The following is a 72,089-nucleotide window of genomic DNA, read 5'->3' on the forward strand; positions in this document are numbered from 1 at the left end:
TCATATATTTGTATCTACATTTCACAAGAGAGGGTTGAGTGTCAGGTTATATTTTAGTGTTTTAAATCTCTGTGTAAGGAATGGTTTCGAGGAACCTGCCTTAGGAATGGTTTTGAGGAACCTAGCTCTGATACCAATTATAAAAGCTCAAAGCTAAAGGAAATGAAAATATTGAACTTTAACAACTATAAGCGGAAGTAATTTAGATTGTAGAGTTTACATTCCTTAGACAATAATTTGGAGGACCAATAAAGCTATAAGAATATTCTTTTTATAGCAATTCATAGTAATGGAATAAATGATTAAAGCAAACGAAATAAAAATTCTATGGAGTTAATCTCCGGTGGGCAATTCTGATGGGGTCCGAAAGGTAACTTTTATTCGCAACCCTCTTGCTGTTCAGGATCTGGATCTTGGTCTTCTTGATCTGAAATGATTAAATAGTGAAATGAGCTACACTAACCCAGTAAGAATATCACACTTATCATAGATACAAAGAACTGAATGTTGGTAAAAAATCATAAAATAACCAATAGAGTCATTTACTTTCTTAAATAGATTCATTTAACATAAAAACTGTTATTTCATACTTGTCCTTATGAATTTCTTAAATCAACGTATGAAAACAATAACTCTAATACATTGTGATTTCATATCCAAATGAGCAATAATAACCACTTACCTTCTTACTTGCTTACTAGTACCTTTAGGGGGCCCACAGGGATCCCCCCTATGCGTAGATCTAATATCCAAGTTATCGATTAACCGGTCGTTCCTATACCCAATCCAGTAATGGGTGCCAAACATGTCACTGTCTCAATACCCTGTTCGGTATGAGGGTGAATAATACCTTCCAACATCTTCCAGTATAGAACTCGTCAACCCCGTATGACTGAGGTAATGACCACAGTAGGATTTTTCAATGTACCGGATATGTCCACCATTTTTCAGAGTACCTAGTAAGCCTTTCATACATAGATTCATATCATCAAACCATCACCAATCACATATCAACATCTCATTTTATATTTATAGATTAATATAATGACATTTAAGCAGACAATATAAATTTATACCTTAATCATTAAAAAACATAATTAGAGTATTTATTTCAAATCAGTCAACAGATGAAAATAAACAGTTAGACAAACAATAAATGAGAAAATAATTAAACCAATAAATCAAAGTGCATGTGGTAAGTAAACTGAACATCTTAGCAATAAATAAGCAGTGCAGATAAAATAAGCAATTACATACTGACTAGTTTCGGCTCTACTAGTGACCTATAATTAATTTTAATTTTTTTTTAATTTTTTAAAAGCACAATATTATTGATTATAAAGCTTCAATTTACCATAACTGGAAAAAGGGTGAGAGATTCTTACCCTGGATCGGTGTTCGAAACACTATACTTTTTACTGCACCTCCTGGCGATCTCCAGTTTTTCTGAATTTTTTTTGCAAAAATTAAAAATACTCCTTACGTATCCAAAAATACCCAAAAAGGCCAAAATAGGTATTTTTAAAATTTTTCGGCTAATTTAGGGTTCTAGCATGGCGTTGCCGCTGCCTATGGCAGCGGTTCAGCTCAGCTTGTCTGTTTTCGGTCAATTTATGCCAAATTTGCATGGAAACCTGTGAAAAACCAAGTTAGGGGACCTCTGTTGGCAGGAAAAGGCAAAAACTGAAACCCTACCAGCGATGGGGTCTCTAAGTGCGGTGGCTCCATCGTTCCTCCTTTGCGGCCGAGGTTCTCCTTCGGCTAAATTGCACCGGAAAAGGACGGAGAACACAATAGTTAAAAAATCATGCAAAATGGGAAGCGGAAAAGGGGTCATCAGAGATGGTTTCGGATTTCGGCTACAGTGACTCGGTCAAGCTTCACTCGTGTTTTTTAGCTCACCCGTTGGCCTTTTGGATCCAATATGGGTATAGGGAGATTCGAGATTGAATTCCAAGTGGGAAGGGGGAAAAAAGTACATGTTCGACGTCGATGGTGGCTCTAGTGTGGTAGCGACGGCGGTCGGTTTCTTTTCCGACCGCCCTTATTCTTCTTCTCCAGTGAGGACTGATGCGCTATGGTTAGGGTTTATTAGAACGCGATGTTTAAATACCTTCTCCGAGTCGATCTGGGCCGTCCCTTCGAGGACACATGGCCATCTCTCTTCCCTTGGATCCTTATTATTTGGGGAATGAATTTAGATTGCACGATCAGATTAAATCTAACTGTCCGATCGCGCCTAAAGGAGAAACGCATCTAAGACGTTCGTGCGCGTGGGATACAATATGGGTCGTTGGATTCACGGGCACACAGATCACCCATGTGGAATCGATGCCAACATGTCTGCCATGCGGCGTGTTCTGAGTCAACGTTGCTCCTACGTGGCCATCCCACGTGGCCATATTTTTTTTTATAATTTTACCTCATATTTTTAAATTTTCTTTCAAAAAACACCCCTCTTATTCACAGTTTCACCCACTTTCTCCAGAATTATTTTCAATTTCATCTTTAATTCTATTTTTCTCAAAAATTTCACAAAATTAAGATAAAATAAGATTAAATTATTTAAATGTGTAATTTTATTAATTTGTACAATTATCCCGGGCCAAATTTTTGAGCCCGGGTGTTCCAATTGTATCCAACAAAATATATTTATTTACTTTATTTATGTCATAAAAAGAATAATAAAAATATTATGCAATAAATAATTTTTTAAACTTTTTTAATTTTTAATCATAAATAAAAAATTGTAGTTTTAAATTGATTTTTTATACTAACTATATAAAAAAATTATTCTTCATAACAAATTTATTTTTTGATATTTTAAGAAAAAAAATTATTAAGAATTATAGTTTAAATAATTTTTCAAGTTAAATAAGTTTTTTTTTTCTTTTTTTTTTCGTTAATATTACATACAATAAGACATGGATAAATTGATAATTTGACTTAATATATAACCATATCAACATATCAATCCAAACAAAACAACTGTCATTACCATATATTAATACACCGTATTCCCAAACATGACATAAGTTTGTAATTACCATCATGTGCACTTACCATACATTATCTTATATTAATTACCCACCACAAAAATAGTCCAAATAGAGCATCAATCTCTTTTCGAGGAGCTAAATGAGTTTGCAACAAAAAGTCGTGTGGAGCCAAGGGAGTGAGAAGCTATAAGAGTTAACAAGGAAACAATATGAGACTTTCCTCATTATGTTTCTTCTTCCTTCTCCTCATTTCTTATTTATAAAAGAGTGGAGCCAAGGGAGTTAACAAGGAAATGAAGTAAAGCTTTCCTCAATATGTTTCTACCTCATTCTCTTTGTCATCTATTTAAAGGGAAGTGGATCTAGGGGAGTTAATAAAGAAACAATATGGGACTTTCCTCACTATGCTTCTAATTCCTTCTCTTAATCCTCTATTTATAGGAGAATAGAGTTAATGGAGTTAATAAGGGAATAATGTGGGACTTTTTTCACTATGCTTCTCTCTTATTCTCCTCATTTTTGCTTTCTTCATAAAAATTCTTGAAGGTCCCGTGCCTTATCTACGAGGTATTACAACAATCCTTTTTCACTGCATGTGCTCTTCACTTAGTCTATTCCTCAATAATTTGTATAGGAGCCATGCAAAGTCATTAGAGAATGTGAGATGTAATATTAATCCACGCTTCTTCAGTTTGAATATCATGGAGAAGGAACCTAAAAGGAAGGTTCCCTTAACACAAATAAAGGCCACAAGATGCTCAGCCAAGGTATTAGATCTGTCGATCTAGAACGATGCCTCTATCTTTTTATTTATTTCCCAAACCTCTATATGCATTTTAAGCTTTTTCTTGGTATCATCACCTTCTTTATTTATTTCTCTTTCTCTATTTTATTTTTCATCTTATTCTTCATCAATTTATCCATCTTCGTATTCCTTCTCATCATCATCTTCATCGATTTCTCCTTTTTCTTTTTCTTCTTCATTTTTTTCTTCATCAATTTCTCCCTCTTCGTATTCCTCTTCATCATCATCTTCTTCTTATACTTCTTCTTCACCTTCATCATTGGGGTTTGAACCAGTTCAGTTTAGCGAACCAGTACAATTCAAATTAGAACTTTATAATTTTTTAACCAATTTAGTTATTGAATCGCTTTTGGGATTTTTTTCCCTTATCAATTGATTCATCTAATTTTTTTTCCATTTTTTCCGTGTCATAGAGGTGCAGAGGAAGTGTTTTCTCTTTGCCTAACAACTTCTCATGTTATTGAAATATAAGGTTTCGATGTTGGTTGTATGGCCTCTGAAAAAGAAACACTGCCGCGTAGTAACTCAACTATTAGATCCAATCGTCACTGTATCTCATAATTTTCTCTCTGAATTTTAGTAAGCATTTGGTCCAAGATGTAGAGGCCCAATATTTAATAGAAAAGAAAATACTGGATTAATAAAATAATAGTAGAAGCAATCGAGAGTTTTACATTCCTTACATAGTAAATATAAATGTCTAATAGGGCTACATGAATGTCCCCTTTAAGAAACTAAAATAACAGAAATAAGAACGTAACTAAGGTCTTATAAGGTCAACCTTACTTGGCAACTCTGATAGGATGCGAGAGATAACTTTTAATCGCAACCTTCTTACTGTTTAGGATCCGAATCTTGATTTTCTTGATCTGAAATAGTTAAATAAGAGGGATGAACTACACTACCTCAGTAAGTATGTCAATGCTTAATATCGATACGAAAGATCAAATGTCGGTAAAATAAAAAAAAGACCGATGAAGTCATTTTTCTTTTTTGGTAAATTCTTTTAATTTTAAAAACATAGATCATACTCACCTTTTAGGTTCTCAAATACGACTTATGAAGATAATAATCAAGATAACAATTTATTATGCATTCAAAGGAACAATAATAGTAAACATTACATCTTTTTACCTACTTAACGGTACCCCTAGGGGTCCATAGGGGTTCCTCCTATGCGTGGACCCAATATCTAATTTATCAATTGACCGGTCATCCCATACTACATTCGGTAATAGGCACCAAACATACTATCGTCTCAATACTCCATTCGGTATGAGAGTGAATAATACTTCACAACCCCTTTCAGTATGAGACTTTTTAGTTCCGTCCGACTGAGATAATGTTCACGGTAGGGTTTGCCTAATGTATCGGGTCCGTACACTATTTTCTATGATACCCAGTAAGCCTTTTGATATGAGCATGAACATGGACTAAAAAGAGAAGGCTCAATCTAAAGAAAGAGGAGGAAATAGACTAAAAAGGAGATCTTATGGCCAGCCCTAAATTTTCTTATGTCTTCCCATTAATTTGATCACAATCTTTTTTAATTAAATGAGAAGACTAAATTTATCTTAGTTAGAAAATTGGCTTTTAATTTTTAATTTATTTCTATATGTTTCTCCTCTTAATTTGGCTATAATCTCTTTTAATTAAGAAGGAAGACTAAACCTATCTTATTTAGGAAATTAATCTTTAATTTTTAATTTTAATTTATTTCCTATGTAATTATAAATTAAATTAAAAGATTTTATTTTTTTTTATTTACTTGGCTTAGCCTATAAATAGGTCACCAAGTTTTCATTGTAAGACATTCAAAAATTATTTCAATAATATTAAGAGTATTTCTTTTCAAGAGAGGTTCTTCTATTATCTTGTTGAGTAAGGAGTGGATCTACTTATCAAGGTACGATCGTGTGGCGTTTTTTCATTCTATTTCTTTCATTTCCAGTAACCTTAGTTTCTATCTTTCTTGATAGTCGGTTAAGTAGAAAGAGTTTCTATAGGATCAATTCCTTTGATGTATCTAAATGAAATTGTGTGAGTTCCGAATCACGTTGGTTGATCTTGGGTTCCGCATCATTTGGTATTAGAGCTTTGGCTCCATCTAGACCTATTATCTTTCACTTTTGTATTTTTAAATTCTTGCACGGTTTATTTATTTATATTTGTTCATCTACTCAAAAAAAATTATCTCATACATCGATCCAAGCAAGGCATAACGTCAACTGACGCTTTCTTAGCTTGATAAAATCGTTGTTGAGTACTAATTTTTTTAATTTACTTTTCTTACAATTTTGTTTCTTGTGCAAAAAAAAAAAAGAAGAGAAAAAAATAAGAAAATAAGAGAGAAAAGAAAGTAAATAAAGGAAATAAATCCCATTGGAAAAGTATTTACTTTTTTGGTACTCAACCATCCTTTTTTTGAAACGGTGCAAGAATCACCTTTACATAAAGCAAAAGCCCCTTTTATTTTACATTTTTTTTACAACCACGTGCATTCACACTTACATAGTTCATTAAAGGCTACATTTTTTTTTATATAGAACATAACGTACATCGGAAATAGATTGACATGAATATCTTTCAAATTTCTCCTTGGGATAATATCGAATCCCTACATCTTTTATAAACCGTCAATTTTTTTTTTACTCTCAATTTCTTTTATTATTCTAAGCTTTAGTTCCCTGATACATCTAAACATCTAAATTGTATCTTAGAGCTTAGTGTACTTGATAATACACTACCTATTTCTCTGTGTGTTACACTCTTTCTTCTATTATTAGTGTGGTATTTGTTCTATAGGACTCCTTGCGATGTTTTAAAACAATACTTGAGAATACTTTGATTCAAGAGTATCTATCCGACACTCAATTTGAGGGTGAGAGATAGAAAGGTAAAAGGCAAGAGTGTGTAAGATTATTAGAGAACAAAAGCCAAGTGAGCGAAATACGAGAGAACTGGTGAAATCAAAAAACTTTTTTAACTAACTCTTTTGTAGGAAATCTTCTTAAAATGTCAAGTGACTATCAAAGCTCTGCTAACATAATGCTCCTTATGGAGGCTATGTATGCAAAATTGGCATGACTTAGTTAGAAGGTAGATAACTTGAGTAGTTGTCGAAGTGAAGTAAGACACAGGACCCCTAATATAAAGCGGCTTAAAACTCAACATCTTGAAAATGAGGTCAGGTTCTGTAATGATGAGGGGGAAGATAGGGTGGAGAGGAGAGAAGAAAGGAAAGATAGTAATATCAGCTCCATTAAGATGAGAATACCATCTTTTAAGGGTAGGAATAATATTGATACATACTTAGAGTAGGAGAAGAAAGTAGACTAGTCTTTGATTACCATAACTACCACGAAGAAAAGAAGATCAAATTAGCAGCTGTAGAGTTCATTGACTATGTCTTAATGTGGTGGGATCAACTACTCCTCACTAGACAGCGTAATAAAGAGCGACCAATTTCCTATTGGAGAGAAATGAAAGCAATCATGCAAAAAAGGTTCGTACCATCTTACTACTATAGAGAGACGCATCAAAAGTTACAACGCTTAACGTAAAGGTCTATGTCCATTGAGGACTATCATGAGGAGATGGAAATGGCCATGATCCAGGCCAATATAGAAGAAGATCCTGAAGCAACCATGGCGAGATTCTTTGGAGGTCTCAACAGAGACATCGCGAACATGGTGGAATTACAACATTATATAGAGGTAGAAGACATGGTGCAGATGGCCATGAAAATCGAGAGATAACTCAAACACAAAAAGCGGGCACATCATATGTCACCCCTACCTACAGCTTGGAATGGCCTAAGAAAGAAGAAAACAAGGGAACAAACGAGGAGAAGGAAAAGTTCGCACTACTTGATACAAAAGGTATGACACCTAACTTATCTCAAAAGTATAGTACAATTAAATGTTTTAGGTGTCTCAGAACTGGACATATTGCTTCTCAATGCCTAAATAAGAAGATCATGCTATTAAAAAATGATGGTGGAATTCATAGTACTAGTGATTGCGAGAGCGAAGATAATGATAGCATGCCACCACTTGAGGATGTTGAGGAAAATGTTGAATATCCAGCTTAAGGGAAAGCTTTGGTTATCTAAAGAGTTCTAAACATCCAAGTCAAGTCAAAAGAAAGTAACCAAAGAGAGAATATCTTCCACACTTGTTGCCCTATAAATGGGAATGTATGTAGTCTCATTATAGATGAAGGTAGTTGCGCCAACGTTGTTAGTACTATTTTAATTAATAAACTTGGGTTGACATGTACGCGTCATCCTCACCCTTACAAGTTGCAATGGCTGATTGATTATGGAGAGATGAAAGTGACTAAGCAGGTATTAGTTTTATTCTCTCTATTGGGCAATACACTGATAAAATACGTTGTGATGTTGTGCCCATGCATGCTAGTCACATCCTATTTAGAAGACCCTGGCAGTATGATAAGTGTGCAACTTATGATGGCTATAAAAATCATTATTCCTTTAGCATGAGTGGTTAGAATTTTATACTTGCACTACTATCACTTGAGGAGGTATTCAAAGATCAGCAACAACTCAAAAAACTCTGTAAAGTCTGGAGAAAATAAAGGATTAAAAAAATGAAAAGAGAATGTTACCATATGGAACAAGAGTTAAGGAGACCATCTTTCAAGAAAAAATTATTAACTCACCTCAAACTTTCTTTGTTAAACAATGTTGTTTTGTAGGACATTTTCTTAAAGAAAACAGGATTGGTGAAACCCCTGCATAAGAAGTGTCTGATTCGAGGACGAATCATTTTTGAATGGGGAGGGGTTAATGTAAGCATGGACATGGACCAGAAAGAAAAGGCTCAATCCAAAGAAAGATGAGAAAATAGGCCAAAAAGGAGATCTTATGGCCGACCTTAAATTTACACATGTATCCCTGTTAATTTGACCACAATCTCTTTTAATTAAAGGGGAAGACTAAATTTATCATAGTTAGAAAATTAACTTTTAATTTTTAATTTATTTTCATATGTCTTCCCTCTTAATTTGACCACAGTATCTTTTAATTAAAAAGGAAGGCTAAATCTATCTTACTTAGGAAATTAGTATTTAATTTTTAATTTTTAATTTATTTCCTATGTAATTGCAAATTAAATTAAGATATTTTATTTTCCTTTTTATTTACTTATCTTAGCCTATAAATAAGCAGCAAGTCTTCATTGTAAGACATTCAGAAATTATTTCAATAATATTAAGAGTATCTCTTTTCAAGAGAGGTTCTTCTATCATCTTGTTAAGTAAGGAAGGTACGATCTTATGGTGTTTTTCCATTTTATTTCTTTCATTTCTAGTACCCTTAGTTCATATCATTCTTGATAATGGGTTAAGTAGGAAGAGTTTCTATAGGATTAATTCCTTTAATGCCTTTAAATGAAATTGTGTGAGTTCCTGATAATGTTGGTTGATCTTCAGTTCTGCATCACCTTTTATACACATATTTACGTCATCAACCAGCCACCAATAATACACAAACATTTCATATTTACAGATCTATAGAACGACATTTAAATAAATAATATAAATTGATACTTTAACAATTAGAAAAAATGTGATTAGGGTATTTATTTCAAATCAATCAACAAGTGAGAATAATAGTTAAACAATCAATAACGAGAGGAAAAATAAATCTATGAATTAAAGTGCATGCGGTAAGTAACAATAACGACCTAACAATGAGCAGTATATATAAAATAAACAATTTGTACTAACCGATTACCAGCTCCACTGATGACCTATATTTAATTAATTAGAAATTTTTGATATTCACAAATTACACCATTATTATTTATTAAATTTTAATTAATTGTAACGGGGAAAAAAGGTGATGGATTCTCACTCCGGGTTGATGTTCAAAATACTGTCTTTTTTACTGCACTTCATGATGGTCTTTAAATTTTCTGAATTTTTTATGTGAAAATAAAAAACACGCATCACATATTTCAAAATATCCCAAAAAGGCAAAAAATAAGCATTTTTAAAATTTTCGGTTGGGTTAGGGTTTCGATACGGCGGCGCCACTGTGCTCTGCCGCCCATGGTAGCGTCTCCTCTCGGTCTGGCCATTTTCGGCCGGTTTTGGTCGATTTTGTACTAAAACATGCAAAAAAAAAGGTTAGACGACCTCTGTTTGCCGAAAAAGGAAAAAATCGAAACGTTACTGGTGGAAGGATTTTTCGGTGTAGCAGCTCCGCCATTCCTCTCTTACGGTCGGAGATTCTCTTTAATTGACTTGCACTGAAAAATGATTAGGAACACAACAGTCGAAAGATTGAAGGAAATGGGAACCGAGATCGGGCTCACCGGAGCGGTTTTTGGGTCGCAATTGCGGCGGCTCAGTCGAGCTTTACTCTCGATTTTTGGCTTCCCTTTTAGCTTTTTGGCTTCGATATGAGTGTTGGGAGACTTGAAATCAAATTCCAAGTGAAAAAGAAAGAAAAACTTACCTCCTCGATGTCAGCAGTCAATTTTCTTTTCAGTTGCCCTTCTTCTTTTTCTCCGGCGAGGACAAGTGCGGTTAAGTTCAGGATTTTCTAGGATGCAATGTTTATATACTTTTCCCACGTTGATCTGAGCCGTTTGTACAGCAATACTTGGTCCACTCTCTGCCATTGGATTGCTCTTATTTGGAGAATTAATCTGAGCCACACGATCTGATTGAATAATACTGTTCGATCGTGCTTGAAGAGAAAACGAATCTTGACCGTCCGTGCATGCGAGAGGAGATCTGGGCTATTGGATCTGCTGGCACGCAGATCACCTGCGTGGCTTTCTGTGTGAACGCGTGTCCATGTGTCTACCACACGGCACACGACAACCGACCGCGCTGCTGACGTGGCGGTCCACGTGGCTAAATTTTTATTGTTTTTACTTTTATTCCAGTTTTTCAGATTTCTTTTCAAATAGATCCTCTCTTATTTCTATTTTGGTCTTAATTTTTGAAAGTATTTTCAAATGCATCTAAAACACAATATTTTTCAAAAAATTCAAATAAAATTTAAAAATAAAATTTTCTAATTTATTTTATTATTCTAATTTAATTATCTCATACCTAACTTTCGAACTCGGGGTTACACAAAAACTTTATGGAGGGCTCGACGATCTATTTTTGTGAGATCCACCACCAACACTTCCCATTTGGATATGAAACACGACTCTGATACCACTTTATCATGAACCTGATCCATGGTTCCAATTTGGAAAAAAATAGAATGAAAGAGAGAGAGACTCAAGAAAGAGTCGGTGAGACTTGAGAGAAGAAATATCTTTTGATTACGGTAATTTTTCTATCAATTCATTTCTTGAATACATGCCTACATATAGGTTACAAAGGCAGGAGGTTGTAACTGCCTAAACAACAAAATGATGATAAGGTCAAGGTCATGATCTCTTATTTCTTTTTCATTTTTTCTATCTTTCTATTCATCTAACCCTAGCGCTGATTTGTTATAATACAAAGAAGAGATTATCCTAGTGTAATCTTTACCTTTTTTTACCCTGTATATTATCTTTTTCTACTTTACCCTTGATTCCTTACATATTTACATGCATAATATGTGTATATAATATATATATTCCTTTCTACTAAGACTAGCTATCTAACTAGTTGGATTTATATGGATGCTTAACTTTACGTACATGCGATATTTGTAACACCCAAGAAACTTTTTTCTTTTAACCTCATTATTATTTTATTTTATGTTAATTTAATTTAATTTATTCAAATAATAATAATAAGGGGTAAAAATTATTTAGGGATTTAATTGAAAATAATTTTGAAAAAAAGGGATGAAAATTTGGGTTATGGGGGTATTTTTGAAAGAAAAATTAAAAACTGAGTTAAAACGCAATTTCGAAAAATTGTGCCACGTCAGCTGCCCCGGCCAACCAAGAAGCGTCGTGTGGCAGAGACGCTGACGTGGGAGGCCACGCGAAAGGGAGCCACATGGGCGATCCGCGTGCGTGTGATCGAAAGGCCCATATTGCATCGCGCACGGACGGCCCAGATTTAATCGCGCATGGACAATCCAGATTGAATCGCGATGAACGGCCCATATTCATTTCTTATTTAACCGCGATCGGACGGTCCAGATTAAATGCAATGGACTACTCAGATCAAAAGCGGATAGTTATAAATAATCTCATCCGCACCCAAACCCAAACCCTAGCCACCAGAGCCCCTCGCCGGAGAAGACAGCCCAACTGCCGGGGAACCGATTTTCTGTTGACCGCTGCCGCACCGGAGTAAATTCCGGTTGCCAAACGAGGTAAAAATTCTATCATTTGCTCAGATTTCAATTTTAAACCCACCTATGGCCAAATCAGACCGAAAGCACCGGCCAATTGGCCAAAAAATGCCGCCGAAGCCCAGCGCCGCCGCCGCGGGGTGTCTCAATTTTTGCCTTCGATGAGGCCCTTCCCGATTCCCGTTCAACATGATTTTTTCACCTTTGTGATCAACGTTTCCTCCTCTACAGGTTGACCGGAGCAAAACACCAAACCACGACGTGAGCTGGAGGAGCCGCCGCACCGGAGAGCCCCACCGCCGGTAAGTTTCAGTTTTTTGTATTTTTTGGCCCACCAAGGGCCCTAAGAGTGTTTTCTCACAGGAACTGATGCAAGTTTGGCCAAATTCAGTCAAAAACGGTCGAAAACAGCCAACCCGAGGCAGATATCCACCGCGAGCGGCAGCACTGTCGCCGGAGCACGGCGGAGCTGCCGTGCCGGAATTCTGAAATTGGCCAAATAGGCCATGAGTCTGATTTTTGGGTTATTTGGGATATGTATAGGTACTGTAAGCGCGTTTCAGTTCCCGAAAAAAAATTTAGGGAAACCAGGAACCATCCGTAGGCGCAGTGAAAATCTAGTTTTAGGTATCAAATCAGGTAAGAACCCCTCACCCTATTTCCTACCATGGAATTGAAGTCTGAATAAATGATAATACTGTATTTTGTACAAATTAAGTAGATATGCATAATTAATTACGGTTGCTAATGGAGCCCGAACCGGACATATTTCTCTGTCAATTCCTGTTTGATTTATTTTACAGTTTAAATGCATTATAGTATCTGGTTTATTTATTCTATGATTTTGAATGCATGTATCACTGCTTACTTCACTACTGTTTGATTTTGGGAATTTAAAATATGCTTGCTTTGTTGGATGCACGTTACTTGTTTATGTATTCATGTTTGAGTTGGTAACGGAGACTAAGAAAAAATAGGAAATGGGTGTGATTTAATAAATGAATAAGATAACAGCCTCATTAGATATCCTGAGAGATGGTGGATAGACCAGGTTCATAGGGAACCCTACCGTGAACGTTGTCTCATACCATACGGGGTATAGAGACTTTATTGTTCTGGCGCTCATACCGGACAGGGTATGAGGACGGCCCGCTTCACCCTCATACCGGACGGGGTATTGAGGTCTATTGTTTTGGCGCTCATACCGGACGGGGTATGGGGACGGCACTGGAATTAAGTTTGTTAAGAGAAATGGTTCATGTGTAGCAGGGACCCCTATGGATCCCCATGGATACTAGGAGACTGATAAAAATGGACAATTGCTGTTTGACGAGTTGAATATAAAAGTATGATATGTGCTATGTTACAGATTATATATAAATTCATGATATTTATAATGTTATTGTTTCTATAGGTTGTTTTTATAAATCTCACTGCAGTAAGTGGACGGTAAATAGTTTGATTATTGATAAATGAATTTGTTTAAATCTACTGCTCTATTGGTTGTTTTAATTTTCTACCAACTTTTACTTCTGTAACGGTGAATAGTGTGATGTTATTACTGGGTTAGTGTAGTTCATTCCTTATTTAACCATTTCAGATCAGGAGGACCTGGTTCCAAAACCCGATCCACAAGAAGACGGCGAGTAGATGCTAGATGTCTTATAGTTTTCTTTATACTTCTTTCATTTCTAGTATTTCTTTTAGAAGACTTATTCTTTAATATTATTTAGTACTTTTAAATTATTGTGTAAGAGATATTAACCTAAATTTTTTATTTCGCTTCCGCACACAGATTTTTATATGCATTTTCTTTTGAATTTCTGGAGCCGTTACAATATTACTTAATTTATGCTGTTTTTTTTTTTAAAAAAATAAAGATTTAATTTTAAAAATAAATCATGATATTTATTTGAGTTATTACAATAAGGAAGTGTGTTGGAATGAAAAGTCATTTACTTTGTAAATAAACTGAATTAAGATTAAATGAAATAAAAATTAAAACACATTATCCCATTGCCAAGTGGATATTATTTAGCTTTTTTGTTTGCAAATAAATTAACCCCACATGTTTTATAAAATTCATTTAGTATATATATGTCCATTCAATTGGAGAAAAATATTTAAGGCATTTATTATATCAGAAGTTTGAATTTCATTATCTTTTATGTTCTTTCAAATATTGATTAATATGAATATTTATTAAATGTTTTGCTCAATAAATTAATTATTAACATAAATTAACATTTCGAGTAGATTTTTTAAAAAAATAAATATATACGTTTGTTAATGAAATATTTTAATATATATCAATTATAAAATAATATAAATAATTTTTAAATAAAAAACACATAGCAGTATACCTCTACGAGTACGAGTAAAGAATTTAGTAATGTTTAATATTTCAACATATAAATATATCTATATTTTTTATGTAGTGAAAAATTAAAGCTACGACCACTCAATGAAAAAGAAGAAAGTTCCTTTTCCGCTAATAACATCGACAATATATATACATATATATAAATGCATGTGTGGTGTATATGTATGTATAATATATTGGTCAACTTGGAGAAAGCAGTTAGCAGTGGCAAAAGGAGGATAAGCTTTGTAAAGTGTGTGTGTATATATATATATATACACACAGAGAGAGAAAGAGAGAGAAAGAAAAGGATGGCGGAGAGAAGAAGACGAAAGAAAAAGAAAAGGAAAGGCCTGGAAATCAGGCAAGTGCTGGGAAAGTGGAAACAACAGGAGACAAGCTTGGGCTTTAAATGCACGCATGCTTTAATTCTTACTCATACGCACCAACCTTCTTCTGTCTCTTTATACACATTTTTGTATATACATATATACACACACACACTTTTATGTGTGTATACTTGTATATATATATTTATGTATGTGTATACAATGAAAAGTATGAAAATATGTGGTGTGGTAATCAGACATGCCAACCTGTTTTTCCAACAAGCTTCACCTTACGTCTCTTTTTCGTACTTTTAATTAAAGAAAACAAGGAAACAAATTAAAGTTAATTTCTTTAACTTCCTTTTGTTTTATGTATATAAATATTATACATATTGTTTTGAGTTTTTGTTTATATGTATGTATATAAAAGTTCTTTTTTAAAACTTTTTTGTATTGATTATGGAATATATTCTCAAATTATGTTCGGAAATAATTTTCATAAAGCAATTCTGAAAATAATGCACGACTCTAATTTAATTATACAATCTACCTAACAAATATCCTATACATTCGGCTATATATATATGGTCAACATGCATGGTACGTACAAAAATTTGACATGTTGACTTGAGCTACCCATTTTTCTGTCAATAAGATTTTGATTAGCTCTTTCTAAAAATCGCAGTGCTCTTCTATATACCCTGCGATATTCTTACTCAGACAAGAAAAAAGTGGCAAAAAGAGTATTTTCTCAGTATGATTATATATATATATATTTGTTAAATAGAAATCATACATTTGGGTTGTATTCATTATTCGTTGAAATTAATTATATGTTAATTATACATATATCTCATTACCAATTTACAATAAATATTAGAAATGAAAATTGAAAAAGATAGATTGAAAATTTAAATCAGTCAATCACAACCTTAATTCATTTTTTTAGATATCTTGTCTATATATTATATATATAATTTTAATGGTAATATGATTGTAATGACAATGTTACAAAATTTTCTGGTAAGGACATTATTGTTAATATTGATTGATGAGGAGAAGCTAGCCTACTTGTAATTTTATCACAATGAATATATTTGAATTGTTGGTTATAATTTTTATATGTTTGATTAAAAATGGAAGAAGTTATTGAAACCCATGTATGTATATCTTTAATTATTAAATTAATTATATGTATATATATGTATATGTAATTAATCTTGGTGCAAGCCAGATAACACAGTCAAGGGCTATATAGTTAACTACCTGATAATATTAAGAAAAAAAAATAATAATAGAAAAAAAGCACCATGCAAATTAATCCAATTAATTTTTAATATAATAATCAATAATTATTAAATATTATATATTAAAAATTTGTAATAATTATTAAATATTATATATTAAAAATTTGTAATAATTATTATAGTGTTCCGTATATTTAAATTATTGATTAATTATAAATAAAACCATAAAGATGCACGTATTGGTTGGCTCCTAGGAATCTAAGTTTCTCTTTATATTCACACTCCATTCTCTCTTCTTCACACAGAGAGATCAACAACAGTACAAAATTACAACACCCACCTTCAAAATTTTCATGGCTGCCAAACAGCAAATTGGAGAAAATTATCCACCCGTTGTTGTTACCAAAACGGCGCCGGTTTACGCAAAAGTCTTGAACCCTCAACAAGTTCTCAGTCTGTCCAATCTGGATAGACAGTGTCCACTGCTCATGTACCTAGTTTTATTCTACAAGCCGTGTTTGGCTCTCCAAAATCTGTCGCTTGATTCGATTTTTAGCAGCTTGAAGTCTGGGTTGGAGGAAACGTTGTCGTTTTGGTACCCGGCTGCAGGAAGGTTGAGGTTGAATCCATATAATGGTAAGCTTAACCTCTGGTGCAACAATGGCGGTGCAGTTCTAGTTGAGGCAGTGAGCCAAGTCAAGATTTCAGAGCTTGGAGAACTTTCTCAGTATAATGAATTCTTTGAGAAGCTTGTGCATAAGCCTGAATTTCATGGGGATTTTTCTGATATGCCTCTCGTTGTTGCTCAGGTGATCATCTTGACTAAATTAATTAGTTTTCTTAGTAATTAATTTAGTGTTTTGAATTACATTATACATGTATCAAATATTAAAGAAGAAAACTAGGAAGGAACATGGTTTTATCCAGATTTTCAAGAAAGAAATTCTGAAAATTCCCTTGTCTACATATATGTTATATGTATAAAAATATTCAATGTACAACCAATTAACATGTACTTATGGAAGTAGCACGATCTAGGGTTTCCATCTATATATATACATTTATAGCAAAGTGATCGAGAATACATAGCAAACTATATGTTTGAGACTTATAAGCATGAGTTAATGATTAGTCTTCTAATTTTAATTTAAACAATTCAAAAAAAAAAAACTAATGTGCATAATATGTATATGTATAGGTGACGAAGTTTGGTTGTGGAGGATACTCAGTTGGGATAGGCATAAGCCACTCGTTGTTTGATGGACCAGCCACTTACGAATTTCTCTCTGCTTGGGCTTCTCATTCCGCCATTATCAAACAAAATAATCAGCTCCAAAGCCCAGTGCACCAGAGAGGGATTCTGGTGACCCAGAAAAACATCCCCAACTTGTCCATTCCGGCGACGACTAGAGCCGCCGCCATAGATCATCTTTATCAGCTGATAAAGCAGGCGACTAGTGATCATCATCCAAACGGTCGCGTTCAGATGCAGGGTTTTAATTCATCGAAGGTTGTTCTGAAGACTTTTCAGCTTAGTGGTGCAGCAATCGAGAGGTTGAAGAAGAAAGTTTTCGGTGATAGGAGATCCTCTGCAGGTACGACGACGTTTTCGTGTTCGTCTTTTGAGTTGCTTGCTGCTCACTTATGGAAGGTATGTACGTAATTGTTTCAAGTTCTTAGACTACTGCTATATATGTGTATATATGTATATTTGGTCTCTCTCTCTCTCTCTCTCTCTCTCTCTCTCTCTCTCTCTCTCTCTCTCTCTCTCTCTCTCTCTCTCTCTCCTTATATACATATATATATATATTCTATATGCTTATTTGTTTATGTGAGTAGTTCGGGATGTGTTAAATCTTTAAATCACAGGTTAAATGTGGAGTAAGTATGTTTACTGCATGATTAATATATAATACATCGTCTGACATATATATATATATATATATATTGCAGACTGAAAACTCAGGTTATATATATCTTCTGGTATATATAATATATATATATATATATTTGAACCTGGTTAATTAGCTCTGTGTTGAATATATATATGCTTAGATGAAGATAATAATATCATGTACCTAGCATGCTATGCTTTAATATTCCATCCAATTCACTTATTTTGAGAATATATACATATATAGATATATGCCTAGCTAATTCTGCATGTATAAATTAAACAAATTATTTAGTTGTTGAAAATAAACGTTTAAATAATAGTGATCATCTTAATTAAGTGATCTTGAAAATGATTTTTTATTATTTCCCAAATCATATAATAGAACTTTTAATAAAATTTTGTTTTCATTTTTACATAGAATTACACAAACATATATATATTTACGTATACACATACATGTATAGACATAACTAGATCAATTTTAACTGGTTCTTATCTGATTTCTTCACTAAAATATTAGAGTTAATTGTATGACTAAATCTGTAAGTTTAATTCGATAAATAGTAATAATTCTTTTTATTTACGCTTAATATATGAAAAATTATTTCAATTGATAATTAAATGAACATTAAACATATTGAATAAAAATATCTCCTTTTCTCTCTATAATATATTTATAAATATATACACAGAGCGAGATAATAAATTTGTAGGTCAAATATTTGACTTGTACAGTATTAACATGCATGTTGGGCCTCTTTTTTTTTTTATCAATTTTATACAAATTAAAAAAATACAAAAAAGAAAAAAAAGAAAAGTTTAGCAAACCAAATTTCATTTCAAATGCATATTAATATGAACTTATATGCAGTAGTCAGATATAGCCCTTGTTACGTGCACTAAATTATCACGTATTTGCTACATTAATTCAGGCAAGAACAGAGGCCCTGGGTCTAAAGAAGGAAACAATGGTGTGCCTACAATTTGCCGTGGACACACGGAACAAGACAGTTCCGCCACTGCCAAAAGGCTTCTCCGGCAATGCCTACGTGCTGGCCTCCGTAGCAATCACCGTGGGTGAACTCGAGCAAGGTAGCTACAAAGCCATTGTTGGCAAGATAAAGGAAGCCAAGAACAGTGTAAATAATGAGTATGTGAAGGCATATATAGAGGCACTGGAAAGGCAAGAACAGGGCAGCCAGTCCCACCAGCTCCCTCCTCTAAGGGAACTAACCCTAGTTTCAGATTGGACAAAAATGGCTTTTCACAAAGTTGGTTTTATAAACAGGGAAGCTGTTTATGCTTCTCCTCTTTACCCTCCGGTTCCACATGTCGCTTACTTCATGCAAAGCCCCGTAGATTCTGGTGGTGTTGATGTCCAGATTGGCTTGCTCCCGGAATCTGTTACTATTTTCTCTCGCTACTTCCTCAACTGTGACCGATAAACTTTCGACATTTCATGGAGATCTTGAGATATTGCTCTTCCTAGGCACGAAAGCCTTAGATTAAATAAATAAAATCGCAACCATATTTGAAAATGAGAAGTTAAACTTTCGTTATGATCAAACGATCTCACATGACCTTGCACAGTTCACTACCAGACTCATCGACAACTATGCAGACTGATGCTGGAAGATAAAGTAGGCTCTAAAAGTATATTGCTTGGCTTAATTTGCTCAATCAACAGAAAATTTCAACTGTCTAAAAAAAATTATGGACAGAAGATTAGTAGCAGCTAGCTACACTCTTGATTAAAACCAATAGACAGATAATATTTTTCGAGTTGCATGTCGATCCTTATTCCTTCTTAGAGGAGTTAGCAGCCAAACCTACTTTCGTATTCATGTCCTGAGGGAATATGCACTGGATCCAAATTCGCCTTCTGGTATTCTTGCCACATCTTGTTCCTGCATTATCAATTCCTTAAGTTGTCAAATGTGTTGGAATTTATAATGAACAAATTGGAAGAAAGAGATTCGTAACTATGGCAACATATCTTGCAGATTTTCATTGAAATTGGCAGATTTCATATAAGTTCAATTTTTGATAATTTTTATGAAACATTTTCTTCATTTTCTAGATAAACCAAGTGCAAACTTGCAAATCAATTTTGCAGAATTTCTGAATTTGTTACAAACACAGTCTAACCCGATGATTACCAACACATACATAATGCTCGTATGATTAACTATGCCATCTAATGCATTAATAGAAGATTTGAGAGCTACTCACAAGATACTATAAATTTCGACTGTTAAATCACTAGAGATTTCTCATTTGACAATGCAATTATCCCATTTCCTACCTTGGGTGAAATCTTTAGTTTTAATGTATAATAAAGCACAGACAATAATGTGAAGATAAGTTTTAGTCAAGGACATTGTAAATACACCGAGAGTAGGCACATTATCCTATATTAACTTACCTGTTTCACAATTGAACTTACTAGATCGTCCAAAGAGCCAGCACTACCGGAAAGGTAACTGCCCTGCAGCTTTGGTTGACCCACAAGATATGATGTCTGCATAGTTGGATTGACAATATCAGCATGCCTGATAGACAAGGAATCAAGAAAATTTGATTGTCCATTTGAATCGAAGTCCACATTTCTGCGAAAAATTGTGTTATTTGGCTCCAAGTTCTGGCTCAGTGGAACCATACCACTGTTATAATGTATATTGGAGTTCACGGAGCTACTTAGTACATTTGAATGATAGACGGTATCCTGTTTACGACCATCCCATTCTTGCGGGATGCTGCTGATTACTTGCCCAAGATTACCATTTATCGGAGCTACTTGAGTCTCTGAATCTGCTTTTGACTCCTGCAGTGGAATAGATACTGAAGATAGAGAAGTAACATCACTTTGAGTAGTTCCCATTTGAAAGGCCATTCTGGCAATACCATCTCTCACAGGAAGCAGAGCGGACTGCTTAATATCTTCGCTTAAAGGAAGAGAATTTCGTTGGATTCCAGACGACGGAACAGTTCCAGACCAGCTGTCACTGTATCTAGCATAATCTGGTAAAGGAGAAATTCCAGATTCCCCTAACATAGTACCTTGATTCTTGTATACTTTACCAATTTGACCCTCTTGAGATTGACCTTCTATCATCAATGGATTGTTTCCGACTCCAAGAAGAGGATTGTTCATATTAGTAACAATCGTTCTAGTGTCTGGAAAGCCACTGGAAACACGGAGACCCATTGTATTATCAAAATTCGTGGGGAGTTCTCCATTGAGAGCAACACCCTTGTTAGATTGGAACTGATCAAGTTCCAATGACGTTGGCATTCCTTGAAGTATACCGCTGCTTCCAGCAATTGTGATGGACTGGAACTTGCCTTGATCATTAGTGTTATGGCCTGAGTTTTGTGCCTGACCTAACTGAATCATTCCTTGAGAAGGAAGGCCCCGAATACCTAAACCAGCTGGAGTGTTCAACCTACCAAGCATCCCACTAGGTGGGAAAGATCTGAGAGATGCATTGTGAAGGTGCCCAGAGCCAGGAATATTATGGAAATTCCCAAGTCCAGTCAAAGAACCCATGTGAAGATAAAGTGAATCTGTGCTACTCAGGGCTGCTGCTATGTTGGCCTGCTGATTGGTCACACAGCTAATTCTTTTGAGATAAAGCCTGTATTTCTGCATATATATACAAGATGATTAGATACTAAGAAACCAAAGTTTGGACTAGATAAATAAACACGCAGAAAGGTAGGACTTCATGCCTGGAGATGGCTTGCAACATTTTCTCTTGTAAGCTTATCCACATTCATCAAATCTAGAATCTTTTTAGGTACAGCTTCTGCATTAGTAGGATGAAAAATTTTAAAAAAATTAATAGTTCACAAACCTGAAAGGTAAAATGCATAACAGAATAATCGTTCAATAAGCAAAAGATTCATAAAAGCTACTCAAAACATTGACATTGATGATAAGCAGTTAAAAACATACTATCAATTCCCAACTGGTTAACAGCAGCAACGAATTTGCGATGTAGCTCAACGGACCAGACAACACGTGGTTTCTTCTGGGTTGATGGGTCCTCATTATCATGTCCATCATCTCGCTCTTCATCTTCATCTTCGTTCTGGTCTTTCCGTTTCTTATTAAGCTTTCCATGCTGATCAGAAATTCTACTTGCAGCTTCACCATTTCCACTGCGAGACCTGTCCTGATGGTTAGAGTTATTCCGATCCTTCGATTCAGTTTTCCTCCTAACCACATGTTGCCATATGTTCTTTAGCTCCTCAATTCGAACAGGTTTCAGCAAATAATCACATGCTCCATGAGTAATTCCTTTCATCACAAGCTTCGTATCCCCATATGCAGATAACACTGCATACATTTCCACAGGCAGTAATTAAATCTAAACGCAAGTTGAAAATCCAACCATATATATGTTCCTGAAATTCTCCCCAAAGCTTCATAAGGTATTCATACACCAAACTGAGATCAATTCAGATAAATACTAAAATCGAACAAATAAATGAGTCTACAGCCAACCAAATTAAAGCTTATCCACAACGAACGAAAAAAGTAAAGTTCATTTCCAATCTCTAATAAGATCAGAATAGGAAACCTTTCAAAATTTGTTGAACGCTAAACAAGCTAGTCACAGGAGCTACGCATGATAGTTTTTCCACCTGAAAATCTAAGATGCAAAAGTTCAGAGAAAGTAAAAGGCTGTTTACAATATTGATGGCTTACTTATGACAGGTAGGTCCATTTCAAGCCCCACAAGCTCAAGCAGCTTAAAACCATCCATGTCTGGCATATCGACATCGCTGATAACCAGGTCAAACTTGTCTTTATTTTCTCTCAACATTTTCAATGCTTTGATTGCTTGAGTGGTCTTGGTAACTGCAAAAACCCACAAATCAAATTAGATCACCAAAAATACCATCTTGTAAAGAATTTCAACAGATTAAGAATCCACAAGTACGATCTAGATGAACCAATGGAACCATAGAAAATCTTACTATTGTTAAAAACTTCAATCATATCCAAGGTATATCACACCCAAAAATAAGTCATGAGATTCTGGAGACTTAAAAAGCAGAACAAATCTACCAAATAGGTTTTCAGACAAGGAAAGTTCTAAACTCCATAAAAATGAAAAATTAGTAGTTCATGTGCAATCAATCCCAATAAATTCAATGAATTTTTTCTTTAATCTCGGAAAACTATAGAGATTTAATTGAAAAAGAACAAACTTTTTTTCTGGTGAATAAGAGCAAAATCTTACAGAGGAGATACATATCTAAGAAAGATAAAATTAAACAAGCTAGAAATGAAGGAAATCAAGATTTCATTTTTTAACAGTTTAGACATAAACCCAAGAAAAAAATCTAAACAACCTTGAAATATATCCAAAACCCATCAAACGAATCCGGAGAGAATCAAGCAACAACAAAAAAAAAAGAAAAAGAAAAAGAAAAACCAGACCATGATACTGGCATCGTCTAAGTAGAGTCTCTAAGAGCAGTAGACAAGTGGGGTTATCGTCAACAGCCAAAACTCTCATCCCCACCGGAAACTGATCCCTCTGTTCCCCAATTTCTCGCTCAACAGTCATCTTTCCAACCAGCAAGAATAAAAGGAAAAAAAAACGAAGAGCCTTTGAAGATTAAAATCCCCGGTTTTAATGGACTGTTAAGAAATTAACAAAACCCAGAAAACAGAGACTAAAAAATATGTCTTTCAGAGTAAGATTAAGAAATGCATTAGGATATAGATACAGAAGGAGCTCAAAAGACGTTAATGGCAACACTAAGAGATTATAGACAGAGGGAAAAGAAGATTTAACAGCATAGTAATTCAATTTTCTCTCCGGATGGTAACATGAACTGTAAAAGAGAAAAAAGAATAAGGAATCTAGACTATCATGGACTGTGTGGAAGCTGTGAGAGAGAGAGAGAGAGAGAGAGAGGAGAAGAGGCCCGAATAAATTTCTTACTGGGAAAAAAAAAGATTCTTTTTACCATTTTTAAAACAATGAAATCCCACTTACCCAGCGGGAATTTGATTCATTCATTGTAATTTCGCAATGAGTCATCAAGCTCGTGTGATTCACGCTGTCGAAAATTGATCTCGGCCTTGAAATGGTGGCCGGTGGGATTTCTCTCCCTCTCTTTGCCCCTTCCTTTTTGGATATTTTTCTGTTTTCTTCATTAATTTATAATTTTATGGATAAATCATAGATTTAGTTTTTGTTTTTTATAATAAAGTATCTTATTTTTAAATTTTATTTTATATTTTTGGAATTTAATTTATATAACTTTTTACTATATAATCTTTAACATTTTGAAAATTTAATTGCATCGAAATATTTTTTTACGACAATTATATTAAAATGAACCTTAAAAATAAAAATGTATCTCAATGATAATTCATATCAAAAGATGGAATTAGAACTAGAACAAGATTACAAAAAAATATATATATATTAATTAAGTTAACTTTTTTTATCACATAATAAATATAAGAAGGAAGACAATCTTATCAATTAATGAATTAATTAGGTTGCTATAATTAAGATTCCCATATAAGGTGATAAATCTTCATTTTGCATTTACACGTAGAATACCAAAATTTTTGGTACCCATGCATTGAATGGAATCATCATTGCGATACATGTACATATATGTATATATATAATTAAAACTGCTTTAGAAAGTAAACTAAGCCGAAACAGATCTTCGGCCCCAAGTCTTCTTCTACACAAATATTATATAGATATATGTGTATGTGTATGTGTATGTGCATGTGCATGTGCATGTGTGTGTATATTATGAAAGTCAATACATGCACTACGTACCTTTCTAAACTTATAATCAATTAAACACATAATTAGTTTTGTACTCGAACGACATATAAAATATGTATATATCAACAAATTTTTTTCATGTTATATATTCTTGTTGATTTATTTGAAAAATGTATTAAATTTACCCATAAATTTAATTTATATTCAGTTAAACTAATTAAAATATTATATAAATCATCTTCAAATATCAATTTAAAATTCATTACATGACCCAATTATATACAAAAATTTTGTTTATATGGTCATGTTTTATTATATTCTAATAAAGTTTACTTCATCTCGTATTAATTTAATTATTTAATATTTAAATTTCAAATAAAAATTTAATTATAATTCGGCAAATTGGGAAGTGTGTGGCAGGGGCAGAAGCGTGCATAAAAAGTGAGAGAGCATGCGAAGGGTTGAGGTGTACGGAGAGGGGAAGCAGCGTGCAGGAGTAGGAGTAACAAATTATTTGTTTAATTTTAATTAATTAAGTTTTCACCTATCCGGAAATATTTTCACTATTGACTCACTTGACCCCAAAACTCCTCACCTTTTTTCACTTTCTTTATTGGCCTCTTAAAAAGTTACTTTTTCGATTGAGCCCCCAAAAATATATATATATATATATATATATATATATGAGACAACACGCCTTCTACAAAAGAACTTTTGAGAAAACCATCATTTTATGTCCTATAAAAAAATATTGATTGAATTTTTTAAATAAAAAATATATATATATTATCAAAAAATTTATGATTCTAATTAAATTTTAATTTTTCAAAAAAATTTGGTTTTTAATTACAATTGTATATATTAGTTTGAAAAAAAAATTATAATTCAATCATTATGTTTTTCACTAAACATTATAAATTAATTGAACTAATTAATTATAGCCATTAAAATTATTATTAAAGTAAAAGAAATGGGTTTTGTGATCTAGTAGGACAAAATTAAAAGAATTAAACACAACAAAATTCAGAAAAAATAAAAAATTTGACGGTGTTCTTTTTTTTTTTTTTTTTTTAAATATATATATATATATATAAATTTTATGTTTATTTTTTTTTGAAAAAATTAAAAACTATATACTAACAATGGTTTTCTTTGAGAAAGTGAAATAATGATATATGTAATCTAATGCAAATAAAAGTTGACAAATCGAGTCATCCCCGAACGCCGGCTATCCAGTTCTCTGTAGATATTGCCTACTAATTTTCAGTAAGTGGAGGAAAGACTTACAACATATATATATATATATATTGTAGTGTTTGTGTGTGTTTATGGGATCCAGATAAGAGAAGTGATGGCTTTGTCATTTTGACGATGATGTGATTAATTTTTTCTACATGAAACGGCTCGTATCACTTTGTTGATGCGTCCTGGTCCCATTTCAAAAGATTGATTTGCAATTCCATGCCTTTCATCCCAATCATCAAATCATAATCATAAAACAAAATCTTAATTATTGTAAATAATCTTAATTATCTTCCATATATATAGATATACCTTTTAATCCCCATCAACATTAAAACAAATTATCTACATTAATTAAAATTAGTTAAGATTCAACTTAAAACAAATTAATTTATATTATTGTTAAAAAAAAAAAACATTAACCCCATATATAAAACTATTTTTGATGTACATAAACTAGAATTTGCTTACTAGTAAATTTTATAATAAAGTCTAACATGATTGATACTGTAATTTAGTTTTAATTATTTATCATAAATATTTTTTACAAGTAATACTAACATATTGATGGTCAAATAAATTTTAGTCTGTTGATATGTCAATATAAGAATACTTACGTTATTAACTTAATTAATTAAGAGCTTAATCATTTCTCTAATTATTACTTAAATTAAGAGTCATGCCCATGTAAAGAATATTATTCAAGAAGAAGATAATTGATTTATTAATTAATTCAAATTGGGTTCCACTTCTAATTATCACATGCTTATGATCCCACAACACCAAAGTGTGTATATTTTTATAATAGTTAAAATGGTTATGAAATATAATATAGTAATTTTTTAAAATAATACCCTACATGTATATGTGTATGGACACTGTATGAGACCCCAGGAATATTCAATTGAGAAATGATAAGAAAAATAGCCCAACCAACACATATGCAAATAAAATAAAATAAAAAGATACGAAGAAGATTTCATGTGTTGGGTGCAAAATCTTGAGATTCAATTTGCTTTTACAAGTCACATGAGCATGACCCAAACTACTTCTTGTGGTAAGAACACATATTTTATTTAATTAACAATATTATAAATTAATAATTAATTGGAGGTTTTGTTCTTGCTTTGGTTCATGAGGTAATGTTGTTTCCTCTTAAGGGTCATCTTCCCCTAAACAAGGAGGAAACCACCAAACATTTTCTACTAAAATTCTTATTCAAAATTAAAATTGAAGTTTAATTAATTTAATCTGCCATCAACGAGTTGTAGAAAAGGAACTTGCTTAATCAATTAATTTAAATAAAATTTTAACTAAAAAAATTGTAAATAATTCCATTTAGTAAAAAATAAATGCAAATATTTGCATTTACAAAGCCTATTTTTTTTATTTTCCAATAGTCAAACAAAGTTGAATTCATATGATCTCTCGAACTCTTTACAAGTGTCACCATGCATTTGAAGCTGCCAACAAAATAAAACCAAACATGGTGTTAATTCCTTTTTTTTTTTTTTTTTTTTCAAAATTTTTTTTTATTTAAAGTTTAATAATTCAATTAAATATACATATATATATATATGTGTGTGTGTGTGTGCGCGCGTGCTATTAAATTTACCTTCTCTAGAGATGGTCCAATCTTTATCAAGTCCGAGAGCCCAAAAGAAGTATCCGCGCAAGCCCCAAAACCGAGCAAATCGGACCTTCATCTTTATGGAGTCGGAGTCGTCATACCCGACCCAAGAATCTCCCACAAAGGCGTAATACGACACCGTTGGCCAGTCCATCACGACAGTCACATTATTTCCCTTATTGAAGTCAACGATTTCATAGTACCTTAAAATTCCTCCTCCAGGACCAACGTTTACAGTCGGTGCTCCAATTCCATTTACGTTCGGATCCTTGAGTGTCCATGTGTGTCCGTACAATGGTAGTCCCATGACCAGTTTTTTGGTGGGTAAGCCGGCTTGGATCCACGAAACGAGTCCATTACTAGTGCTTATACTACTTTTCAGGTCAAAAAGAGCTGCATGTGCCCCGGTGAAATTTTCCCATGACCCATGATAATCAAAGCACATGGGACTAACCCAATCCAAGTATTTAGCCATGACCTGAGCTGGGTATGTTGCAAGCTCGCCGTAGAGATTATGTTTTGAAGCGTAATATACAGCTGAAGTTAAGAGAAGACGTGGTTTACCCCCAATAATTGCTTCATGATTTAGAGCTATTCGCCATTGCTTGTATAATAATCCAAGGTTTGACATGTCTCTATCATTTTCGGGAAATTCCCAATCAAAGTCAATGCCATCAAACCCATATTTTCGAGCAACTTCAATGGTGGATTCAATGAAGATTTTACGTGTTTCTTCGGTGCTGACCATTTGGGATAATGCAGTTCGATTATTACCTGCTCCTCCAATGGACAATAGAGTTTTTACGGGAGGGTTCCGTGTTCGAAGTGCAGTAATAAAACTGGGTATTTGCTGTTGATCTAATGGAGTTATGTTAAGAACGTAGGTGTTCGGGTCAATCTGGAGAAATGCGTAATATATGTGAGTGAAATATGAGGTGTCAATAGAAGAAGCTGGAAACCCATCAAAGGATGGCCAATAAGCAGCCTTTATGTGACGATGATTTGGAGCAGGTGGGGATGGAATTGGCGATGGAGGCTCAGATGGGGTTAAGCTAGAAGGTGGCGGGTAAGGCATGGCAGGTGGGGAATAACTAGGGGTGGGTATGGTTTGATTGGAGCTTGGAGGAGGTGTAGCTGGAAAAAATGGTGTAAGTGGAGAAGTGGGAGAAGATGGATAAGAAGGTAACGGAGAGATAGAAGCAGGTTCAGGTGGGCTGGAACTTGGTGCAGGTGCTGGTGGATTAGAAAATGGAGCAGGAACATAAGAGGGTACAGGTGGGGCAGAAGTCGGAAGGGGTGGATAAGTAGGCACAGATGAAGGTGGCGGAGACTGAGGATAACCCAAATCATCAGAAATCAATTCAGATTCACATAAGATTACATATGTAAAGCTGATTGTAAGAAGAAGAATGGACATGAATTTAAGATCAGCCATGGTTTTTAGTTGCCGACGAATGAAGGCTTTTGTGTGAGAGATATGCAAAATTACTGAATAGGAAATATATAAAGACTTTGTGTAAGCTGTGATAACATCGAAATTCAACGTTATATAGCTGTTTTGTAGGGTTTGGAGGTTTGTGATTGAAATTTTCTTGAGGAAATTAAATAAAAATGTCTAGAGGAAGAGACTAAAGGCATTAGGCCAAATCTGCAAGAGGGTTTGTTTTTAAAGGAAGCCGGAGATGAGAAGGGAAATGCCAAATAAGCCTAACAAATGGGTGCATAAACTATCCCTTGTTTGAAAATGAAAGGAACAAGAAAACATGAATTGACTATAGTTTTGTCCTTGCTTGTTTGGATCTATTTTATTATTTTCAATAAATAAAAATTTAAAAAAGGTTTAAAATCCCAAGTATATATAAGCCTTATATTGATATGGGCCATTGCCCTTAATCCCGTCTTGATATGGGGTCATGGGCACTTCGTTTAGGATATTATAGAACAAACTTAAACTTTATTTAATTATTAAATAATAGACGTATACTCTTCACTTATTAATCAAAATACACACTTGACTTACATTAAATATTGCCTTCAAAATTATGATAATGTTTTCATTCAAATTTCCATTTTATTTTTTTATTTAATAAAATCAAATTTTAACAACATTCTTAATCTTATATCAAATTCTCTCTCTTTCTTTTAAATTTTATTATTTTTATTTTACAATTATTTTTTTAAAAAAAATAAAATAAAATAGAGGTAAACCTATTTAAAAAAAGAATTTTAAAATAACAATAATTATATTAAAATACAATAAAAATCTTTAAAACGATACATTAATAAAAACTTTACTTTAAAATGAAAAAAAAAAAAAAAAAGTTTATTGACAGTTTTTCCTTTAATTAGCATAATTTATTTAATTAAATAAATTTTTTATGCAAAAGTTTTTAAAATTCTTAATTTAATTTACACTCAAATCTTAAATTTTTTTTTTTTTTTTTTTTTAAATAACTCAATGTAGATTTCTTGAGACTTTTGCAATGGCATTAAAATAAAAATATACCAAAAAGATATGTTACAATTTTACATTAAAGTCTTATATGTAGTAAAAACTAATGATTTTTCTTTCAGAACACACATAACTTTTTCAACATCTACCTGATGACATTAATGGATATTGATTGATCACAAACACTTTTGGACGTTAGTGCCTAAGCCTAATACTTGTAATGATGCTACATCAATTAAACTTATATATGTAGAGTTGTTAGAGTGAAGAATACATAGAATAATTAGTGGAATAAGAATTGAATTTTCCTGTTTCTATACAGTCGATAGTTTAGAGATATTTCATGGGTCATTCGTTGATGGAACTTTGGTTGTTTTGCTTTTCTTTTTTTTTTTTTTTTTTTAGGGTTTGGAGGGTCTTCGAGTGAGAACTTTGATATATAGAGAGACATTGAGATCTCGTAAAGAGATTTGGTTGAATTTGATTAGACAAGTAAATGTGCATGGAATCATGTGGGGTGTTTGTATTACATATTTAATATATCTAATCAAAGTAAAATGCCAAAAATTCATTCATGTCCTTTTCTTTAATTTCTCCTCATTCCAATTACCTTTTCATGTGGGGTTTAATTTGGATTAAAGGCATATACACACACACATATATATACTTATACTTATCTCGAGAGGTCAATTTGTTTCATATTATTTATTTTTACAAAAAACAATAAACAGAAAATTGTGACTAAAACATAAGGATTAATTAATTCCTATGGTAAAAATTTTAAATAGCTTACAAAAATAAAATACTAATTTTTTATTTGTTAAAATTAATTGTCTATTTTTGTAAATATTTTAAGTGATTATTAAATTGATTATTTTAAATACTAATTAATAATATATATAATTTGTTTTGTGATATCGTAGATGGAGGAGGGAACTAATTGTATTTTGCGTAGTATAATATGTTAGAGAACAAAATCTAATTTAACTAATTAATTATAAATATATTGCACTATCATGGCCAAGAGGGCTCCACATCATCTTCACCATTTCCTTGTCGGCCATTTGTAATCGTCCCCACCATTTAAGGCACATATTTGACGACCCACATAATAAATAATTAAAATGTACATGTAAGGATAACCTTAATTAGTACTGTATACCCAAATCCCGATAAATATAAATAATAAAGTAATTATATTATAAGTGAAATTAAGCACCTTATTATTGTATATCATTTCAATATTTAGAGGTTTAATTTAATTGTTTCTGGTAAGTAATAGGTTAACAATTTTGTAAAAAATCCATTTTAATTTGATTAATGTCTAAAAACAAAATTAAGCTACATACTTTTAATTGCCTCAAATTAAGATATACAACCTAATTACTAATGGTTTACATTCTTTGACAAATATAAATTGAATATATAAACATATTGAATTTAGTTTCAAATTTTAATTCTATAAAAAGTACAAAATCATATAAAATATGCTCACCTATTTGTTTTATAATAAAATAATAATTATATTCCATAAGATCTCATACTATTTCCTCAACATTAAACCCTCAATACATCTCTATTGATTGTTTTCTATTAACCACAAAATTAAATTCCAATATATTTATATATGAATAGATCTATATATATTGATACTTTCTTATTGCAGTGCTTTTAAGTTAAAAGTCAAATTGATAGATGCTGCAAAAAAAACATACACATATGCTTGGATGTTATTTTTGATTCCCACTTAAGAAAAGTTGTGTGTATGTGTGCCATGATCTTATCTAGTTTAGTACCCAATTTGCTACTTAGTCACACTCATGCCAATTGCTGTCAATCCATAACACACACACACATATATATATATATAGGGTAAGAATGTACAGTACAAAGCGACAGGAAATTCAGTCGTTTTGTGTGTTGAGAAAGAAGATGGGAACAGAAACTGAAAGGACCCAAAGAGAGAAAAGGAGGGGAAGGGAGACCCACAACAGAGAAGAGAGTTGCACGCTTATTGAAGTAAACTGGGGACAGGGTGCCCCTCGTTGATGGAGTTTTAAGTACATAGGAGGGGATTGTGTGGTCTACAAAACTAGGTCGTTTTGTCTCCCTCCCATGATTCACCCACTTTTTTCATGCACTTCCCTATTTTCATATTTCCTTTCTTAAATTGATGCAAACCATTCACACACTTTCTATATCTATATCTATATCTATATCTATACACACACACACACACACATATATTTACATGTATTAAAAATTAAACTTCAATTACTAAAAAAGCAAGTTACCCCACTCTCATATATATACATTGCATAACTACATCTATATAGCAAGAAATACTTGCTTTTTTAGTAATTAGTGTGTAATTTTCATCAAAAAATTATTAACAAATATTTCAAAACCAAATTAAATTAGAAAATTTTATTAAAAAATGTTATTTTTAGATATTTCAAATAAAAATTCAAAAAAAAAATAATTATATCTTTCAAATCGTGTGCTCAACAAAAATACTTGATATTTATTTCTTTCCTTATAGATTTTTAAATTAGTTAATTTTTTTATTTGTTAATACAAAGATAATTTCCAAATAAAAACACACTAAAATGATACTAATACACATTTATCTTAATTTCACTTAGAAAATGAGTTGAAATTATGTTATAAATAGAAAACTAGTATCTAAGATTCCAGGTAATGCTACTATTACAATGGAGGCAAAGATGCTCTTGCATTTTTCAGCGAGAGTTAATAAAGCCAAAAACACTGTAGTACAAAAATTAAGTGTAGAGTCAAAGTATTATAAGAAACGATATATATATATATGTATATGTGTGTGTGTGCTGTATAATGGGTAGATAACTAGATATATACAGGTAGATGGTGGAGTATGCAAATGCAAACAAGGAAACCTAACAAAATTTGGTGATACGAGATATATGTAGATTATTTTTATAAAGCCAAAAGCTACTGTAGGGTATTGTGAATCCTTGCATATAAAGCACAAAACATTTACTTCCCATCAAAAAGATTTTATCCCCTTTTCCCCCTCCATCAACAAGAAGCAACTCCATAACCCCTTTTCTTTTCTCTTTAATTTTCCATTCTTATGGAGTCACACAGAAAATTATCAGAAGCATCTCCATCCGAGACCAGCTCATGCATCATTTCTTCCTCAGAGACTCCATTGGTGTTGCACAAGATTAACAAGGAAGAAGTTGTAGTAGTCGTACATGATGATGAAGAAGAAGAAGAAGATGATCATGATCATGATCATAATGATGATCAAGACCAAGATCAAGATCAAGATCATCGAAGAGAAGGAAAACCCAGTGATGATCATGATCTACTTCTTGATCTAAAGTTAACAACAAGTGGTAATGATTGTCATCATCTGGGCAATACTAATTTCATTAATCAAGAATTGAATCTCATTAGCTGCTTGAACAGTACTACGGGTTTATCATCATCATCATCTTCTTCTCGAACATCGCCTGAAACTACTAATCGGCATCATCAACCTCAAGATCAAGATCAACAGCAAAGAGTCTTCTCCTGCAACTACTGTCAAAGAAAATTCTACAGTTCTCAAGCTTTGGGAGGCCATCAGAACGCCCATAAACGAGAAAGAACCCTAGCAAAGAGAGGACAAAGACTACCCAGTTCAGCTTCAGCTTTCGGGTATCACCATTTCTCAACTCTTCCACCTTTCCATGGCGGGAGATCTCTCGGGATTCAAGTTCATTCAATGATTCACAAGCCTCCACAGATCTTCTCCTCCTCTTCTTCTTCTTCTTCTCCCTTTTCTGTCTTTGGTAAAGGATACGGCCAGTACCGGTCAACGACTAGGCTTCCTTTTGACCAGCAACCTGCAGTTGGGAAGCTAATATCAATGGGTAATTGCCATCATATGAATTCATCTTCAACGCCACAGTCCCGTTCCGGTGTTTGCCGGTTCAACGTAGTGAAGTCCACGACGGCGGTTGGTTCGCCGGCTGCCGCAGCGGATGAGGCATGGCGGTTTGGTGGTGGGTTATTGAGTACAAGTAGTAATCAAGAAGAGTTGCAGAAGCTCGACTTGTCCCTGAAGCTCTGAAGTTAAAAAAAAAAAAAAAAAGGTGTATTATTAATTTATTTAATTTTCTACATTTTTATTTTTTATGATTGACATTTTTGTTTTTTGCTTTTTACTCTTTTCTTGAGAGTAATTATTGTTGTTGTGTATATTTGATTACAAAGAAGTTTTGAGAATTTTGCTTCGCAATTAAGTTCTTAATATGTGTGTGTAAAAACTAATTAGTTAGTATTACTTAGAAAATTATATTATTATCTGAAATAGAGTTATACGTGTGATTTAGTATAATTTGTGTGAATGCAAGAGTTTTGTCATGTCAAAAGCAAATCTTCCCGATATCTCCTGCTTTACTCTATGAGAATGATTGGGGCTTTTGGCTAAATGCGAAAACTTGGCAAGAAAATTTTCATGAAATTTTGAGTTAATCTCAAGCTCTTCTAATTTTATCATCATTATGAAAAAAGAACAAAATACTTAATAAAATATAAATTACGTGGTGGTCTTCAATTTGCAGCTTTATATTAATAAAATAAGTCAAAATTATGGTTTTGCTAAATTTTTATGTACTATCAGAATCAATTGATGGGGTATTGACTCATCACTGGATTACTATATGACCACGGATTCAGCCCCCGGAGTTAAAAATTTTATCCAAAATCATATTGTTTTCACGCAATGTATATGTATGCATACATAATGTAATTAAAAAATGCAGTTTGTAGAACATGAAAAAGATGCCCCATTAAATCATTTAAAAAATGCTTATCATTTCTATCAGGAGTTAAAGCACTGCCACTAAACCAGATACACTATAATTATTATTAAAGAAATTCAATATTGCAAGCAACAGCCTTTCTTTAAATACAATTAATTATACACCTTAGGTTATTTTAATGATTTCAGGTATATATTCAATGTTAGAAGTAGATCTCCTCCATAATTATGTTTTCAAATGGAAGATATGCTCTTGTCCTCTATTGAGAAAACATGCACTGTGTCACTTTCACTTACAGATCCCTAAATCTAGGTAAGATTTTTCCTCACTATTATAATATATAATGCTTTACTTGTCAGCCTATCTCCCATTTCATCATATTTAATTCAGACCCATCTTTATTTCTCACCATTATTATTAAATTTTTTAAAGATAATTCAGTATCTTAATTTGTCAAGAAAAGAATAGAATTGCATCTAAGCCAACCTACCTGTAAGGAATGGAAATATAATTTGTACATATTAAAAAAAAAAGACAAGGATAAAACATGTGTTAAGTTATGGAAGCTGGGCTGGACCCAACAACTGGAGTGCGAAGCATTTACTTTCTCTTTCCATAGTATGGTATAGTAGTATGTCATATGTTTTGTCCTGACATCACTTGAGATGTTTACCAAAAAAGCTGGTGTTGTTGTCAGACAAGGAAAGTGTCCAAGTGTTATCTACAATGCCAAAAATTATTCTCCATATAGCACCAAAACAAGTTTGTGGGTGCAGTGATAATTCAACAAGCCAAATAGGATAACACTTCCTCGACTCAAACCCAACTCAACTCAAACACGAAATTACCAAAAGAAACTCGAATATGACTACGACATAACCAAATCATCTTCCAACATGCCACTATGAATTGTACTCTTTAGTCTCTAACAGCAATAGCAAAAACCAGGATTGCTGGTACGTTGATCAATCACTTTTCTTTTCCAAGCTAAGCAGATAAAGACGTAATTATGAAAGGCTGAGAAGATGGGAAAGCAATAATGGTTCTTCTCTCTTCAAGATCACTATCATATAGGCAATATATATTAGCACTTACAGAGTTTTTCAGAAATTTGTTAGGAAATTTGTTATCAAGAAGTTGGGTGCCTGTCACCAACCCAAAAAGATTAAAAGTGCACTCCTCCACTAAACAACATGGTTTCCATCATTAACTTTTCGTAAATGTTGAAAACCAATGAAAATGCTTGTTAGAGAGGTTGAGAAAAAGAAAGAAAAAGTATATGAAGAAAAAGAAAAGGATGACGAATATAATGATAATGATGATGATGACGTCAATGCCAACAGTGAAACTAGAAACAATAAAATGAACAAGAATGAGAATAGACAACAACTTCAACTAACAATGTAAGTCCTTTGCCTAACTCTGCATTGTACTTACACATTGTTATTATAGATTAATGAGAACAAGAAATTCCATAGCAATAAGCAAATCAGAGTTCTTTAAAGGTGTAAAAGTCAACATTATATGAGAAAAAAGAAAAGCATCACCTCATAATTCATAAACAAGGACCGTGGTGCTTTATCATTCTAGACAAAATAAATTTAATTGCTTACTGTGAACTGATCTTCTATGATAAATGATTCACAACCAATAAAGGTGATTCTACCAAAAAGGAAAAAATTAACCATGCAACAAATTGATATCAATTCTGTGCTTAAAAGTTGGGGCAGAAGGAATCAATACCTCGCATTTACCCATCAGAGAGGCTTGTTAGTTACTACTGGTTACAAGCCTAGTAGTTACTGCTAACAACCGTTTGTGGTCCAAAATGGAAAATATTTGAGTAAAAATTAATTGTCACCAACATTTGAAGTTGGTGTTCTTTAAGCAACGTGAATAATTTGAAACAAGATTATGTCAAACCAAAGCAACACTGAATGATTAGCACCTACCAGGTTGCCCTTGAACAGAAAATCAAATGGGTTTAATAATTTGCCAACCCTAACAATTTACTGAAAAGGAAAAAACAAGCATAGAAGATATTAACGTATATGAAAAAATTTTCAATCAAACATGTACAGGGAGCACATCAAAAGATTTGATTGAGGGGTCCTGCCCAACAGTTACAAAAGTGATAAACGAGAATAAAGCTTATAGAAGGAGCACATTAAAGGATTTGATTGAGGGGCCCTACCCCAACAGTTACCACAGTCCTACCTTCTTAAATGAGAAAATAAAAATTATAAGTAAATACATGCAAGATGACTGGATGAGGATCCAACTTTTATTTAAATTTAGCTTGGTCTAAGTGGGGTGGTTTGGTTTAGAAAGAAACATAAAAGGTGGTTGGCTTCTGTCAATAAGCCAATTGATATAGGACTAAACTGTCTTCACTCAATTATTCACCAGACCGAAGTTCGAAGGAGTCTAGTCATAGCATTGTAGGCACAAACCCGCACAAGGCTTAACAAACACAAGAAAAACGTGTCCATTTTTTTAATAAAAACAAGAAAAACATGTTCATCATATACAACCATTTCCCAAGAAGAAGAAGAAGATCAATCATAGCAATACCAGCAGCTGGCAAACTCACGAAAGTTCAGTTTGGGTAACTATATCCTTAAAATTTTATGTACCTTCTAAACTTATTTCCCATAAATGAGTTGCAAAATAAACATGCCGGAAATTCATTGTCAAAACAAGCACATACCAGTTACAGTAGTTGGACCGAACTGTTTAACTAGCTACATCTTTGAATGAGAAGCCCAAAAAGAATAACTACAGAAATCAAGCCAAGTTCAACAAAGATCATGTTAAAAGCTAAACTACTGATGACCAGATGTACAGAATGGAAAGAATATTAGAACAACCAAATTATCTCAAATATATTTTGTTTAGTGTCAGAGATTCATCAAATTGGACTAATTTTATTTGGTTCTTTCTCGGAATAGAAGCAGGAATATTCATAATTTTCAAATCAGATAATCACGTGTCAGCACACTCATTCACATATATGCATAGCATACAGCACCAGATTGAATGATCACAATCATGCAAATCTTAACCCACAGCTGAAATAGTCCACTAAACACTACCTGGATACATTAGAACATAACCAAACACATGCCTACTTATGTAAATCTTCTAGTTCAATGTTATCTATTTAGCTAACAGATTTACTCCATGAGGAGCATTCGAAGCATGAGTCTAGTAATCAAAAAATGAAGAGGAATATATGAGATATCTTTTGATGCATCCTTGATAATAATGATAAATGAAATTAGAATAATAAGCTTAACCATGACTATTTCTGTCCCATCTAGTTCAACTAAATTTATTAGAGTACTAAGCTTGATCATGACTATTTACGTTCCATCTAGTTCAATGTGTCTAGCGACTGCATTGTGCTAATAGATTTACTCCATGAAGAATTTCAGAAACAATGAATCAAGCCATCAAAGAAAGAAAAAGAATCTAAAAGAATATTTTTAATGCATTCTTAAAAAAATAATAACAAAAAATGAAATCCTTAGTGCATTATGATATGGCTGGAAAAATTCCTGCCAAGTTCCCAGAATCAACTGAAAAGACACCACTATGACTGCATTGTAAATTGACAGCATTCATGCAACTATCCAATGACATAAGACTTCCAGTTAAAATCCTTTATTTTTTCAAGTAGCGTAAAAAAATATGATCTATATCATGATTTAATAGAATACCTTGTTTGAAACCGCTAAAAAAGGGAAGTCTAAATAATCAATCAAGAAGTTTGAATAAACACTATAAACAGAATAGGGCTTGGCGGCGACATATATGATTTATATTGTGCTCAAAGAGGGGTTAATCAATCAACTCTGGGAAGGAAGCAAAGAAGGTAGCAACCCAAGAAGGGGGTAGTTTAAGCAATGTCCTTAATATTTAAAGTCCTTTTTTCAGAGTTGATGGTCTCACGTTACATATTCTAGTACCAAGGTTTGACTTACAGAGTTATAATACCACCGAACCCTTTTAAAATATACAATCAAAATGTTCATAATTGGTAAAATTCCCCTCTCTAGCTTGAATGCATAAGGGGGTTACAAAATTATCAATTTCATTTTAAAATATCATTCTTTATTGACTTGATTCTTTCTCCTCCTCAGAGATGACATACAAACAATGTGAGTTATTTCTTTATAATCATAGAAAAAATAAAAAGCCAAAAGCAAATGTCTTTGAAATTTTTTCAAAATATTCAGCTACTTTTCTAGAAAATGATTGACAACCCTTAACCACTGGATAAGTTCAATTCTATCCTTGTTCATCATATATTCATGCAAGAATACAGAAAGTTCATTGTTTACCCCCCTTGCCTCTAAATATTCACGAAGTCCCTTTTGAAGTCCCCTCTTCAAGTTCCTGAAAATAACAGAAGCATAACCCACAATAATCACATGTGAATTCCAAGATACAAAATAACCACCAAATCACTCTAAAAAAAAAGGTCAAAACACTCCAAAATTTTTAGATCCTCAGATGCACCAAGCAAATAAGAACAAATTAGTATGGAAGAGGAAGAGCGCAACCAATACCTGTAATCAGGTCCCATGTGAGGACTAGACAGCATTCTGTCACGCCTAAGCATGTAAACTTTCTGAATTTCGATGCAGTTGGGCCACGCCGAGCACACGAACTCCATATCATCATAACCCTCCCCCTTGGATATGTCAACAAGCACACTAATGTGAAGGCGCACATCTTCCTCGATGCTATCCTCTCCTACTTTAGGAACATAGTCATATCCGTCAAACATAGTTATTTCCATCTTAATGTGTTCATTGTCCCCATACTTCCCCCTCATAGTGATCCACTGCCCACCTGGATGATCTTCAACCGTAAACGATTTAAATTCTGTAACAGGCTGAACAAGTCCCAAAGGAAGAAGAACAAACAGCGATCAGCATATCTCCTATTTTGGGACTTGAGCAACCAAAACCTCCACTCAAGAAAATCCATTAAACTACTCAGTTCACCTAAATTGTCCTCTCATTTAATTCTTAAACAATTTAAATTCGGTTCCTCGAATTGAATTACTCCTTCTCAGTTTCATCTTTTATGCAGTAAAACAAAAGCTTAAGAAAAACCCTAGCTAGAGTAACAGAGTAACAACCTAATAGAACCGCTAACTGTTAATTTAAGCAGACACTCCGAACAATTGAAACTCTCATCATTACAGCAGTTCCATTTCTGTCGTTTTCCGTCATTTTCGCGGCAACCAACCAGAAATTCATTGAAATAAGAGAGAATAGAAAAAAGAGCAATAGAAACAGAAATGATAAGTAAATAAAGAAATTATTTTCGCGGCAGGGCACGTACTTGGTGAGGAGGAGCATAGTCGGACTGGTACTCGATCTCATTGCGTATAATTCGGAGAATGTTGGCCTCGAATGGCGATTTGGCATTCACAGGGGAAGCGTAGGATTGGGAGGAAAATGCAGAGGTGGCATCTCCTGATTGAATGGCAGTGCCGTGGGCTTTCGGGGGGAGTCTCTGGATTAGGGTTTTAGAAGAAGGAGAAGACAAGGAGAAGATAGTCCTATGTGCAGATCGAATTAAGCGGGCCATGATGCTCGGAGAAGCTGAGAGAGAGAGAGAGAGAGAGAGAGAGAGAGAGAGAGAGGTTCATGTAGGGGTTTAAATTTTGACATGGCGATAAATTAAAAAGAAAATAATACGGAAAAATCCAATATTTCAAAGTACTACTTTATCTTCCCAGCAGTCTTTTTCTCACTCCCTCTCTCCCATCACCCTCATCGTTTCTGGAGATACTTTTTATCGAATTTAATTTAATTTAATTATTAATTTACTTTTTATTTTAAATTGATAATTATTGTATATATTATTGGGTTTCATGGGCCTCCCAATTAATTCAACGTGATTAAAATGAATGTCCCAATCAACTTCCAACCGGAATAGCCAAAAAAATTTAAAAAATAAAATAAAAAATTCCCACATGGGTATGTTATTTTCGTGACTTTAATTTAAATCATAATTTAAAATTTTAATTCTTACATAAAATAAGATTAACATGTATTAAAAAATGATTAACAATCAAAAAATACAAGTGAGATTGTAATTAACTGGTAATGAAGGTTGAAAAATACAATAATTTACATATGTGTAGAAGAAGGAAAATGATGCTCTAAGAACCACCATACCTAAGGGATAAAAAGGCAACACGCCAGTATTGTTCGGGTTCCATTATAATACATACATGTGAATCACAAATTTCCAATTAACATCAAATTTTAATTATATTGCAACTTTTATTTTAAAATATATTAAAATTATTACCGTTTAACTTATTTGTGGTTCCAATCAAACACCCCAAGATTTTTCATAACGTTATCCTGTTGAATCGTGACGTGTAAATAATCAACGGTTAGATATTGACAAATTATTGTAAGCCAGTGATTTGTCGGGTGGTTGCTTTTTTTGGGACCCAGCCATCCACTTAAAATGCTAAATAAACAAAAATAAAATATTAACAATTTCGTATTTATTTTAAATTATATGTAAAATTACGTTCTATTTTTCACGTCCCGCAGCAATATTTATGTATTATAAAAAATTAATATGATAATATTTTATTTATTTAAAATATAAAAATAATATATAAATTTTAAAATTATAACTGCGTGTGACTTCATCTTAATAATTAACTGCATCATCTCCTAAAAATAAATAAATAAAATTATCAAAAATAGAGGGACTACAGCAACTTCCACAATCCTGTCTCCACTGGAACCTACAGGAAGAACGGAAAGCAACAGCTCTGTCAATTCTCTTATTCCCTTTTTTTTTTAAAAAAATAATAATAATAATAATAATAATAACAATAAATATGCTACGTTATTTTATTTAAATATTTTTTTAATAGAACACTATTCAATTCAATCTTGGTACGCGAAAAAGAAATCAAAAAATTGGACCGTGTTAGGTGAATTGTTGAAGTTAAATGGCAATGTTTGTAATTATCTCCAATTCTCTGTCCGGTTAATATAAAAATTCAGCGACTAACGGCTTCGCCTTCTTCGTTCAACGGCGGCGATTGGGTAAAAGCTTGTTGAATATTTGACGGTGGTTGGGGCTGCTACGGCGCCGGTCGAACCCAATTTCTGATATTTTATTATTTGCATGTCCATTCTAACTAAATAAAATACTGACCATTCATTCTCCGAGGATTAAATTAAAAAACAACTATTAATGAATCGGTAATTACTGTTTCGCCCCTTTCATTAGTCTTACAAATAGGATCTGTCAAAATCCTTATTTAAGAAAATTACTTATTTCTTTTTTCAAGAACTACTGGTGTAATAATTTTAATAAGTTAAAATCAGAAAGATATTTATCACAAAATCTAGAAGGTATATAAAGATGTAAATATTTATAATTTTAAAGAAAATTTTAAAATATTTTAAAGAAATAAGTTAAAGCTGAATGCTAAAAATAACATGTTTTTTTCTTAAATGACTAAAATCCGAAAATAAACTTTGACCCATTCTTAATTAAAAAAAAAAAAAGAGTGATCCCGTTAAATAATATATTTATATATATATATAAATGGAAAGTATTAAAGTAAAGAATGATTTATTCATGTTTTTATATTTCATAATCATAATTGATGCCACCAACTTATAGTAATCTTTATGTATACAGACCATGAAACACATGCTACAATTCTCTTACTAGTTTTTACCACAGTAACTCAGCATCTAATTAATCTAAAAGTGGTTTAAAACTGCAGTAAAATTCATTTTGTTTTCTTTTTTTTTAACTGAAAGATAATTAAAATACAGACATAAACTGGATGGCAATTTAGTGAATACCTCCAAGTACATGGGTAATTACAACTACCATCTTCGCTACTAAAAAGCAATATTGAGTTTTTTTTTTTATAAATAATTAAAAAAGGAAAAAATATTAATAATTTAAAGTGGATGCTTAAGCTTAAAAAAGGGAAAGCAGGAAGATAAGCTGATGGTGCGGTTGCTTTTGGCAGCCAGGGAAGAACCCAGTAGAGAAGATTCTTCCTCTGGTTTAAAATTACAGAGCTAATGATTCGTTTTCTAATTTGTTCCTACTGACCTCCGTTAGTTTCTTCTTCCAACTCCGCCCAACTCTTTCCTTATCAGTCTCTTCCGGATCTGCCACTGCCCGGGATCCGAATTGGATTTTCTTGGTTGGTGGATTTCTTTTTCTAGAGCAGGGAAAGATGTTGTGTAGAATGGTTTTGGTGCAGCGGAAGAAGAAAGTCGGTTCCGTTCCGGTTTACTTGAATGTGTATGACTTGACTCCGATTAATGGCTATGCTTATTGGTTGGGGCTCGGGATCTATCATTCTGGTGTGCAGGGTACGCTTTTATTTCTGTTTCTTTCCGTTTCTGGGCTTTGCATTATTTGGTTTGATGGTGTTTGTGCCGTTAATTTGGTGGCTTCTGTCTAAATTTATATGCGTGAGTTGGTTGTTTGTGGGTGTATAGGGGTATAATTTTGGAGTGCGGATTTTATGAGTTGTTTGTCTGGTGAGAAACTGGAGGAAAAGCGGAGAAAAGTTTGTTAAGACTGAGAGAAAGTGATGTTGTAACGATTCTGTTTCTTACCTGAGATGGGTTTTTCAATTTTCATTTTTCAGTTTCCATGTTCATGGAAGATTGACATTTCTGCTTAATGTTGTTTTCGATCCATGTATAGGGATACCTAGAGGCAGAGCTCCCTCAAGAAAGTAATAGTAGAAGCATAATTTTCTTGGATTCTCTATATATGTTGGTACCTGGTTGTTGTTGACTCGTTAATTTAGGAAAATTTCAAGCTTTTAGGATCTGAACAGCATACAGGATAATCTTCTTTCTAACTATCCAAGTAAACCAACAGAGCGTACCTATCTAGATCACTAAAGCAAATGATTGATTCAAGAATTCCTACCAATTTTATCATCTATTTACCTTTTAACTTGCATCTTACACCCTTTATTTTTGTGGTGTAGTTCATGGAGTCGAGTATGGATTTGGGGCACACGAGCATGTGACAACAGGGATTTTCGAGGTGGAACCAAAGCAGTGCCCCGGTTTCACATATAGGAAATCAATTTTGATTGGAAGGACAGACTTAGGTCCCAAGGAAGTGCGTGCTTTCATGGAGAAATTGGCTGAAGAGTATTCTGGTAATACTTACCATCTTATCACCAAGAACTGCAATCACTTCTGCAATGATGTGTGTCTCAGATTGACTGGGAAGCCAATTCCTCGCTGGGTCAACCGGCTCGCTCGATTGGGTAAGAATATAACTGCATAATGTGTGTTTGATATGCGTATGTTTTTGTCTTTTATTGATTTTAGTTCATTTATTATGTGCTTTGTTGTTGAGATGGAAACTGAGCTGCATCCGGCATTTATCATGGCTCTCTTAAGTAGCTTATCTACTTGGGTTGCACTTTTTTTCTTTATGGTACTGATATTAAAGTTGATAAGTTGGTGAGCTGGACAAACTTTTGGATTAAGATGAAAAATCTTGGAAACAAAATTTATGGCAGATGTGGTTCAGTGAACCTTTCCAGAAAGTGGCCATAATGCCCCAAGAAAGAAACATGGAAACGAGTGTTTGTGTTTTACCTCTTTCTAAGGTCACATTAAGATTCTCATAACTTTCAATTGTGTGAATGACCATCTATATTATGGTCCTGCTCTTCATTGGCAACATTGCCTGGTTGATGTGCTGGACAAACCATTGGATTAAGATGAAAAACATGAGAAACAATAACCTACGAGAGCTCTGGTTCAAATAACCTTTCCAGAGGGATGACATCATTCCCAAAGAGAGAAATACGGAAATGGGCTTTCGGTTTCACCCTTTTTTCCCTCTTAACTTTTAAATGTGTCAAGACATTAAGGGTAACAAGGGAAATAACAAAGAGTAAACTAGTCTTGCATGTTAGGATTAGGGTTAGGGTCAGTATCTTGAATGTATTTTCAGAACAGCTGCTGCTGCATCACGATTGACCATTGATTCAGGCCGGTGATTGGGGTGCTTTTATTACTTAATAGCTTATAAAAGGCTATATTCCCATGCTTGTAGAAATCAAGAAAAAGAATAATAATTATTTCTCATATTTCCCTCTTTGTTTCTCTCTTCTCTCTTTCTTTCTTTCTTTCTCAAGATCGGACAGCCATGTCAAAGGTTTCTGACACAATGCTGCAGCTTCTTTATGAATTTTACCCACATGAATCTTGAGAATGCCGATAACTAATGAACCGCCTCAAAATTGAGAATGGCTATATCCTTCACTTTCTTTACAGGACATCATACCTTATAATACAAAAACAAGTGGCAACTTCCATGTCTGTATTTTTAGGATTTCAAGATTTCAGTTAAGAGAATAAAAGCACAAACTGTAACACTGGAGGTCTTCTACTGACATTTATTAACCTACTGTTTTCGTCACATGTATTTTTGTTCTATATCCTTGCAGATTTTTAGCTCTTATTACACACATCCTGTAATTATGAAAACTATTAACTTTAGCAAAACACTTTTGAAAATGCTAAAGATTTAATTATCAATAATTCCACATTAGTGCAGCAATTGTTCGATGCGGCACTTACACCAATAAAGATATGATCTTGTGCAGTTACCTGATGCTTTGCAACTTATATTTTCGATGTTGGTAAAACTGGCAGAATTTTTAGGTGGCGTCCTTTGATTATTATCTTAGAATTTACATGCAGCTGTCTGTCAATTCCGAAAATTGAATCATTTAATTGCCTGACATTGCTACAAGTGCATTATGATTCAGAATTACACCGATCTTTTAGGAATTTCCTTTCACTCGTCTCTAAGCAATTAATTTTGATTACATGTACTTTGTTCACGAATTTTAGGTCTCTTCTGCAACTGCGTCCTGCCAGCAGGCTTGAATGAAACAAAGGTTCGACAAGTTAAGTCAGGAAACAGGATTCAGGAGGGAGAAAAGAGGAAATTGAGAAGCCATTCAAGTAGGTTTGTATCTTCCTCTCATTCTGCACCCTCTTCCTTGTTATCTTGTCCTTCTGCAACTGCAGCCAGAAGTTGTCAACAAAGACCAATTCCTCCAACTTCTCCTTAGTGTCCGATTCGGCACCATCCACATAGAGCTTGAAGCTTTGAAATCAGCTTGACCTTTTTTCTTTTTTTCGCCTTTTTGAAACTCTTTAGGGATAAGTAAAAGGAACAACAGTAAATCAGGAAAACAAAAAAAGAAAGAAATATATGGTTGTGCTAATCTTTTTGAGTGAATTAAGGAAACAGCTGCTTGGAAATTGTTGTAGCAGCGTTTTCTGTTTACTATAAAACGCTTTCTGTTTTATAAGTTGAATGGGAAGATCAATGTCTTTAGAAAATTTGGCAACTTATATGCTAAGAAATCTTTTTCAGCTCAATTCAACTCATGAATGTTTCACTATCTTTGCTGTGGAAACCTTGCTTTCCCTTTTTATGGTTTCAGCTATTGGCATTACATAATTCAGCAAGATTATACACACACACATACAAATATATATATATATATATATATATGCAAATTACAATTTCAACCTTATAATTTGACTGTATTGTAACTGAAACTCTGTAGTTTTATTTTCTTTCTTTTGTGGGACAAAGTCCAGTCTAGGAGAAAGTTTGCCGGCTCAGATAAAGTTATAAAGATCTGTGGCACTTTGATTGTGTTCTTTGTCTTTCTCTGCAAGTTTATAATAGACCCAATTTACAAACAATTCGAGCCTTTAACCCATATATATATATATATATATATATATATACACACACACACACATACACAAATATATATATATCAGAACTATGCATATATATTTTTACCCATTAGTTGATAACGTCCCATTTTTTATAGGAATAAAATCACTTATTTTCTGATAGTCAATTAAATTCAGTTTTGCTATTTTATTACTTAATTACTAAAATATGGTTGTAATCTGTATATGTTTACATATATACATATATATATATATATATATATATGGAATAGACAAATAATTAAAGGAGAGAAATCTACTTTTTCTTTTTAACTTGGTTCTATGTTGCCGGCCACTTGATACAAACATTACGTAGAACCCGTTTAGCCAAAAATATCAATAATCTTATATCCTTTTCTTTTTCTTTTTTGGAATCAGTAACTTACTCTTTTGATTTGTCTTCACTACCACTTATAACATATTATATGTAAACCAATTTTATGTTTTTACGTATACCATATACATGCATAAAAAATGCACATAAAACATGTATGTATATATACATATGAAACATCAAACGTAATTTGCTTTTTTAACGAATAAATATGTAAGTGCACATCCTCAAAGACTTGTCGGCGGAATGGTTAGTGCACCTAAATTAATGAAAATAAGTACTTACATCCACACACATATACATATACATATATATGTGTATCTGTATATACTTGTCAGCGCTGGGGCAGTATGGTGTGTTTAGATGATAAAAAAGAGACAGATATATCAAATATGTACATGATTATGTCGGCTATAAGTATTGATCTACCAGTACATTGACAGCTCTCTCGAAGGAGTTCAAAGAAAAGTCATCAACGCCGGCGACTATAAATGCAATCTCCTCTATAACTAAAAACCCCGTTGAAAATTATTATTAAAAAGTTCTTCATTTTATAATATTAAATTTTTATTGGTTATAAATTTAATAATTAAAAAATAAATTAGAAGAAGAAAATAAAGGTTGACTTCTTGGGCTAAGGATTAGGAAGGATGCATTGTCCTTGTCCTGGTTTTTATGCATGCAGGTTTTGTGCAATCAACTGTTTGGTTCCGAGTATATATAAACCTATGACCTCATCAAAAAGGTAATAACGCTATTGCGGTTGATGCTTATTTTTATGTGAAAACTGAAAATTGGTATGCCCGTATCCTTGTTTTACTCAACTTGCACTTTACAACATGCAGTGGATAAGGATAAGATTATTCCAGATCTGGATAAGCACTCCTACTCCTTCTCATTGAAGTTTAATAACTGACGGGCAAGGGAGATCTGATTAATTGTTAAAATTTTTATATTTTATTTAAAAATTATAAATTTAAATTTTATTGATGATGTAAAGTTTTATATTTTAAATTTTAATTTAGTTTAATTGAATACATAATAAGTTGTTGTGATTGCGATAATTAAATTGCGTTAAATTTTAAAAAATTTACTATTTTTTTTAATTTGATAAAATGAATATTTTTATAATCACTATATTTTTTTAATTAAAATATTCAGGATGAATTAAAAATATAATATACTATTTATTTTATTTTGTTAAAAAATAACTAAAAGGAAGTGATTATATACAATATTAATATTGTACCATGTTCAGTAGCCTTTACTTTATAATAATTAATTAAGCCTAATTAATTTGGATAAACTAATATTTTTAAAACTAAAAAGTTCCAAGTTCGAATTTGCTTTTAATCATGGCAATCATTAATTTTTTTAATTAAAAAAAAAAAAAAAAAAAAAACTGTAATTGTTACTTTACAATAATGATGATTAAGAAAAATATATGGTTATAATGGATGCCAGTTAACACCAGCATTACGCTAATTATGTTATGATACAACGTTTTTTATATTTAAATTCATACATCTCTACATCTTATTTACAATTAGAACATGTGAACATTTATTCTTAATTTAAGTTGAACAAGATTTTTCTTTTTAAAAAATCATACTATACACTCACAAAGATTCATGAACGAAAATTTACCAACTATAAACCGCTACAATTTTGATTTCGCATTTAGAATATTAAAGTTAGATTATATTATATATATAATCTACATATATAATATAATAGTTTCTTATATGGGGAGAAACATGGGATGAGAAGGGAAAATATTGGCTATTGGCCTATTGAAAAAAATAGTAAACACCAAACACACCAACCAAAACAATTAAAAACCATCATACCCAAAAGTCTAAACAACTAATCTTCTTTTGTAACCTATACATACACCTAAAATTTAAAAATATACTAGTAAAAATAATTTTTAAAACAAATATTGCGAATACTTTTGAATCACCCATCAAACCATATTCAAAAAGAAAAAGGTCGTACTCTTAAATAAAATATATTTTATAATAAATCCCAAGTCGAAAATAAATATACTAAATATTTTTTAATTAAATAATTGATACATACATATTTTTTTACAAATGATTTAATTTCGAATCACATAGTGTTTTTATGTTTATTTTTATTTATAATCCACTTTTTTTATTTATAAAAAAATGAGATGAAAAATCTAATATGTATATCGTGCCTTTAGATTCACGAGACTGACAGACACATAAATTTCAAATCTTTTTTAATTACATAAATAATATACTTTGTGTGTATATATACACAAGTGAGTTATGATGTGGTCAAACGGTCAACAGAAACAGCCATAAAAAATCCAATTGGCTATTTCTCTCTTAATTCGGTGCCGTTTTTGGTCAGGTATTATATTGTTGTCTCGCTTTACATTGTCGCGAATCCAGAGAAAAATTTCCACGCAAGTTTCCTCCCGACTAATCTGGTACCTAGTCAACAACATTGACGGTCCAGATTCGACGGAGCAGGTTTCACAAAAATGTACGTCAAGTATTTAAAATCATCCAATTTCTCACCCGCCCCACCTACACCTCAGAATAACCCGACCCGCCCCAACACGTTCACATGCGTCTTGTCGTATATGCGGCAGCATAACATGGAAATTTCCATTAACAAACACACGAAATGAAATACACAGACGAAGATATGCTCTCGAAACAGAGGTTGAAGACGACAAGAGAATCAAATAATGAAAATGGACATGAACCAGTTGATGTCATTTTCGATTTTTAGCACTTAATAGATGTTACACAGAGAGAATTCAAACAAGAATGTGATAATTTCTGGTAATCAGACAATTACAAATGAATTCAATTTCGTAGAAAAGAGAGGTGTTAGATGAAATATATCGATCTGTAACTATTCGCTAATATCTTCTGTGGGATTCTTCAGTTCTTTAATTATTTCTACTATGTTCATTAACGAATGTGGGTTAGTGAAGCTCACTGGCTATGGCGGCCGAGAGAGAAGAAAAGCTTTTCCCTCATTTCTTCCATGCGTAAACCAGCAGAGAGAACCCAATTGGGCCGCTGCTCAACTCGCTCTCCTCCGTGCTTGCCCACTCCATTACAGACGAGCTGCAACCAGAAGAAGCAGAAGACATGGATATCGACGAAGAAGACGAGCTCCTCCCGCTCCGCAAAAAGCTCTTCCTCATCTTCCTCCACTCTATCCCATTAATCCCGAACCCGCACGAGCTCTGTTGCCACGATACGACACCGTTTTTCTCGGCATGACAGCACTCGTCATCTTGTTCATGAGATAACTGGTCTGGATTCTCAAATCTGAACATGAACACAGCGTGGCCATTGCCGCTGCTCTTCGCGTCGTCAAACAACCAATTGTAAACGTCCCATGAGATTTGTACTGAAACCCCATCAACGTCGATCTTCTCGTTGCCTCTAAATTTCCATTTTAGCCGCTTTATCTGCAAAACCCTTTTGCCATCGACGCTAAAATTCAACCTGGCATCTTCATTGGCTCTGCAATCTATCGAAATCTCTCTGTTCCTTCCCCCAAATCTGGCTTTCGTAGTGTAAATCCTGTTGCCAAACACATGCTCTCTTCTCAAAACCAGAACTTGAGCTCTTTCATCCTGCTTCTGAGCTTTGGTTCTGGCGTAAGCTTCCTGCGTACAATCCCCCACGAGGAGAGCCATTTCGCCGTCAACGACAACAGCTATATAAAACCCAGAATGGGGTTCCGGTCCGTATCCGAACTTGGCCCGAGAAAGGTCCCAGAAGATCTGGATCTTCGGTGTAGTCGCAGAAGTCGTCGTGAGCTTCTTCGATCCATATTTCCTCCAGAAAATGAAGGGTTTGATCTCCAGATGGAAGCTTAAGGTCGAGAGAGGAAGTGGGTTGGAGGAAAGAGAGATTGGGGAAGACGAAGAAGAGCAGAAGTCCGCGGGGTGGAGATGGAGATGGAGGGAGTGACCGAGGAAGGTCCGGGACCAGGTGAGAGAGAAGAGACCAAGCTGGGTATGGTAGAGGCAAGTGGTGAGGTTTGGGTTGCCCGAGACAGTTTCCGGCGGTGGAGGAGGCGGCGGCAGATGGTGGTCGTCGGCGGTGGCGACTGTTGGCGGTCGGAAACAAGAGGGAAAAGAGGAAGAAGAAGACGGAGAACGGTTGTGGGGAGACATTTTTGGATTCCAGGCTTTCAAGGGTTTTGCGGAGAGAATTTCTGTGGGTCGAGTTTCTGTTTTCTTGGTTTCTTTAAAAAGTTTGGTTTTATATAAAAAAATATATAGATATATATATATATATAGGAGCGTGTGTCATGGGTTAAATAGAAATAGACCAAAATAACGGGATTCAGATAAAAAAAAATTAATATATTTATATATATATAGCGGAGGACTTTTCCAATTTACTCAATTTTTTTAAGAAGCAATCTACTCGTACTACTACAATAAATCTACTCAATTTAATTTTAAACTGAAGACATAATCTGATTAAAATTAATTAAAAATAAATTAAACCGTTGTTGAAAATTTGAGTAGCATAATTTTGTTATAATTTAATATCATATTATTCGACATAAAGCTATATATTATATTTTAAGATTGGATTTGATAAAATCAAATCAGAAAACTAGCCTTTTTAATGTAATACATTTAATCTGCAATCAAATTTTGAATATTTAATCTATATTTTATTAATAATACTTGTATTTATTTGTTAATATTATGCGTAAAATTATCATAATGAGAAAATTTAACAGCTTTGACCACTTCTTCTTCTCTATTTTTTGTTTGACCAGGGTGGAAAATTAAAATCAAAATCTTGATTCTATTTCTGTTAATAAATTGTAATATATATAAATATAGCCAAAAAAGTTTGACCATTGATTTTGATTTTTTGAAGGTCTTTATCCAGATTTATAAAATATAAAATTTTAATATTTTTGTTTATTACCTTTTACCACGATGTTATTTTATTTACATTTACAAAGGATAAAAATTTAGAATTTTTTTTTACCTTCCAAAAAAGTTTTAGTGTTTCAAAATAAGTAAAAATTTGTCCATGTATTTTATTTTTACCATTCAATGGCTAAAATTATAAATAAATATATTTTTATAAATTAATTAATTAATATATATACATTAATTATAATATAATAAAAATAATTCAAGTCAAATTCGTAACATTTTATAATATAATAAAAATAATTAAAAGAATAATAAATGAGATACAAAATAATATATTCAAATTGTATAATGTATAACTATATTTGAAAAATTAAGCTAATAAAATAAAATCAAATTGTAATCCCACGATAACTAAAGTGGTTCAACATAAACTAATTATGGGTCATGACCGATTTAAAGATTGTTTTTCATGTGCTTAATTTCATAAATCTAATCCTCTATATCCTTTTTGTTTATATATAATTAAATTTCAAAGGACATTCGTCAAATCTTTAAAGCTTTGAGGACTCCATCAACTTTGAACCACTTTTTGTAGAAATGTGTACGTACGTATACAATGTATATGTATAGGGTACATGAACGTCTGAAAAATTGTGGAGCTACTTATCCACCAAGTTGCTAAACAATCTACTTTATATACTATTTCAAAAAAAAAAAAAATTCTTATTTTAATATTTATTTTAGAATGCAATAAGGACTTTTGAGTGGTCAAGTTCAAAGTAATTAATTAACCCAAATCAAATTTTGTAACTTAATTTTCTCCGCGTGTTAAAATAGATGAACACTATTTATTTCTCTTTTCTCAATTTGGTCGTATATGGCTTGTCCTTTTTGAGACTCAATTTTGTCTGCCAATATATACGTACACATATATGTACACACACACACACACACACACACACACACATATATATATATAAAGAAAGTTTAGACGTGATTAAGTAAGGAACAATTGGATTAGAAAGAGGCACGCATATAATTATATTGTTTTGTTGACATAATTATGTTTTGGGATTTGTGATTTTTAATTTGTAATATTATTATTTTTTGTCTTTTTCCCAATTTTAGCAAACTAATATTACTGACTAGATTGATAGTGGGAAATTTAAGATATTAGTATCAATTTAGATTTTAAAATATAAAAATAAAATTAATATGATAATATATATAATGCTAATTTATTTAATTTTTTAAATATAAAAATATAGTTTACTTTTTAATTTGACTGAAAATTATGCATTATTCAATTTTTTAATACTAGAGAATTTTGCCAGAACAAACATTGCATTCTTATATGGCGTTGGAGGGATATGGGTAATATAGTAAATTCACACTAATTTCTTATGAAATTGTAAATTTTGTAAAAATTTAGTATTTTCCCCCTAAAAAGAAATTAGATTAATCATAAAAAAAAAAGGAAAAAGAAAGGAACCAACGGTGACCACTTGATCCAAATACTTTGGTCTCCGAAGAAAATGACGTGCGTAGAACAGTCCGATCATGTCATAATTGTATGGTTCTCAAAGTAGCAAACACTCCACGAGACCAAAGTAAGATACTGTCTTTCTTTTGCTTGTCAACCCCATATATATCTACTTATACATTTTTAGTTTGGCACTAAGATATATATATATACACATATGTACATATTCTCCGACTAATTTTTTGGTGCTATTAGAGTAAGTTAACATTTTTATTGATATTATGCTTAATTGAGAATTAAATGTAATTAGATGTAAATGTGGGGTTAGTTACATGATCAGCAAAAGTTAGTTTTTATCTCTCTATATATAAATACTTCCCCCACCCCACATTACTCTCTCTCTCTCTCAACTTCTCGAATGTTCTTCTTCAAGCTTCACTAATTTCGGCAAAATCTCTTTTGATTTTCATTCATTCTTCTTACATTTAATTTTATTTTCCTCGTAAAATCTAATATGGCTGCAGAACAATAACAATTTTTATGATTGCATCGTAATTAACATCAAAGAAGAAACCCTAGAATCAAAGAATAATTTATTCTAAAATTTGAGCAACCGAAGAACTCATCAAGAAATTTAAAGAAAACAAAAAAGTTAACATGGATACTACATCAGTTAATCTAGATTCATCAAAGTTGGAAGAAATTCTTGTAAATCCATTTTACCTACACCTGAATAAAAGTTTGTCGCTCCTGCTCACTTATGTCCATGTTGACGAGTAGTAACTTTCACTCTTGATCAAGATTAATGAGAGTGACATTGTTTTGAAAATAAAACTTAAGTTTGTAGATGGTTCTATTCTGACCCTGAATAAAAATGATCCAATTTATAAAGTATGGGAACGATGTAACACCATTGTTCTTTTTTGGATTGTGATGTCATTGTCTCTTTAGATAATACAGAGTGTAACTTGGATAGATTATGTAAAGAATTTATATAAGAATTTGCACAATAGATTTGCATAAGGAGATGTAGTCAAAATATCAAATATTTAAGAAGAAATCTACTCCTTAAAGCATGGTACATACTCTGTTACTAGATATTTTACTCAAATATAGATATTATGGGATGAGTCATTGAATTTGAGGCCAATACGTGCATGTGATTGTACAACACAGTGTACATGAAATGTTGTTACTGTTACTAGAAAGTATTAGGAATAAGATATTGTGATCAGATTTCTCAAAGGACTAGACAAGTTCATTAATATAGTTAATATCCAAATTCTACTCATAGACAATCGCCTGGCTTGAACAAGGTGTTTGCTCTAATTTTACCACATGAAAGAAGTTTAAATATATGAATTTTTATGCAAAAATTTGAGCCAAATGGCCTATATGCAAATAAATAGAACTTCTTCTGGAGGAATTAGTGTTAAAAGGCCAACGTGTACACACTGTGGTTTGATGGAGCATACAGTGGATAAATGTTATAAGAAAGATGAATATCCACTTGCATATAAACCTGTCCAGTATTAGAATAATTAATTTTTAAATTGTGCATAATCACAAGAAAGTAAAAATAAAAAAAAACCACATAATAATTAACATAGTTCGATAGTGTGCCTTAATTCATGGACAAAAACAACAAGAAAGTTCTTTACTATGATAATTTTAGAGAATACATCACCAATTAGCTAACAGTATAATACATAAAGAACTAAGTTTCTTTTTTTCTCACAGAACTTTCCAGAATATACATAAAATAATCTCCACGATAATTACAGAAATATTCTTATGATCAAATATGATATCCCCAGAATTTAGCCACATCTAAAAATCTTTCCCTCAGCTAGAATTATTTTTAACATCAAATAACATGATCGTCTTATCATTCTGTCTTGCCACAATGTCTGCTCGAGGCACTAGTGAGTATTTCTTACTCCAACTGAGTTTAGACAGTGCATAAACTTGTTAACTGGGATTGCTTTGGTCATCATATATGCAGGATTTTCCTGTGTAGATACCTGTTGCACAACTACAATATCTTGTGCTACAATGTCCTAAATGAAATGATATTTGATGTTAATATACTTTATTTGCTCATGGTACATCAGGTTCTTGGTGTGATGTATGACACTTTGACTATTATAAAACATAGTCAGATTTTTGTATGTTAACCCAAGATCACTCACAAAACCTTGTAGCCAAATAGCCTCTTTTACTACTTATGTTAAAGCAATAAATTCAGCATCTGCGTTAGATAAGACTATTGTAGCTTGCGATGTTTCCTTTCAGCTAATAACACTTCTAGATAGAGTAAATAAGTAGTAACCTATAAGAGATCTCATCCTATCCAAATCCCATGTATAGTCTGAATCCACATAACCTACAATTGAGTCACTCATATTGGTTTTGTCAAATATCATACCCACATCTGTTGTACTTTTTAAGTACCTTAAAATCCATTTCATTGTTTGTTAATGTTGTTTATTAGGATACGCCACGTATATTGGATATATGTTCCATGTCTTTATCTGTTTTTGATGACATATATGCAGATAACTTGAAGTGGATATTAAATTAAATAATTACGGACTTTGCATTACTCATATTAAAACGTCGCAATACCTTTTCAACATATGATTGTTGGACAAGAAAAGTTTTTCAGTACTTCTATCTCAAGTAATCTCCATTCCTAATATTTTTCTTGCTATACCCAAATCTTTCATCTCAAACTCTTCACCTAACTATTTTTCAAAGTATCAATTTGTGATATGCTTTTAGCTACAATAAGCATGTCATCTATATACAGTAATAAGTAAATAACACAATCATATAAGAATCTCTTATGATAGACACAACTATCGCAGGCACTACGAATGAAACCATTATGTTTAATGAATGTATCAAATCTCTTGCACCATTATTTAGGAGAATGTTTTAAGCCATACAAAGATTTTTTAAGTAGATAAATATATTTTTCTATATCTAGAATGACAAATCCATCAAGTTGACTCATATAGAACTGCTCATCCAACTCATCATGTAGAAAGGTAGTTTTTACATCTAGCTATTCTAGCTTTAAATCATGAAGAATGACCATAACAAGTAAGACTCTAATAGAACTGTGCTTCATAACTAGGGAGAACACTTCATTGAAGTCGATCCCTTCTTGTTGAGTAAAGCCTTTAATAACTAGTCAAGCCTTGTATCGATGCACTTTTGTCCTCAGAATGCCTTCCTTCGTCTTAAAAATCCTTTTACAACCTACTAAATTATGTCTCTTTAGTAATGACATAAGCTTCCAAGACTAATTCTTGTGAAGTAACTCAATTTCTTCACCAATTCATTGATCTATTCAAAATTCAATACACTTAAAAACATGCAGTGACTCTAATTGGGCTTCGTGTATTGATTTATGTAAATCTATAGCCATGTTATGTGTTTGACGTAGGAGGGATTTGGAAAGATTGTAATACTCTTAATTAAAATAAAAAATCTTTATTGTCTAATTCATCCTCCGTATTTGATTCTACACCCACTAGTAGGGAATGCAAAAATAAGGTAATTAAAAAATTAAAAAAAGGAAAAAGAGGGATGTCGTGACTTATCCAATAAGTCGATCCTTGATTCTTTACCTCAATAAAACTTCGAAAGCTCTTTAACTTGAAGAATTTGAAGAACTCTAACAAAATTAGCAAATCTCACAAAATTAGCTTTGCTAATTTTAAAGAAGCTAAAAGCTTGAACTTTATTAATTTTTGAAAGTTGGGCATGTAGGGCACACATGTCTTCGTATCCACTTTCCAGTGGGTTCGCCAACAATGCTCCCACTGGCACTCAAAGTTCTGCAAGTGTTCTGCTCACCTTGGGACTCTTTTCTGGATGAGTATTTAGGGTTGCGGGATATCACATCAGTGTTTTTCTTCGAGATGTTTTTATATCTTGAAAAATATAGAAGCAACAAACTATATCCAAAATATCTTCCAATGCTGAAAATCATGTTCTTGCTGTAGAAACTTGTGAATTACAATAGTTGAAGTATTTGTTCACCGACTTACATATATCTTATCAAATATCAATTTTATATTATGATAATTTATTTGCCATCAAGATTGTTAAAAATTCAGTCTTCTATGAATGCACCAAACATATTGAGATTGATTGTCATGTTATCCACCAAAAGATTTCTTATGGACTTATTCACTTGGTGTTGCTTCCATCGTTTCACCAACTAGTAGACTACTTTACAGAGTCTCTTTCTGTTTCTCACTTTCTGAACACTGTGACCAAGCTGGGTATACAGAAATTTGTATACTCTATCTTGAGAGGGGCTATTAGAGTAGTTAATAGTGTTGTTAAGATTTTGATTAGTTAATAATTAAGTGTAATTAGATGTAAATGTGGGGTTAGTTATGTAATAAGCTATAAGCTATTTTTTCTCTCTCTGTATAAATATTTCTCCCATCCCACATTAATAAACTGTTCCTGAAATTCATTTCTTCTAATTTCCTATTACTCTCCAATTTCTTCTTCAAACCTCACTGATTTCATCAAAATCTCTCTCAATTTTCGTTCATTCCTCTACATTCAACTATATTTACATTGTAAAATCTACATTAGGTGCTAAAATTAACACTTATAAAAATTACATCTGAATAATGAAGATAAAGGGTCTATGCGTAATTGGATTAAAGCTTATATATGTATATATGTATGTATATATCTATAATGGAGTGGGAGGATAACAAATTGAAATTTAATTTTGCCAGCTGGTAGCATTATAAATGGTTATGGATGAGGTACTTCAATTCCCTACCTGTAATCCAATTAAATAACAAACTGAAATACTTTGAGGGACAAGTGATAATTGATGAAGAGTTTTTTTTTTTTTTTTTTCCCTGAAATTAAGAATTTTTGGCCATATATGTACATATATGTATGTACATATATATATATGTATTCATAAATATATATATATGTACATACATACATACACGCGTATGTGGAAGAAGGAAAATAAGGACTAAGAAGACTTGGAAAGTGGGGAACAAGTGATTGACTGATATACACACTCATAGTTGATAATTCACTGGAGTCAATAGTCATATATGTATTCATAAAAGTCATATGTATATATACATATAAGCATGTCCCTATGAAGGAGGTATCAATCACTCAAATGCAAGGTTACATGCTTGTACAACTTGAGGCACTTTGGTCTTGCCTACTGACTTTTCAATCCTTCCCAACAAAATAATCAATTATTTTTCTTCAACAACTATCAATTAAATTAAACCTTGATAGTGAGATTACACATCTCTTGTTTTTTTATGCATGGACAAATTTTCTTTCTATTTAAATATAGCTTATTATAGATGTATTATTGATATAAAATCAAATTGGACCAAATATCTAATGCTTATATCTATACATTGGATTAGACCAATTTGGGTTGATTCAATCTCTTTTTAATTGAATTTTATAAATTTAATGCAAAAATAAAATAAATTAAAAAATTCCAATAATTTCTTTATTAGTTTACATAAATATAAAAACTAAATTAAAATTCTGTTAGTCAAATAATATAACTATATATAAGTACTTTTACATTACACTTCAAATTAAAATTATTTCAAGCTTAAATTCCATCAGCTCAACTTTCACCCACTATGTAATACCCGCAATTAATTTTAAGAGTTTAAAATTAATATACAAAATATAATTTTTTAATTTATGAATTTTATTCAATGTAAAAAAATTAAAAAAATATGTGAATGATGAAATTAAAAATAATTTTGAAAAAAATAGGTGAAAATTTAGGTTCTGCATGTGTTTTTGAAAGAAAAATCAGAAACTATGAGTCAAAACACAATTAAAAAAAATTATGCCACGTAGAACCGCTCAGTCAGTAGCCCCGACGAACCAGAGCGCGTTGCGTGGCGAGGCATGCTGACGCGGTGCCATGCGGGAGGCCATGCTGGCAATCCATATGCTCGCGATCGGATGATTCGGATTTGTTCCCGCACGCGTGGACGGTCTGAATCCGTTCCCTCCTCAAGCGCGATCGCAGCAGCGGTTTGTTTTGGACTGGCCGTTTTCGGCCGATTTTATACTCATCCCTGCGATTGGATCTAAACCATTCATCTCGATTTGATCTGGACCATATGATCGCATTTAAAGGGAGAATGGATTCGGATCGTCCACATGCGCGAGAACAAATCTGGACCGTCCGATGCGGTAATGCGGATAGCCAGTGTTGCCTTCCGTGTGGCATCGCGGCAGCGTGCCTTGTCACATGGCGCACTTCGATTCGTCGGGGCTGTTGACTGGGCGTCCTACGTGGCACATTTTTTCTAAATTACGTTTTGACTTTTAGTTTCTTATTTTTCTTTCAAAAATACTCTAGAACCTAAATTTTCACCATTTTTTTCCAAAATTATTTTCAATTTCATCATCCACCTATTTTTTTCATTTTATATTAAATAAAAATTAAAAAATTAAAAAATAAATTTTCATACATTAATTTTAAATTTTTTAAAATTAATTAAGGGTATTACAACTCTCCTCCCCCTTAAAAGAAATTTGGTCCCTCAAATTTATCTCTCTCTCATTCAATCAAACAGTTGGGGATATTGGGCTCTGAAGTCTGATTCTACCTCTCATGTGATCTCTTTCTGTGTGTGATTCTACCATAGGACCTTAACAAAGAGAATTTCTCGGTTGTGAAGTACTTTGCTCTTTTGGTCTACAATACCGACCGGTACCCCTCGAAGGACATATCCTCCTGAAGTAAAAGTGGCTCGTGGGCCAAGATGTGAGAGGAGTCCGGGTTGTACTTGCGTAGCATGGACACATGAAACACATTATGGGCCTGGAAAATTCTGAAGGCAGTGCTAGTCTGTAGGCGGCGGTGCTAATTCTATCTAAGATCTCAAATGGCCCAATAAATCGAGGATTTAATTTCTTCCTCATGCTAAACCTACTAATTTTCTTGAAGGGAATGACTTTAAGGAACACCCGATCACCTTTCTCAAATTTCAAATCCCTCATCCGGGTATCCGCATAACTCTTCTGTCTGCTTTGAGCTATCTGGATGTTCTTCATGATTTTAACTATTTTGGCTATAGTCTCCTCCACAAGATCTGAACCAAACAATCTTCTATCATCCACATCTTTCCAACAGATTGGCGATCTGCATGGGTGGCCATACAATGCCTCGTACGGAGCCATGTCAACACTTGCTTGATAGCTGTTATTGTAGGCGAATTCTATTAGGGGTAAATAATTATCTCAATGGTTCCCGAAGTCAAGAACACAAGCTCGAAACATATCCTCAAGTGTGCGGATCATCCTTTCTGATTATCCATCGGTCAGAGGGTGGAATACAGTACTAAGGGACAGTTTCATTCCCATAACTTGCTGAAAACTAGACCAGAACTGAGAAGTAAACTTGGGGTCCCTGTCGGACACTACTATCACTGACACTTCATATAACCTGACTATCTCCCAAATATACATTCTTGCTAGCTTGTTCAAGGGATCGATCATCCTGATGGCCAATAAGTGAGAAGACTTGGTGAGTCGGTCAACAATTACTCAAATAACATTATGTCTCGAGCGTGCCCTAGACAATCTTATCACGAAATCTATTGTGATATATTCCCACTTCTACTCTGAAATTGATAATGGCTGAAGTAACCCGCCTGGGCGTTGATGCTTTGTCTTGACTTGGTGACATATCAAATACTTGAAAATAAAGTCGACCACATCTTTTCATCCCATTTCACCAAAATCGAGGTCGTATATTTTGATACATCTTAGTGCTTCTGGGATGCATGACAAACTTTGAACTATGGGCCTCTGTCATGATGTCTCTTTTCAACTCACTGTCATATAGAACACACATCATATCTTGAAATCCAAGCAATCCATCAGCAGAGACTCGAAATTTTAAATTAACTCCCTGTTCTGTATCCTTCTTGAGGGCTGCTAGGGTGGAATCAACGGATTGACTTCCTTTATTCTCTGGATCAACTCAGATTAAATAGTTAGGTGGACCAAATATGTGACTCTCTTCAGGTTCTGAAGTTGTACCTATTGTGTGGCCCCTATTGTCCTACATTTTGAAACCATTAGGTGAACTAATATACCTGCACTTTTTTGCTGAGTGCGTCGACTACCACATTGTCCTTACCTGGTTGATATAAAATGTTGCAATAGTAGTCCTTGAGGAATTCCATCCATCTTCTTTGATGCATGTTGAGATCCTTTTGAGTGAATATGTATTTCAATTTTATAGTCGGTATAAATCTGAAAGGTTCTGTCCATACAAGTAATGGCGCCAAGTCTTCAAGGCATGGATAATCGCAGTAAGTTCTAAGTCATGGGTGAGGTAGTTTTTCTCATGAATTTTCAACTTTATGGACCCATAGGTTATGACCTTTTCATACTGCATCAGAACACAACCCAACCTCAGGTAGGAGATATCACTATAAACTGTATATCCATCTGTCCCGCTCGGCAAGGTCAACACAGGTGCGGTAGTCAATCACTTCTTTAGTTTTGAAAAACTCCTTTCAAAATCCTCGTTCCACTCGAACTTGACATTCTTCTTTATGAGCCTGGTCAAAGAAGCAATTAGACTAGAAAACCTTTCTGCAAACCTGCGGTAATAACCTGTCATTCCCAAAAAATTACGAATCTCCTTGACTGAGGTTAATTTTTTCCAGCCAAGCACTGCCTCAACCTTTTTGGGGTTCACTGACACTCCATCACTTGATATGATGTGCCCTGGGAAGGTAGTTTGCTCGAGGCAGAACCCACCCTTACTCAGCTTTACATACAACTTCTTTTCTCTGAGGACCTGCAAAATCTAGTCAGATAGTGAGCGTGCTCCTCTCTACTTTTTGAATAGATCAGGATATCATCGATAAATACAATGATGAACTAATCCAAGAATTTTCTGAAAACCTTATTCATCATATCCATGAAGATGGTTGGTGCGTTGGTTAGTCCAAATGGTATGATCAAGAATTCATAGTATCCGTAGCTGGTTTGAAAGGCTGTTTTGGGAATGTTCTCTGCCTTGATCTTTACCTGATGGTAACCTAAACGTAAGTCTATTTTGGAGAAAACTTTGGCACCCTGTAACTGATAAAAAAAGTCATCGATCCTAGGGAGGGGGTACTTGTTCTTGATCGTGACTCTGTTCAGTTCTTTGTAATTAATACATAATCTTAACGTCTCATCCCCATTCCTTACAAATGTGACTCCGGCACCCCAAGGGGACACACTATATCTGATGAATCTACTATTCTACAATTCATTGATCTATTTTCTCAATTCGTCCATCTCAACATGACTGATGCGGTAAGGGACAATCGAAATAAACTAGATGTTTGGCTGAAGGTTTATGGTGAATTCAACTTCTCTATCCACTTGCATTCCGGATAGTTCATTCAGAAACACATTCGAAAAGTCTCGGACTACCAGAATCTCTTGAATACAAATTTCTTTCTTGAGTTTACCTAGTTAGAGAAAATAGTCGACTTAAAGCACTTGTTAATAGGAAAAATTGCCATAAGGGAAAAAATGTTGAAGAATTTTATTAATTTGTAAATTACTCTTCATTAGGAGGATTAAATACAAGCTTCTTATGAAAATAATCTACGGTAGTGTGATACGTTACTAGCCAGTTCATTCCTAGAATTACATCAAAATCTCCCGTGTCAATCTCTATTAGGTCCAAACTCAATTTTCTGTTTGCTATATCTATCACTCATGCTCTATATATGACCTTTTTCAATAGTGTCCTACTCCAAGGAGTAGACACAAACAACACATAATCAAGTCTTTCAAGTAGTACATTCAAGTTTGATGCAAAAACATATGAAACACATGAATGTGAAGTACCATTATCAATCAAAACATGTGCAAGATGATTACATATAATATACATATCCTGTATCACGTCTTGGTTGGCCTCTGCATCTTACTGAGTGAGGTTGTAAACCCTGCCCTAGATATGAGGTTTGGTCTGGTTCTGATTCTTCGGGCACTCCCTTGCGTAATGCTAGGCACTCCCACATATGCGGCAGGTATTGTTGAAGCGATGGCAGGGTTGGTCCTCATGATCCTTGCCACAGTGTTGACAAGTCTTACCGTGTCCCGTTGTTGGAATCTGAGGAGGAGCCTGAGTCTATTGTTCTGCTGAGCAGGTGCAGTAGGTGCTGGTCTGCAGTGTGAAATTAGGGGCCTGAGGTTCCCTACTGCTGGAGGGAAAATGCGAAGGTTCATCTCCACCAGCTGTGCTTTGGCCAGAACAGCCGAGTAAGTACTGAGCTTGAATACACACAGTTACTGTCTGATCTCAAGACGGAGGCCCCACTCAAACCTTCTTTCCTTTCTGCTTTCATCCATCATAATCTCAGGGGAATACCGACCCAACTCTAGGAACTTTCGGGCATATTCTGATACAGTCATGTCACCTTGGACCAAGTGTGCAAACTCAATTTCTTTTAAATGTCAGAGATGCTCTAGGAGATACTCTGCATTAAAGACCATCAAAAATTGTTCTAAAGTAACTGGAATGGGCAGGGTGGCCTGTTTGAGTTGCCACCAGGGACCTGCCTCTCCCACCAGTATATAGGTGGCAAGTATGTCTCTTTATTCGAGAATCAACCTAAGAGTTGTGAAGGCCTTCTCTATTTCAGCTAACCAGCACTCGGCCTGTTCAAAGGAAGATTCTCTTGTAAAGGTAGATGAGTTTAGTCTTTTATACCTCTCAATGTAGAATAGGTCCATCATGAGAAGAGCTGAGTCTCGTGGAAGAGGGACTGGGTTGTGTTAGGGATGGACTGGATGGCTCTGTGGTGGTACTGGATGATACGATGGAGGCACTGGATTGTACTGTGGTGGTGTCGGGTGATGCGGTTGGGGCATTGGGCTATACTGTGGTGGTGCTGGGTGGTACTATGGCTGGGGCACTGTATCATACTATGGAGGAGGTGGATGGTATTGTGGAGGAACAGGGGTCGTACCGGGGTGGCTCAGGATCCTCCCATTGCAGGGGTGGCTCGATTTGTGGCAGTGGGGGAGGGTCAGGTAGCTCATTCCCGGGCCTGCTGGGCAGCGATGAGTCCCTCCAGCATTTCAAATAATCAGTCAACATCATCTCGAAGCGAACCCTCCTGAGCTACTCGGTTTAGTGGGGGTATTCCTCTCATCATCTATATGTACCTGCATTTCACAAGGAATGTTTGAGTGATAATTCATTATTTGGGCTTTTCTAGGTTTTTGTGTGAGGAATGGTTCTGAGGAACGCAGCTCTTATACCAACTGTAACAACCCAGAACTTAAAATGAAGTAAATTATAAATTAAGTGCGGAAGCGAAATAATAGCAATAGAGTTTACATTCCTTACATAATAATTCAGGTTACCCAATAGGGCTATGAAATGACCATTTTAAAAGAAATAATAAAAAATCAAAGAAATAATTGAAAAGTAAATAACTGGACATCCTATTTGCAACCCTCTTGTGGATCGGGCTCTGGATCTTGGTCCTCTTGATTTGAAATGATTAATGAGAGTGAGGCACACTACCACAGTGAGAATGTCACACTATTTACCGACACAGAAATGAAGGTTGGTAGAAATCATAAAAATAAATAATGGAGCTCTTAATTTAAGTAAATTCATTTATTATGAATAAAATTATTTACCGTATACTTATCATAGTGAGATTTCTAAAACTGACCTATAGAGGCAATCACATAAATAATATCATAATCTAACATTCAATCAATCGAAACAACAACTTTCTTATTTATCAGTCTACTAGTATCTATAGGGGTTCATATGGATGTTTCTACTGCGCGTGAACCTTGATTCAATATTTTCAACTAAGGGCCGAACCTATATCCCGTCCGGTATAAGCGCCAAAAGATACCATCCCTCAATATCCCGTCCGGTATGCGGGTAAAACGAGTTGTCCCCATACCCCATTTGGTATGAGCACTAAAATACAAATTCTCGATACCCCGTCCGGTATGAGGCAACGTTCACGGTAGGGTTCTCTATGTAACGACCCCGGAATTTAAGTGAAGATGTATATATTAAAAATCTTAAATGCGGAAGTGTAATAAAAATTTTGATTAACATCCCTTACACAAAAACCAAAAACGTGCTCAAAATATAAAAGAACAAACTAACTAAAAGAGATACTCGAAAATAAGAACTATAAATATAACTACGGAGTCTTTAGGCGTCCCCTTCGCCGTCTTCCTGCGGAACGGGCTCGAGAACAATGTCTTCCTGATCTGAAATGGTTAAATAAGGAATGAGCTACACCAGCCCAGTAAAGACATCACACTATCTCACCGCCACGGAGGTAAAGGTGGGTAGAAAACGCAAAAAGACCAATGGAGCATAATTTATAATAAACTCGTTTATTAACATAAAAACCTTTATTGTCCACTTACCTCGGTGAGATCCATAAAACAACATATGAAAGCAATAACATTATCATCATCATGAAATCATATGAACTGTATAACATAATACTTACCATGCCTTTGCATTTCAATCATTAAACAACACATTTTCCTCATTTACCAGCCTACTAGTATCCATGGGGATCCATAGGGGTCCCGCTACTCGTGAACCCATAACATTTATAACCTGATTCCAGAGCCATCCCCGTACCCCGTCCGGTATGGGCATCAAAACCATGAACCTCAATACCCCGTCCGGTATGACGTGAAACGGGCCGTCCCCATACCCCGTCTGGTATGGGCGCCAAAACACAGAAGGTCTTCATACCCGTCCGGTATGAGAGACCACGTTCCTGGTAGGGTTCCCTACGGACCCGGTCCGTCCACCATCTCCCAGGATATCTAGTCAGGCTGTCCACATTATCTATTTATCAATTCATGTAACCTTTTATTCCTTTTTTTTTCCTCAGTCACCATCATCAAATCACACACAAACATGCAAACCAGTAGTTTATGACAAACAAGACAACACACAACATCGAGTTCTCAGTCATTTAACCCATAATCAATAAAACAGTGATATATGCACACGAATTTATGAAATAAAAACATCAGACATCATACTGCATTTAAAACTGTAAAATAGAACAAACAACAACTGATCGACAAATACACCAGACTCGGGCTCCATTAGCGACTTTAAATAATTTCACACATCTATTGATTCATGAAATACCGTTTTATCATTTATTGAACTTTAATACCGTGATAGGAAATAGGGTGAGGGGTTCTTACCTATTTCGGGGTTTGAATTCGACTCTACAGTGCGCCTACAGGCGGTCCCTAATTTTTTCTGAATTTTTCTCAGGAAACTGAAACGCACTACTGGAACCTGCACGTGTCCTAAAAAAATCCCAAATTAGACTTAGGGCCCCTTTTGGCCAATATCGTAATTTCGGCACAGCGGCTCCGCCGTGCTCCGGCGATAGCGATTCGCCTCGGGTTGGCCGTTTTCGGCCAAATTCGACCACGCTTGCATCGGTCCCTGCGATAGAACAACCCTAGGGCCCTTGGTGGGCCAAAAAATCACGAAAAACTGAAACTTACCGGCGACGGTGCTCTCGGGTACGGCGGCTCCTCCGGCGTGAGTCGCATTTTGATGTTTGGCTCCGATCAACCTGTAGAGAAAAGAACGGTGATCACAGTGGTATAAAATTTGCCTCAAACGGAGGCCGGGAAGGGCCTCATCGGAGGCAAAAACTCAGGAGGAGCTCGGCGACGCCGCTGGGTTTCAGCTGGGTTTTTCGACCGTTTGGCTGGTGGTTCGGCCATAGCGGACTCAGCATCGAAAAACGAGCAGGGAGGAGAAAATTTACCTCGACCGGCGACGGGTGGCGGCGGCCGGCTCCTCCGGCGTCTGGTTCTTCTTCTTCGGCGAGCACTGACGGCTAGGGTTTCTTTGGTCAGGTGTGGGTGGGGTTATTTATACCCTTTGCCTTTTAATCTCAACTGTCCATCAAGATTAAATCTGGACCGTTCGATCGCGATTTAATTGGGATAAAATCTGGGCCGTCCATCGTGATGCAATCTGGGTTGTCTATGCCTGATTAAATCTGGGTCGTCCGTGCGCGTGAATCTGGGCCGTCCGTGCGCACGTTTGATCTGGGCCGACCGTGCACGCGGGAACGAATCTGGGTCGTCCTATCGCGCGCACGTGGATCACCCACGTGGCCCGTCCCTTGGTCAGCGTTTTTTTGCCACTCGGTGGGTCCTGGTTGGCCAGGGTTGCTGACCGAGCTGTTGACGTGGATGCTGACGTGGCACAACTTTTTTAAATTGTATTTTGACCCCCGATTTTCGATTTTCTTTTCAAAAACACCCCCAAAATCCAAATTTTCACCTTTTTTTCCCAAAATCAATTTCAATTAAATCCAAATAATATTTTTACCCAATTTTATCATTATTATTATTTTTATTTTCATTAAATTAAATCAAATTACATTAAATTAAATAAAAAATCAAATAAAATTCCAATAATTACAAAATAAAATAAATTGAAATAATAATAATAATAATAATACACTTGGGGTGTTACACTCTATGTACCCGGTCCATCCACCATCTACTAGAATATCCAGTAAGGCTACCATTCATCCATTTACTTAATCAAACAAATTTTCATTTACCTTTAATTTTTACTTTCCCAATTAACTATAAATCACGTAAAACAAGCAGTACATGCATCAAGGAAACACAATCGAATTATTATATCAATTCTAGTATATTATCATGCATTCGAAACTATAAAATTATCAATCAGTTAAACATTGCATACAGTAATAAATAACAAGTTCTGGCTCCATTAGTAACATTTAATTATCAATATTGATTAATTACGCAAAATACCATATTATTTATAATTAGACTTCAATTTCATAATAGAGAATAAAGTGATGGATTCTTACTCGAATTGATGTTCGAAATGTTAAGATTTTCACTGCACCTACTGGTGGTCCCCATATTTCTTGAATTTTTTTTCGAATATTAAAACACGCTTCAAGTATCTAGAAATATTTCAAAAATCCAAAATTTATGTTACAAACCTTTTTTGGCCAATTTTTGAGATTCCGGCACGGCGCTGCAGTTGTGCTCCGGTGATGGTACCACCATTCGCAGCAGTGGTTTGCCTTGGGCTAGCCGTTTCCAGCCAATTTTGGCCGATTTAGGCTTGTTTTGTACTCCTTCCTGTAGAAAAACACGTTAAGAGATCTCAGTTGGCAAAAAAAAGTAAAAAAAAAAAGAGGCTTACCGGCGGCGAAGTTTCCGGTGCGGCAGCTCTGCCATCTCACCTTCGTGGTTAGGTGTTTTACTTCGGTCAACCTGTAGAAAAAAGAATGGTGATTACAACGTAAAAAAATTGCATTAGACAAGAATCGAGAAAGGTCTCATCGGAGGCAATTTTTGACTTTTTTTGCAATGGTACCACTGGGCTTTACCCATGGTTTCCACTCATCCGCCATTCTTTTTGCTCTGATTTGGCCATGGGGTTGTTCAAAATCGAATTTCAAGCAAATAGAAATTTTTTTACCTCTTTTGGCGGTCGAAGGTGGCTCCAATACGACGGCGGGAAGCGGTCGTCTCCCTTCTCGATGACTGGTTCTTCTTCTCCGACGGGAGGGGAATCTAGCGGCTAGGGTTAGGGTTTGGTGTGAAGTAGAGTATTTATATCTGTCTCCTTTTAATCTGGGCCATCCGTCATAATTGATATGGACTGTCTGATCGCGTTTAAATCGCAATGAACGGTCCACATTCATTTTCTATTTAAACATGATCGGATGGTCGAAATTAAACGCGATGGACGGTTCAAATTAAAGGGAGACGGATCTAAATACATCATTTTACACCGAATCCTAACCCTAGCCGCCAGCCCCCCACTGGAGAAGAAGAACCAATCGCTGGAGAAGGGAGCCGACCGCCAGCTGCTACTGTGCCGGAGCCACCTCCGACCGCTAAAAAAAGGTAAAAATTTTTTAATTCACTCGAAATTTTATTTTGAACACCTCTATGACAAAATCGGGGCAAAAAGACTGGTGGATGAGATGAAAACTGCGGGTAAAACTCGACTGCGCCGCAGCAGGAAAAATCAAAAACCACCTCCGATGAGGCCCTTCCCGATTCTCATTTCGTGCGATTTTTTCACTATTGTATTCACCATTCTGTTTTTCATAGGTTGATCGAAGAAAAAACCCAATCGCGAAGAGTGAGCCGACAGAGCCGTCACACCGGTAAACTTTGCCGCTAGTAAGCTTCTTTTTTTTGACATTTTTCTGCCAACTGAGTCCCTTTAATGTATTTTCTCTCAGGAATGAGTACAACATTAGCCGAAAACGGACAGTTTAAGGGAAATCACCGCCGCAGGCTGCGGTGCCACCATGCTGGAATTTTGAAATTGGTAGGAAAAGGGTTTTAACACCGGTTTTTGGTCTTTTGGGGTATTTCTAGGTACTTGGAGCGTATCTTAATCTTGGACGAGAAATTTAGAAAACCGGGGGACCGTCAGTAAGCGAGGCTGAAAATTTAGTGTTCAGACACCAATTCGAGTAAGAATCCCTCACCCTATTCCTTGTTATGAAATTGAAGTTTAATTATAAATAATGTGGTCTTTTGTACAATTTAAAAAATCTCAATAATTAATCACATGTTATTAGTGGAGTAAGAACCGATTGTTTATCACTGTTTATTCTGTTTCAACTGATTGATTGATTTTATGATTTTAAATGCATAATAATACGCTAGAGTTGGTAAGATGATTCAATTGTGTTTTCTTGATGCATGTACTGCTTGTTTTACGTGAGTTACAGTTAAATTGTGAAATTAGAAATTAAATATAAACGGAGAATTGTTTGATTAAGTGAATGAATAAATAGTAGTCTTACTGGATATCCTGGGGGATGGTGGATGAACCGGGTGCATAGGGAACCCTACTGTGAACGTTGCCTCATACCGGACGGGGTATCGAAAATTAATATTTTGGCGCTCATACCGGACGAGGTATGGGGATGGCCCGTTTCACAGTCATACCAGACATGGTATTGAGAGATGATATTTTTGGTGCTCATACCGGACGAGATATGAGGACGGCTGGTTAGTTCACAATGTTGAATAAGGATTCACGTATAGTGGGGACATCCATATGAACCCCCATGGATACCTGTAAACAGATAAAAAAAGAAAATTGTTGTTTTGATTAATTGAATATGAGATTATGATATTGTTTATGTTATTGCATCTATAGGTCAGTTTTGAAAATTTCGCTATAATAAGTGTATAATAAATGATTTTACTTATGATAAATGAATTTACTTAAATTAAGAGCTTCATTAGTTGTTTTTATAATTTTTACCAACTTTTATTTCTGTATCAGTGAGTAATGTGACGTTCATTAACTATTTCAGATCAAAAGAACCAAAATCCAGATCCCGATCCACAAGAAAGTTGCGAATAAAATATCTAGTTATTTACTTTCCATTTATTTCTTTAATTTCGTTGTTCTTTTAGAAGTGTCATTTCTGTATTATTGTGTAATGAATGTAAACTCTAACGCTATTATTTCGCTTCCACATTCAATTTATAATTTATTTCATTTCAAGTTCCGGGTCGTTACACATTAAATTCAATTCTAATTTATTCTAATTGAAAAGAAAATAAACTATATAAATACAATTATAATTTTTCAATTGATAATTTTTTGTATTCATGTCATTATAATCTACAATATCTATAATACCACTAATCTTTTTTTTAAAAAAATTAAATCTCATTTTCTTTTCAATGTTTATACGTTTAGCATTTTGCATAACTTAGATATCCCACACTATTTATATTTTAAAAATAATAAACTTTTAACTAAAACAATTACAATAAATTTTTGATATTTTTCCCTGGGCACGATCAAACAAAGTCTTAGTTAAAGGGACCAAAATTTTGAAGATGTTTCTTTAGAAATTTTAATGAAGAAAGCTTAATTAAAAAAAAATGAAAATGAAAATGAAAAGTTGACTATTGTTATTTATTCGAAGATTTGGTCCAAGTGAAATGTGATACTCGCATGAACAGTTATTGAATGTTAGTCAAAAATTCAATTAAATTGAATTTTCTTTTATGTTTGGTTTTGAAGTTTAATATAATACTTGATTTTTTCTCACTAAAAATCACATTTATTTTCAATAATTAAAACATGTATTTATCTCCTTAATTAAATTTTAGTGGTCCAATTTGAGTTTGATTATTATAAATTATTTTTTTTGGAGTAAAATTACAAACCCATTATAAAAAATGCGATATCGAGATTTTAATTTCTTGAACAAAATTAATCTTGATATATAAAATTATTTTAAAAATAACTTTTATTAAAATTTATATGCAACATGTAAGGACTCGAAATTAAAAAATAATAATAATATTAGAATTTATAAGTTTTGTGGAAGTAATTTAGAATTTGAGATTACATTCCTTACACAATTAAATTAAAGTGCTCAATAGAATTATGAGAATGTCTCTTAAAAAATATGAAAGAAAAAAAGCATAAATCGAAAATCTATGTGATCAACCTACGCTGCGTAAGTGGAAAAACGGGAGGCAACCTTTTTGTTAATTTTCTTATTGTTCAGGATCCGAATATTAGTTTTCATGATCTAAAATGATTAATAATAAAAGAGTGAGCTACACTAACT

At 33.8% G+C, this 72,089-nt stretch overlaps 7 protein-coding genes across 9 annotated transcripts; 3 read left to right on the forward strand and 4 right to left on the reverse strand.

The window, feature by feature from the left end:
• The first annotated feature begins 16,270 nt into the window (after window positions 1-16,270).
• LOC110809204 (HXXXD-type acyl-transferase family protein) lies at window positions 16,271-19,368 on the forward strand. The gene is made up of 3 exons (XM_022034961.2): window positions 16,271-16,835; window positions 17,225-17,677; window positions 18,856-19,368. The coding sequence occupies exons 1-3, from the start codon at window positions 16,380-16,382 to the stop codon at window positions 19,366-19,368; spliced, it is 1,422 nt and encodes a 473-aa protein (XP_021890653.2). The 5' UTR covers window positions 16,271-16,379.
• On the reverse strand, window positions 18,742-24,083 carry RR10 (response regulator 10). Of its 3 annotated transcripts, XM_088207533.1 has the most exons (7): window positions 23,376-23,884; window positions 22,638-22,790; window positions 21,882-22,265; window positions 21,656-21,732; window positions 20,349-21,569; window positions 19,757-19,830; window positions 18,742-19,408 (listed from the first exon to the last, which is right to left on the reverse strand). In XM_088207533.1, the coding sequence occupies exons 1-6, from the start codon at window positions 23,503-23,505 to the stop codon at window positions 19,765-19,767; spliced, it is 2,031 nt and encodes a 676-aa protein (XP_088063659.1). In that variant the 5' UTR covers window positions 23,506-23,884; the 3' UTR covers window positions 18,742-19,408; window positions 19,757-19,764. The 3 variants fall into 3 exon arrangements, with proteins under 3 accessions (XP_088063659.1, XP_021890652.1, XP_021890650.1); XM_022034960.2 differs by lacking the exons at window positions 18,742-19,408; window positions 23,376-23,884 and adding an exon at window positions 23,941-24,083 and having other exon boundaries at window positions 19,565-19,830; XM_022034958.2 differs by lacking the exon at window positions 18,742-19,408 and having other exon boundaries at window positions 19,565-19,830.
• Window positions 24,084-27,252: 3,169 nt separating this feature from the next.
• Window positions 27,253-29,208, reverse strand: LOC110809198 (class V chitinase CHIT5a-like). Its single transcript, XM_022034952.2, has 2 exons — window positions 27,554-29,208; window positions 27,253-27,401 (listed from the first exon to the last, which is right to left on the reverse strand). Exons 1-2 carry the CDS (start codon window positions 29,001-29,003, stop codon window positions 27,385-27,387), a joined length of 1,467 nt encoding a protein of 488 aa, XP_021890644.2. The 5' UTR covers window positions 29,004-29,208; the 3' UTR covers window positions 27,253-27,384.
• A 3,537-nt stretch (window positions 29,209-32,745) lies between these two features.
• Window positions 32,746-34,274, forward strand: LOC110809223 (zinc finger protein 3-like). Its single transcript, XM_022034978.2, has one exon. It carries the CDS (start codon window positions 33,133-33,135, stop codon window positions 34,117-34,119), a length of 987 nt encoding a protein of 328 aa, XP_021890670.1. The 5' UTR covers window positions 32,746-33,132; the 3' UTR covers window positions 34,120-34,274.
• Window positions 34,275-38,907: 4,633 nt separating this feature from the next.
• On the reverse strand, window positions 38,908-40,512 carry LOC110809216 (Mitochondrial glycoprotein family protein). The gene is made up of 3 exons (XM_022034973.2): window positions 40,172-40,512; window positions 39,388-39,716; window positions 38,908-39,214 (listed from the first exon to the last, which is right to left on the reverse strand). Exons 1-3 carry the CDS (start codon window positions 40,418-40,420, stop codon window positions 39,055-39,057), a joined length of 738 nt encoding a protein of 245 aa, XP_021890665.2. The 5' UTR covers window positions 40,421-40,512; the 3' UTR covers window positions 38,908-39,054.
• Window positions 40,513-42,783: 2,271 nt separating this feature from the next.
• Window positions 42,784-46,269, forward strand: LOC110809229 (PPPDE thiol peptidase family protein). The gene is made up of 3 exons (XM_022034985.2): window positions 42,784-43,209; window positions 43,842-44,129; window positions 45,733-46,269. Exons 1-3 carry the CDS (start codon window positions 43,071-43,073, stop codon window positions 45,954-45,956), a joined length of 651 nt encoding a protein of 216 aa, XP_021890677.1. The 5' UTR covers window positions 42,784-43,070; the 3' UTR covers window positions 45,957-46,269.
• Window positions 46,270-49,768: 3,499 nt separating this feature from the next.
• LOC110809197 (uncharacterized) lies at window positions 49,769-51,226 on the reverse strand. Its single transcript, XM_022034950.2, has one exon. It carries the CDS (start codon window positions 51,147-51,149, stop codon window positions 49,992-49,994), a length of 1,158 nt encoding a protein of 385 aa, XP_021890642.1. The 5' UTR covers window positions 51,150-51,226; the 3' UTR covers window positions 49,769-49,991.
• Between the last annotated feature and the right edge of the window lie 20,863 nt (window positions 51,227-72,089).

Source organism: Carica papaya, chromosome 7, assembly GCF_054855325.1.
Source record: "Carica papaya isolate Zhongbai chromosome 7, ASM5485532v1, whole genome shotgun sequence".
NCBI lineage: Eukaryota > Viridiplantae > Streptophyta > Magnoliopsida > Brassicales > Caricaceae > Carica > Carica papaya.

Bases quoted from the DNA above. Each gene is read 5' to 3' on its own strand.
- LOC110809204 (XM_022034961.2), top strand. From the start codon at position 16,380: ATGGCTGCCAAACAGCAAATTGGAGAAAATTATCCACCCGTTGTTGTT. The intron at 16,836-17,224 runs GTGATCATCTTG...GTATATGTATAG, and splicing joins TGCCTCTCGTTGTTGCTCAG to GTGACGAAGTTTGGTTGTGG. The intron at 17,678-18,855 runs GTATGTACGTAA...ACATTAATTCAG, and splicing joins TTGCTGCTCACTTATGGAAG to GCAAGAACAGAGGCCCTGGG.
- RR10 (XM_088207533.1), bottom strand. From the start codon at position 23,505: ATGACTGTTGAGCGAGAAATTGGGGAACAGAGGGATCAGTTTCCGGTG. The intron at 22,266-22,637 runs GTAAGCCATCAA...AAATGTATGCAG, and splicing joins AATGGACCTACCTGTCATAA to TGTTATCTGCATATGGGGAT. The intron at 19,831-20,348 runs GTAAGTTAATAT...TTGATAATGCAG, and splicing joins TAAGTTCAATTGTGAAACAG to GAACAAGATGTGGCAAGAAT.
- LOC110809198 (XM_022034952.2), bottom strand. From the start codon at position 29,003: ATGGCTGATCTTAAATTCATGTCCATTCTTCTTCTTACAATCAGCTTT.
- LOC110809223 (XM_022034978.2), top strand. From the start codon at position 33,133: ATGGAGTCACACAGAAAATTATCAGAAGCATCTCCATCCGAGACCAGC.
- LOC110809216 (XM_022034973.2), bottom strand. From the start codon at position 40,420: ATGGCCCGCTTAATTCGATCTGCACATAGGACTATCTTCTCCTTGTCT. The intron at 39,717-40,171 runs GTACGTGCCCTG...GGACTTGTTCAG, and splicing joins ACTATGCTCCTCCTCACCAA to CCTGTTACAGAATTTAAATC. The intron at 39,215-39,387 runs GTATTGGTTGCG...TGTTATTTTCAG, and splicing joins CACATGGGACCTGATTACAG to GAACTTGAAGAGGGGACTTC.
- LOC110809229 (XM_022034985.2), top strand. From the start codon at position 43,071: ATGTTGTGTAGAATGGTTTTGGTGCAGCGGAAGAAGAAAGTCGGTTCC. The intron at 43,210-43,841 runs GTACGCTTTTAT...TTTGTGGTGTAG, and splicing joins CTATCATTCTGGTGTGCAGG to TTCATGGAGTCGAGTATGGA. The intron at 44,130-45,732 runs GTAAGAATATAA...CACGAATTTTAG, and splicing joins CAACCGGCTCGCTCGATTGG to GTCTCTTCTGCAACTGCGTC.
- LOC110809197 (XM_022034950.2), bottom strand. From the start codon at position 51,149: ATGTCTCCCCACAACCGTTCTCCGTCTTCTTCTTCCTCTTTTCCCTCT.